Source organism: Calonectris borealis, chromosome 2 (assembly GCF_964195595.1).
Source record: "Calonectris borealis chromosome 2, bCalBor7.hap1.2, whole genome shotgun sequence".
NCBI lineage: Eukaryota > Metazoa > Chordata > Aves > Procellariiformes > Procellariidae > Calonectris > Calonectris borealis.
This window is the reverse complement of record NC_134313.1, coordinates 108,264,926-108,337,014: the sequence shown is the minus strand read 5'-3', so window position 1 is coordinate 108,337,014 and position 72,089 is coordinate 108,264,926. Positions and strand designations below refer to the sequence as shown.

Sequence of the window (72,089 nt, the reverse complement as noted above, 5' to 3'; positions counted from 1 at the left end):
CATGGTAGAATGACTAAAGGAGGACTTTAACCTGTCTTGCCAGAAGAGCTCAATAGTTCTTAGAAACTAATTATCTGACTGGTCTATGCACACACAACATTGTGAACAAGGTGTTTTACTCAGTGCTCAAACACTTTGGGTGTCACCAAAGCAATACATTACTTTTCCCTCTCTTTTTTTGAACCTGATGACCCATGATTTGATGCAGAAAATCCGCAGGCTTCCCTAGCTAGACTTGCCATGAGACAGCCTCTCACTTTTCTTCTCTTAATAGAGTTTCTGCAGTTTTAGGTATTTCTAAAATATTTTCCACATTCTAGCAAAATTAATTGCTGGGGGAAAAAAATAGCAAAAGTCTGTCTGCTGAAGTTAGAGAAGTTCCACAAACTTGGAACACCTCATTATCTGCATTCAGAATCTAATTCTAAAAGTCATACTTATCCAACCAGAATAGAAAAATAATACCAAATGGCATATATGTCATTGCCACAAAGTGACAACAATCAATCAATAAATGCTTGAATCAAATTATTCATCAATAACCTAAGCACTGTCAATTACTTGGATAAAAAATTCCTAATAATCCATAAAGCTGAAATAAAGCATTTTTGATAGGAGATAAATAACAGAGAAGGGACTAAGTCATTTGTATTTCTATCATAGCTGTTTCTCTTCATATGTTTGATGCCATATGTGTGTGTGTGTGTGTGTCTGTGTGTGTGTGTGTGTGTGTGTATCACATAGTAGTTTTGGATATTAAGCTTACAATTCAGGATTAGTTTCTTACCTAAAGAAAAATAATGAGGATATTCCCCTGGTTGGTTTGGGTTTTTTTAAACATACCCAGAGAAGCAGTCCCAGTAGGAGATTATTTGGCAAGTCACTTGAATTTTTGGTGATTAGAGGATAAAGATCACTTGTACACAAACTTATATAAAACTTTATGTTCTATGAGTCACTCCATGTGGCTTTAAAGAAAAAAAAATTCCCAAACTTTATTTAACATGCAAAATGAGGTCAGTGGCTAAGAATTATAGAGAAACCAATGGGAAAAGTCTGTAGAAAAATAACCCTTGCCTAGGATTCATGTGGTGTCTTTTGACAAGTGGTTCAAATTAGGGGACAACAGTTGGAACACCTAAAAATTACCATCAAAAGTCTTCAGTAAACACAACTTTACATCATGGATGTTTTTAACCTCCTGACTCTTATCTGTTTGTGTTCTTTAAAGCAATGTCAGGGTCAGAGATGGAGATTGGTAGAGGAGTTGTAGTATTACATCAAACAGAGCCTACATAAACATATACACTACTTTCACTTCATTGATGTCCCATGGCCTATACAAAAGCATTGCCTTCTTGATTGATACTGCCCTAAGTTTATCGTAACTTGTTCTAATGTATGTTCATTACATTTATATAAATGAAATATGAAGGGACTGATTTTTATGGGTCTACCTTTTGTGCAGAAGAACATCTGCTCACAAAGTCTGCATTAGCAGAGTTTTAGGTTTCCTCAGTTTGATTGTACAAAAGACAGCAAGGGAAAATAGGCTGAGCCATCATTTAGAGTTGACCTGCAATCATAAAGGAAAGAAAACAAAATGTTTTATAATCTATGGGGTTTTTTTGTTTATCTTTTTTTTATCTTACTGGGTAAACTGAAAAAATCTGGCTTCTAAAAGGCTGCCAGTTGTTAGGAATTGCCTGGGCAGTTCAGATACTGCCAGCTGCCCTGCAGCAAGGAAAAATATGCCAAAGACCTGAAAACATGATGGTGCTTTGGAAGAATGAGGTTCTTCTGAAACTAGTGGAAGTTTTGTGACATAGGCTTGCACATCAGACAAGACTCTGTTCTTGCATTAAGTGTCTGTCTTTATCTAGTTACTTAAAATGATGGTGATGAGTTAAAAAATCCTTTTTAAAAACGTGTATCATTAAAATCTATTCCCTCTCAGTTCATGTCCTTTTTTTTAAAGACAGAAAAACTGCAGGCAGGACGGTGGAAGTCACTGTGGAATACAGTCATTTCAGGGGCAAGTAGCTTATGTTAAGCAGTCAGTAGTAGAAAGATCCTCAATTCTGTTCATACAAAGCTATCTAACACAGCAGAGAGACATACATAGATAAGTGAATGAATACATGCATGCACATATACGCATGCATATGACCTCTTTGGATCTTTGTCATTTTACAACTGGGTCTACTTTTCATTTGTAATTTTTTTTCATGCTTCTTCATGAAAGAGACTTTGTTTTGCACTGTTTTCTTTTTCTCTTTGAGGGATGAAAGAAGACATATTTCTGTATATTTTTCACTTCACACTGAATGGTAAGAGATTTGTGATTTTCTAAGACAGATGCACAAGAAAAAGTGAGAAATGAAAGGGGGAAAAGAGTATTAGGGCTTGAAAAGTTTAATTGCGATGTAAAAATTGTGATGCCCTAGGTGTTCAGCCAAAATTTGCTCCTAGGCAGACACGTGAAGTCCCCAGAATTCTTTTAAAATCTGTAAAATTAGTTTTGTTTAAAATACTTTAAAATACTAGTGAGTTTTAAGGGCTGCCATCTTTTGTGTATCCAGATAGAGATCCCTAAAACAACCTGAATTTAAAAAAAAAAAAAAAAGATTAGATGGGGTAGTTAAGTGAAAATGTGTCAAGTTGTAAAAGTCTGTAACCAGTAAGAATACTTTTATGAACTCAGTTATTAATATAGGGGGTTAAAAATGCACTATATTATAAATAAAACCTTAGGCATCAATACCAGAAAGAGTGAATAATAGAACGTTAAACAATGTTCTGCAGTTCTGCTTCAACTTACTTTCACACCAATGATGTATTTACAAAAGAGGAGAACTAAATGCAAAAAAACCCAAACAAACAAAAATCATGCTACATTAGATGACTTGACAGTGGAATTTGCTATTTCAAGCTCAGTACATACTGCAAATACCAGGATAAAATAATCTGTTCAGCACAGTGAAGTCTGAACACTTTTGTTTGTATTGTAGTGACAACCGTTGCATGCAAAGGAGAAAAAGAAAGATCCCCCCCCCCGCCCCCTAGGTGATATATGAGGAGATGGAGAGGGTAACAGGACAGACAGAAAAGCAGGTATCTCATTTATTTCTGAACTGTTTGACAAACAGTGCATGTTTTGAGGACTAATACTCCTCTCACTCCAGCAGCAGTAGCAAAACTGAGCCCAGACGCGGAGATCCCTCCAGCTTCGGCTGCGCAGCCCCTCCCGGAGGTTAATGCAAGGACTCCTACGTGCATGTGTGCAGTGGTTACAGGATCCTGATGGCTTTATTACCCTTGGGGCCTCCTCTTTGGTATGTCAGTGTCCTCCTAACCTGCAGCCACATGACGAAAATTAAACAAGGGTTTGTTGCATTTGTTGCTGTGGAAATATGAAGTCAGTTGCTTCAGTTTCAATGGGATTTCCCTCCTCCCTTTCCTCCCCCCCCCCCCCCCCGTTTTTTTAAACATTTACATTTTTATCAAATGTCAAGAACAGGAGACAGGAGACATTTGTGACAGGCAAAAGGGGAGGGCATACCCCCCACTCATCCATTCCCCTCTGCCTGTTTCCCCTCCACCCCCGCCGCATTTTTCCTTGTTAACTGTGCTAGGACAGAGAGGTGGGGGTGAGGGAATAAAAGCATTCCTGCATGTCTGGAGGAAAGAAAAAAGATAAAGAGGGAAAGTGAAAGGGGAGGGGAAGAGTGGCCAGGGACTTGAACCGCCAGTGAAATGATGCTTCTCCAGCCCTCCTGTGCAGATAATAGTTAACTCGGGGTTAAAGATTAATAGCCAGGCAAAGCACTGTATAAATGGCCCGGGCGAGCTGAATGTATGTAAACTGCCTCCTGCTCCTCAGCCGGCTGAGCTACCCTCTCCGTGGTCCCTCATCAGCGACATGAGTAGCCTGCGGTCTCTGCTGCGCCGCTGCTGGCTGCCGTCCCTGCTGCTGCCGGCGCTGCTGGGTCCCCGCCTCGCCTCCGGGGTGGCCCTGCAGCCCATGCACTGCGCCCCGTGCACCCAGGAGAAGCTCGCCCTCTGCCCGCCCGTCGCGCCCGGCTGCCCGGAGACGGCCCGGCAGCCCGGCTGCGGCTGCTGCCAGACCTGCGCCCTCGGGCCGGGCCAGCCCTGCGGGGTCTACACGGCCCGCTGCCGGCAGGGGCTCCGCTGCCACGTCCCCGCGGGAGCGCCCCGGCCCCTCTCCGCCCTCATCCAGGGGCAGGGGACCTGCCTGCCCGCCAGCGAGGCCGGAGGGATGCGCACGGCGGAGCCGGCAGGTACCGCGCCATCGCGTCCCCGCTCCGCGCCGGCGGGCTGGGGGCTGCGCGCCGGGGCGCGGCAGCAGAGCCCCCCGCCGAGGGGAACGAGGGCTCGGCAGGCGGGGTGCGCCCGGGGCCGCTGCGGGCGCTGGGCATCAGGAGCTCGGAAAACGAGCAAAGTTAGGCAGGCGTTTGGAAAACAGGGAAGGCAGACTGCGTTTTCCAGGAAAGCGTGCTCTGACCTGTGCGAGGTGAGGCGCATCCTGGTGCGGAGCCAAGAGATGTTCGCAGCACGCTGTTATGCCACAGGCAGCGAGCAGGAAAACCCTAAAGCGTAGTAATGGGACAATGCAGAATAATCAGAATAAGGTTTCTGGGAAGCTATAGACAGTTTTCTTTAGTAGTAAACAGTAACTAGAGTAGGACAAATGTTTTCTAGGCTTTGTTTATGTCCGTCTCCAAAAGTCATGATAGAGAATGGAAAGACCTAAATAGGCTTTCTGCCTGACTTCATTTCAAGAGTAAAACATATATGAAGTAGTGCAGTGCTAGCCAAACTATCTTTGAGCAGAAAGACTTATCAAGCATCTTATGCTATTTGATGATCAGGAACTTCTTCAGTGTTATTTAATTATTTTACAATTTATTATTATTATTATTTTCACCATCATTACTGCTATGTTCATGCAGTGATAAGATTAAGGTAACTCAGTAGCATTACAAAAATAATTGTTGACTCAAAATAACAATGGCCATTGGTGGCAGTAAGTGGAGTTTCTCTTGTACTTGAGGGGGCGGGGAGGGGAGAGAACAGTGACTGAACCGAGTGTTTAAGCCTCCTGCAGTTAAAAAGGTCTAGTATTTGATTTGATTTTACTCTTTCCTTGTTTTTATTCTTTCTTTCTTTCCCTCCTCAATTTTCCAACTCCATTTTTTCTTAAACATTGTCAAAGGGAAAAACAGGTGGTTTTTAGCCTGCTGGATGATTGTTTACAGCCTTGATCCAACAAGTTACTTAGAAACAAACTTCTATCCCATGAGAAGTCCCTGCAATTGCAAAGAGCTTCTGTTGCTTCGAGCGGGAGAGTTCACACACGCTGAGTTAGGCACTGGCATGCGGGCCGTGACCAGGCAGATCCAAACAGTTTCTGCCATTCCCTGGCTGTTTGATCCACTGCAAGTCAGCGTGAGCTACTGCTGGCTCCTGTGAATTGCTACCCCTTCTTATACTTGAGGCAAGCCACAGAACAAAGTACAGGATGCCATGGGATCAGGTCTGGACCAGTTCCTCTCCTGAATAAAAACTGAAACACATCATGCTGACAAAAATCTAAATTCATTACAAGTTTAACTCCAGTCTTTCCTCATTTAGCAAAGTCTCTACAACCCACTGTGCTCAAGAAAGTTTTTTCATTTCTAACAGACTGGCTGCAGCTTCATCTTTGGGATTAGAGTGATTTTGAAGGATCGTAAAATAACCAAGTTGTTAGAGAACAGCTGATGCGTCCTCATATGAATTTATGACAAAAGTTTAATTTGATGTGCTGCACATGTAATTTATTACTCCTGCAAGAGCTACTGTAATGGATCTGTCTTAGATATTAGTTTTTGTTGTTGCTGTTGATTCTTCTTCTTTTTCTTTACCTTTTTAACTTGGAGAAATAAATGCAAAAGTTCACTGAAGATGTTCACCTTAATATCATTCCTTTCCAGACTCTATCGAACCTGAGGATATGCCTTTGGAAAGCACTGAAATGACACAGGATCAACTGCTGAACTATCAGTTGATGTTTCCCATAGGCCAGGACAAATCCATCCCCTGGAACGCCATCACTGCATATGAAAACATGAAAGCAAAGAGACTATCTGAACTCAAGAAATGGAAAGAGCAGGTGCATTTTCTTGCAAACCTTTCAGAGACTATTTCAGTAGATGCTATTGATTCAGAATATAAAGTGAAACTATGCATGAAATCCTAGCAGCAACACTGGGATGTCAGTATTTTGAGTAGCCAGCAAACAGACTTTTGGAATGCCTTCATCAGATACTTGAGGAACAGGCAAAATGGCAGAAGCGATAAAAACAGGTGTGAATCAGATATGTCCTATACAGACTCCATGCAGAGACTGAATCTTTCTCTGCATTTACTATCGGATTATAACATGGGCCCTTAAATTCCAGGAGCCCATACTAAAATCTTGGACTCCTTTTGTTAAAAAATAAAAGGCATTTGTCACTGATCCAATGTCCAGTCAAATAAAAGGGAGTCCTTATATACAGTTATTGATGAAACACCAATGCAAACCAAAACGTGTTTCTTTCTGATCGCAAGTAGATGCATGTAAAAAGGCAGAAAGCTCGGTAATTAAAGTAAGCTTTTGCCTTCGACACTGCAAAATCGCAGTGGGTAATGGGGACGTGGGGCCTTTGCAAGCAGGTCCTTGTTCCACTTGAGGGCACCAGAGAACCACAGTTAGACCAGTCCCAGGCAGCCAGCACACCCACAGCACGGAGCTGAATTAGAACTGGGCACCACAGAAGCCCAGTTTCGTAATGGTCACAGACAAAATGAAAAAAAGTGCAAAAACCTACTAACCACCACCCCACCCTAGGAAGCCTCATTCCACATCCAGAACAGGACTTAATCACTGATTTAGTTTGAACTATTATACGTAAGTGCTGTTAGCTCCAGTTCTGATTTGTAGGCTTCTGCTTGTCTCACCCAGAGCCACAGATAAGCCCGTTGACTTGAATATGACTGCTTATGTGAGGGCCTGACACGGGGAGGTCTTGCAAAAGCAGAGGGTATGATTATTTTCACTCTAAAGTAAAAATATTTGTTCAGTCACTTCTGCTCCCTTTTCACTCATTTAAACACATAAGGTACTATTAATAGTGGCAATTGTGACTTTGAAAAAGGGAGCAAGCAAATTGTGAAAATAGTGAATATTGCAAACAGTTCTTCATCCCCCATTCCAGGAACTTTGGGTTTGGGTCTCAGAGCCACAGGGCTGCTCTCTATTCTGCTTTGGTGACAGCTCTGTCCTGTACAAAAGGTAACAAACATTCAGATGTTTGTTCTTGCACCGTCTATATATGTCTTGCACCTCTTCTCCATACATCAACAGAGCACAGGGCCATGGCAACCCAGAAAACGTGGCTAGTCTCACGTACACCAGCCTCGTAACGTGCACCTCCCCATAATAGGAGAGATTGTACCCTCTGAGCAGTAATGTGTTTACTTAGTACAGGTTAAATTTCCTTGTGTGGCAATTTAAGGACTTAAATCCTCATGTTTCTGAGGACAGAAAATACCTCAAAGAATAAAAACAAAGGCCTAAATGCAACACCAGAGTTTTCTGGCTGTGCTCCTACTGAAACAAGTAAAAACTACATGCAAAGCAGCCTGGTGCAGATTTTATGACTAATAAGTATTTTCAGCTTTTTGCTAGCTTTATACTAATCACTTTTTGTTTAGTTGGTTTCTCTGTGATTTTGGTATTGACAATATTTGCATGGTATTCCTGCAGGGACCTTGTCAGAAGGAGCTCTACAGAGCCCTGTATAAATTGGCAAAGGCACAGCAGAGAAGCGGAGGGGAGATTTACAAATTCTACTTGCCCAACTGCAGCAAGAATGGATTTTACCACAGCAAACAGGTACGTGCCTTTTCCCCTGTCTGCTTACAGCAGTGCTGCGACTAGCCTGACACAGCCAAGCCTTTCATAGCCCTCTGCTCCCAAACTCACGAGTTTGCAGCTGCTGGAAAACCAGGTTGTGAAAACAGGGATACTCAGTAGTGGGAGCAGATGGTTTGTCCTTCTTCTCTTAAAAGTGAGCCGCATGCTATGGGCTGACAGCAGTGGAGACAGGAGCCTTTTCCATTCACAGAACAGGTGCACACAAGGCCTTCTCCAAAATCTTTTAACCCTGTTTGCTCCCAGGCCAAATCAAGCTCCATGTACCTGATTTGTTAGCATATTCCCAGCGAACCTTGATTCATAAAATCCACCACACTGCCTGCAAAGCCCATTGAATATGTAATAACCACTATGGAGAAAGGAGGCTCTCAGCTCCCACGCAGTGAAAAACTCACACAGGCAGTGAAAAAACTCTCTGGAGCAAAATTAGCCTCCTGAAAGTAGAACAAAAATACTGATTTGTGCTGCCTATGGATTATGTTATATGCTCATTTCCATTATAGCCTCAAAAAAAGCCATTGCAAGTTACACTGAGAGTAATCTGCAAACCTAACTAAAGCTCCAAACCTCAAGCCACACCCTTGTAACCACAGGTCATGCACACAAATTTAGTAGGTCTGCATAAATCTGTGTCACCGAGACTCCTTGTTTTTGGGCATGGCAACACTGTGTGACTCACAAACCTGTGTGACCTGGGATCTGATCAGGCACAAACAGAAATCTGTTTAACCCCCTCCCCAAGAAAAAACCCACCCTATTTGCCTCCTTGCGTGAAGAGCCAGACCATCCAGTCATTGCTCTCACCCTGCCAGCTCGTATATTCTGCCTTCCTTTGGTTTCTCACGCTGGAAGATATTGCTGCTTTATACTGCTGTTTACCAAGGAGTGGGCAAACTGTTAATTCTGAAGTTGCTGTTGTGGTAGCTGAGCTTGGATTACGGCTCCCTAAACAAGTGTGTTGGTCAGAGGCAGGACCACCGCATTCAAAACAAGTCTTGTGCACGGCAGGTCCCCACCTTCTAATCCAGTTCTGTCCAACACCTCTACTTGCAGTATCTCACAGGTAATCTTCTGCTTACAGTTACTTATTGTGTGTTTTGTTTTGCTAATAATACTCTAGTGCGAAACTTCACTGGATGGAGAGTCTGCTGGATGCTGGTGTGTCTATCCAAAAAACGGAAGAAGAATTCCTGGATCTCCAGAAATGAAGGGAGACCCTGAATGCCAACAATATCTCAACTCACAAGAATAAAACTAAACACATTAATTCACACCAAGTTTTCTGTAGGGCCTGATCTAGTCAGGAGACATTTCAGTCAGGAGCCATTTCAGTAAGGTAGTTTTGTGCACCTGATCTTCAGCATATGAGTAACCCCATAAAGTAGCTTTTTTACTGCACTGGGATTACTCAGGTGTTCGAGTGACAGATATGAGCAACTGCAAGATCAAGTCCTACAATCCTGTATATTTTGTTTGTATAATATTATAGATACCCTCATGTAAAGCTGTTGAATTATTTATTTCACAGTACGTGTATTTTTGTCTCTGTGTGTTGTTACTAATTTATATCCTCAAACACTTCATAACTTTATATGTAAATACTTAATATTATTGCTCTTAAATGTATGCATCTTATGTTGGAGGAATGTTGCTACTTAAAACTTCAAATGGCATAACTCTATTGGGAAAAATGGCTTGTAAACTTGCATTTTTGTACTATGTATTTATAGATGTAAACTGAATTTTAAAAAATAGCTTTCACTAGAGAACACGCTTAGAAACTTATTTAAAACCTGTTTTGTTTATATATCATGTTGCTTTTGCACCTCTGTTTCAATGTCAAGCTGTTTCTTAAAAAAGAAAGTCTAAACCTTGATTATATACTGAAGCTCCTGATGGGACAGTGTTTGTTTCTATTTTCCAAACATATGCACTGGATAAATGGCAAAACACAACAGGATATTCTGTGCCACCTTTGACAGGTGTAAGTTGTTCACATGTTGACATTGTCATGTTATTTAAGATGAGCTATTAAATAATGTCTTCTACATTGTCCCAGTCTCTTGCTCACTGCATGTTCCCATTCAGCAGTTTGGCCTCGGCAGGACAGTACAGCGGCGGGTGGGATCTTGCAAATCTGCCTCCTGAACTCCTAGCTCCATTTTCCTGCAATGAGTTTTCGTCTTTTGCTCTCCCCACCCTGTTCCCCTTCTCCCGTCCTCTCCGATCCCGGCTGTGCTCTGCAAGCCTTTGCCTTGGGCAAAGCAGCAGCCTTCCAAGGGAAGCTATTAAAAGGTTTTCTGGGTAGGAAAGCTGGATGCCTTTCTCTGCTCAAAAGCCCAAGGCAGCAGTATTGGTGCATATAAAAAGATAACGCAGAGACTAGAAAGAGCCATTTCCAGCACAGAAAGTCAGAGTTTATAAAAGGGAGGCTGGGGAAAAGCCCGACCTTACTCTTTTTGCTGAAAGCAGAGAAGAGGGTCCCCCTGGCTTGGGATGTGGCTCCCCTCCCTCCCCTGCATGTTCCTTCAACTTAGTGGTTGCAGAGAAAAAGAAAGCAAGTGACTGCCCTGCCGGGTTCAAGCTGGTTTTGTCCATGGAGAAACTGGTGTGGGAGTTAGCAAGTCCCAGAGGTGCAAACAGGCTGCACCAACCCTGCCTGAGAAAACAGCCTGAGAGGAGAGTAATAACATTTTCTAAGAGCCTGGCAGGAGGGAAACTCGGCATTTGTTGGCACAAACTTTGGGTTTTAAATGTGAGCAGGAAGCGGCTTGTAGAAACTGCAAAGCGTGGAGATCTCTGCTCTCCGTATCACGGTTCTGTGGCATCGCACGTTGTGCTTGCTGAATGTGTTGGCTGCATTTGCACGTCAACGTCAGCTGATCCGATTGGCGTCCAATAAACTGCTCCAGATTTAAAAGTACGGATATACTACTGAGCTTCTTTGTAAAGTGTTTTGAGAACTTCCCAAGGAAAGCACTGCAAAAGCAGTTGATGGCATTGGTATTATAAATAATTAACGTCTAACCTCCCTGTAATGAGCTACAGTGAGACCTGGCTAAAACTTGTGTTACAACACCACATTCACTGTGTCAAAATGCTTGGCAATCCTTGTATCAAAATAATGAAGCAGCAGCAAATTTGCGCAGAACCTTAGAGTTCTTTCATGGAGACTACCCAGCACTGAACAACGGTCATGCGTCATTGCCACAGGAAAATGGTGAAGAAAGGAGTGGAAATCATATACTCATAGCTACAGCACACGCTTAAGAGCACTCTGACTGATCTCACCTCATTGACCTTGTGTAAAGGTTGATCTCTAAAGAGCAGAAATTGGTTCTTTTTGTTGGGATCATTATAGATATAGGAGAAATGTTCATCACATTCATAATTATTAATAGCACAGTCTATTTGCAGTATAGCAATCCAGTGGACAGCTACTCCCAATGTTTTGCAGGGTGGCAGGTTCCCATCCTAGCTGCAAGAAATTAGAGTTTCTAACAGGGACGGGGTTTGGGAGAACTCTTTCCTTTAAATGTTAAGTACCAGGAGCAGAAGTTGCTTCTTACAGCATTCAGGCATGACAGGCCAATTTCTTAGAGGGGTTTAGCTCCTTGCCTCCCACTGAAAGCAACAGGGGATGGGTGCCTCCTTATCTGCAATCTGGCCTCTTGTGGTATCTTGCCAGGACAGACTTCTGCTGAGCTGCTCTGGGATGGGCTGTCTGACTTGGGCCAGACTCTTCTGTATACTGGGATTAGGACTAATGCAAAGAGGCAAAGAAGGCAAATTTTATCTCCCCTCTCACAATGTTGCCAGGAGCTTGGACTACATTTAGGCCATAGATGCCACGTGTTGTGATTTGTCCTGATTTTTATGATCAGCCTCAGTTACAGGGTGAAAAATCAAAGGTCTGTAGTTTTCCTTTGTTTTGGTTATTTTTTTCTGTTTGTGGGGTTTTTTGTTGTTTGTTTGGGGTTTTTTTTTGGCATGTGTCAGCTGGCAATCTTGGCTTCAGTGTGTCGCGCCTGCTGCAATGGTCGCACCTGCGCTGCGGAGCCAAGCCTGGTGGGAATGACTGGAGAAACAGGGAAGGTGCCGCAGGATGCTCTTAGTAGCTCAGGTCACCGGGCATGCAGCTGGATGTGTGAAGGGGAAGTACTGTTCCTTGTTGTTTCAGCTCCCTCCCTTCACACCCTCTTGCACTCCTCCTACCCCACCTAAAAAAAACTAATTGGTGGGAAGGTCTTAAGTGAGCATCTGTGATGTTTGGTTCATGTTATCTGAGAACCCTACCTACCCACTTTGTGGTTCTTCATGCCAAAACCCTGCCAGGTTTGCTGCAGCAGGGTTTGTTCCAGCCATGCCTCCTCCTGCCCCTGGCCTCCTGCCAGCTGCAAAACGCTCATAGCACAGAAATGAGGTCACTGCCCTCTCCACTTTATTTTCTGCCCTCCTTTTCCCCTAAAGCTGTCCAAGACAACCTACAGCCACCTGGTATTGGGCTCTGCTCATACTGAGTCAGTTCTGCTCATCACTTTGGGGTACATTCGGAGGCGAGGGGAGAGAAAGAAGGAGAGAAAGAAAATGGGGGTGGAGGGCAGCCAGCACTAACACTGAAAGCTCATCAGCATCTCTGTCACTTCTCTATCATAAGAACACATGCTCTGCAAAGGCAAAACTTAAGCAGGGAACAGCTTTCTACAGATCCAGGCCAAAACACGATCCGATATTAAGCACATCAAGATTTAGCCTTTTCCAAAACCAATATATTCCTTTGACCTTGCACTTGCTAGTGAGAGTCCTAAACACATCACAAAATAAAAAAGCAAACAGAAAATGCGTCACATATAGCTTTCTTTCCTCAAGGGGAAGAAAAGTGGGATGGGAAAGAATGGCACATGGCAGAGGTTTGTCACAGGATTTACTGCACTCCTGGAAAGCGCTCAGCTCCCATAGCGTCAGACACTACGTGGGAGCCTCAACAAAATACTAAAACAGATCAGTTTTTTTTCTGCAAAGTCAGAACCAAAGATGTTTGTGCTTTACCAGCAGTCTAGCAGCACTGACTTTGCAGAATTAGAAATGTTGTCTTTCTATCCATGTTACTGCCTGGCTATTGCAGAAAAACACCAATGTCTAATCCCTGCGCAACCCATAATATTAATAATAAAAAGTATCTGTAAAAAAAAAGATCCAAGTGACTCATTCTAAGCTAGACTCTCAGCCCATCCTGTGCGTTGAATGCACAAGTCCCATCTCTATCTTTAGACAACACCTTTGAAGTGGGTCTACTTTTCCTCGGCTATCACTTCACTGATAAACCACTAGCCTAAACAGCCTCCCCAGGCTGCACTGATGACAGGTCCCAGGCTTTCGATCTGCCAACACATTTTGTATTTATGGACCAATTATTTTATGCATTTCTTGCACTTTGCATCGAGAATCAGGCAGGGGTTCAGACCACACAGGAAAGTGGGGTATGAGCATCTTAAGCCTTCTTTAAGACTGGGGTAGATGGTACATAGTGAGTAACAGTAGCAGAGTTGGGGCAAGTGAAGGGCTTCTCTTACTGACATGCCACCCTGTATTACCTAGTCACATTTAGGTAAAGGTGGGAGGGGACAAAGAAGGAGAGGATCTGCTGGGAGCACAGCCAGTTAGTTCTGTATTACCAGAAAGTACCAAAAACAACAGCAGTGGAGCAGGAGCCCAGACATACCAGCACTTGCACTCTGAGTAATGAAAACAGCTCTGACAATAGCTCTGTCAACAAACAAAGGCTTTATTTTATTTTATTTTCCCTCCTTTCCTCCTCCCTTGACCTACCTCCTTCCCCGGGGTGCAAAGTTCACCTGCAAGTAAGCTCCTGCGAGGGCCCAGGGAGAGGGGCAACCTCCTGCGGGAGAGACGTGGGAGCAAGGGTGCTCGTGGATGTTGAAGGTCAAATGAACAAATCTAAACTTAGCCCGTTCCAGATCTTGGCTGTTTCATTTTGCAAAAGCTTCTGCTCGCCTTTTCAGACTCCACGTTGGATTATCACCTGAGTGGCAGCATGGGCAGCCCAGCAGAGACAAGAGCACGCAGGGGAAGGCAGGGCTGCACACATGCTTGGCTCCTTGCTGCTTCCTCATGAACCACATTTCCCAGCAAGGACAGTGCCTGGCCAGCAGGCACAGCTATTCCAGCAGAGCCTCCCTGCTGCAGTTCTGCTGTGCAGAACATGGCACAGGCAGTCTTCCTCCTGCTCTCAGTCATCTGCTCCAACTGCTGTTAAGCTAACAAAGAGCAGCCCATTTGTGCCTACACTGAGGTTTTTAATTGCATAATTATGGTGGTGGTGACGTGTGATTTTCTTCTCTCTCACTGATGGTGCTTTGTAGTTCAACGGGCTGATGTGTAGATGCTGAGGTTCCTTGGAAAAGCATCTTAGTGTGGGATGTCTCTGGAGGCCTAGAGCAAATCCTGCTATATCATCATCTTCTTTCGTATTTTCTTTTGGCTGCGGCTTCTGTTTATTGCTGCTTTGGCAGCTGAGCCCTCACCATTTAGCCCCAGTAAGGGAACAGGAAAAGAAGAGCAGCAACATGTCGCTCGTAGCAGGGTAATACCAGATGTGGAAATGTATGGCAGGATCTAAGGGCTGAAGGTTACATGTGGCACCCCTGTGATAAAGCAATAATCAACTTTTCAAGCTCAGTCAGTTTTTACTGGGTGCAAGTTATGTGATACATAGCAGATGTAGGAAACAAGTCTTCACCTTGAATATTCTCTGTGTGGCATACGCAGGCAAAAATAGCCTCTGCTCTCCAGTTGCAGGGAGCGAGGGAAATGCACGCTCGGCCTGGCTCTCGTAAGCAAGTCCCTTCGCTACCCCACTTTTGGAAGGTCTTGCCACACTGTGGGAAGCAGTCCTTCTCAATGACATTTTCTTCAGCTTCACAGATTTTTCAGGAGGAACTCTCAGCTGCTCTCTGCAGCAATAACTTTGCTGCCTTTCTTTCCATCCCCACTCATGGAGAGAGCAGTGGGGTGAAATTAGCCATGACAGAGAAAGGCTCTTAAGGAATTTGGATAGGTCAGCAGAAGTGGAAAGCCAGGATACATACTGCAGCAGGACATGCATTCTGCAAGGATAAACTGAGATTTGCAGCATTACCCTTTGCTTCTGCTAATACCTGGTCTCCAGTTTTGTTCAGCTGGAACTTTCAGCCTTGAAGTCATTTGCATTTTTTAATATATGTACCCGGCAAAAGCAAAAGCAAAGGTTTTTACAATGCGATTTTCTTTAAAGCTGGTGTATATGCTTCTACAGCTGCAAAATCTGAACTGGAAGAAATAATACATAAAATGCGGAGTTTTAAAACCAAAACTTCTTCTGGTGAACAACAAATTTGCACTACTTGCCATTTTACCAGGAAATTTCCTTTTTAGCAGAAAAAGATGTAACAACTTCTCAATCAATGCGTTGTATAATGTAGACAATCTCATGCGCTGGAACTCCAGACACCAAGCTTCCACATCCTGACAGGTTCATAGGATCACAGGATGGTTGAGGTTGGAAGGGATCTCTGGCGGTCACCTGGTCCAACCCCCTTGCTCAAGCAGGGCCACCTAGAGCCAGTTTCCCAGGACCACGTCCAGATGGCTTTTGAGTAACTCCAAGGAGGGAGACTCCAAAATCAAATGAAGGTTAAATACTTTCCAGTTGGAAGAAGATACATCCACTGGACATACCAAAACACTTCTTTTTTAATGGCCTTAAACAAAATTGATTTTGCACACTTGCAGATGAAGGCATTACTGATACTGACCACAAAAAGTGCCCTTGGAATACTCTGATACCCTTTTTGGATCTTATTTTTGGATGTCTCAGAAAAAAAGAGGGAGTGGGGGAAGAAAAAGGGGTCCTTTCTAATGTAGGAAGCAAGCATATTCTTCTGATAGAAATTAATAGATGTGAAGAGTTCCTAAAGGCGCAGCAGGACCACATACAGAACAGCTACCCATATAAACATTTCATTTTGAATACTAATACGCTTTGGCATGCAAGAAAATTGCTCAGCACTTTTCATACTTTAAATATAATTCCTATTGCTAATACATAAAATCTCTGTGGAGCCATCCTTGCTTACACAGTTTTAGAGAGTGACTAGAGATACCAAAAAATGATTTCCCAAAAGGTTTGTAAAACCATTACTTAAATTTAGTTCAATAAGTTCAATAAAGAATTATGCTGTGTTAAGGTTTCTATGGAATTTAGTCATAAAAAGTTCAGACTGTACTAAAAACTAATTAATTCGGTGGTTTTGGTATTCATTGAAGCCTCCTTCCCCTGTGCACAAATAGCTAACATTATGCCCTGAAGGGCACGCATGCCAAGAAGGTGGAAAAGGATATTCTGAGTTCAAAAGACTATAGCACAGTAGGTCAATTAAAAAAGGGAACTTTTTCAAATAGTTCAAAAGATAACAGAGCTGCCTGCAGGATGCTTTAACTTGCATTCTGGTCAATTATAGGGATTTATGCAACTATTTCTTACACTGGTTAAAATAAATACTTACCACGTCAATCTGGGCTGCATATGGTACAGATGAAATATGCATCTGTAGATGCATATGGTATAGATGGTATAGATGAAACATGCTCAAAAAGAAATTATCAACTTTTGCAGTACATACATTAAGCTTTTGTAGTGCCTTCCCATGCAAATATTTGATGTGTAAATACTGTTAGCAGTTACAAGGATTTTTCTGAGACTTCATAATGTTCACCCAGATCACCTGAGATTCTTGAAAGAGCTTGTTAAAGATAAGAAAAAAGCTGACAAATGTTCACTTAAAAAAATAAACCACCTGAGCTGAAGGCAGTGAAGGCACCAAAACAAGAGGTATTTTTCTAATGCATTGGTTCCATTTCTGCCACCAAACCCTAAGTCTTCCACTCATTGCAGCTCTTAGCAGGAAACATTTCTAACCTGTGCATGGAGGGAAATCTTCCCCTGAACTTATACTGACCCACACATTTGCTTCATGCTGCCCACATTCTGCTGCTTGGATGCAGCCCACAAATATTTTTGTCTGAATTGCAGCCTGGCTCCCATAGCCATGAAAAAAATCTTTGAATGACAAGTAACTTGTCTATTGAATTGAACCCTTGTCTTCATAGAAATAGGAATGTTGAAAAAAAACAAAAAGGGAAAAACCATCACCGATTCTCTTCATTTTAAAGGGTGAATTTTTTGGGCGGGGGAAATAATGTTATTTTCCATTTCATACCAAGAATGCCAGCTGCCAGGAACATCAGATAGGCAACGGGAAGTATCCAATACTAGTGCAAGCAACTGTGCTCGTAAAAAATATCTAAAAGGCAACTTCTGAAAAAGGGGAAGCTTTAAATTACAGGTGAGATTTTTTGGGCTATTTTTAGACAGTCTTTGTTTTAAAGACATCTGTTGGAAGCAAAATAACCAAACTGACGTGCACAACCACACAATTCTTTTTTTTCTCCCTTGTGGCTATGTGTTTTCTCTGTTACATACCGAAGACCATTAGTACCACTAAAGGAGCTGAATGCAATTTCTTAAATAATTCATGTGACAGATTGCTTGCTTGAATCAGTTTGAGTTCCTTGAGATGTAGTACTTTTTTTTTAAATAAAGTTGGTGCTCTGCGCAGATTAGAGAATTTGGTATCGCTTAAGGACCTTCACTAGCCAGCTTCTTCTGTATTTGTTTTTAATGGTAGGGCAAAGCATAAAAAGCTTAAAAACTCCACAAAATACACCAATCAGAAATCCTGCCACAGGCTGTTAAAACATTTCTTGCATACTGGCAAAATGTGGCTTGCAAGGCAGCTATGCACCTTTTTTGTTGAGAAGCAGCTTTTCTTTTGCAGAAGGCTCACGAGATAGCAATTAGAAAAAAAAAAGGCGAAATACTAACTCACTTTCATGAATCCAACCCTTACTTTCATATCTATGGTTACGTGCCCAAATATTGGTGTACATATAACTTCTTCCATCTGTGAAATTATTTGAAAGGTTTACAACTGGTTTACAACTTTAAAAAAAAAAAAAAGCCCAGCATTTATTTTTTTGCCAACAAATCCTTGCAGGCATTACATTTGCATTAGCAGTAAAAATATTGCAATAAATCTTCACCTCACAAAGCTTTCTGTAACCATCTGTCAGGAAATCTGTATTAGCCTGGAGTACACATCACTTCGTGTATACTTTTTTTCCTTACTCTAAGGTTAAGAAATTTCAGTTTTAACGATGATGTGAACTCATTTCATTAGATAGAAATTAAGAAGACGTGCAGAATGCACACAGGGCTGTTCAGCTAACACATTTCAGGGTAAGGCTTTAAACATCCGATTTACGGTGATTGGCTGTCTCAATCCTGGCAAGCTGCATATCCAAACCTTCCCATGTCAGAGTTTCAAGACATTCGTCATTGCTGGCAGGAACAAGGGTGGTTGTAATTCATGGGGCGGGAGAGGAATGAGCTCCTTGGCCCCGTGGTCTCCCGTCTGTCAGCACAACCCCTGGCCCCATCAGCTGGAAACCCACTGCCCTCAGTCTCCATAGAGTTCCCAACCCAACAGGAAATTACAGTGTTGATGGTTTTTTTTTCCTACAGTGACATCAAACATTTATAGTGACACATATAAGAATATATTATATATTTATATAAATATATAAAATATTTATATAAAATATATAAATAAATACATATACAAAATATGGCATTACTTTCCAGAGAGATGTTACATTTCACAGGCCACCCTTCCTTATCCAGATTTCATTGTCATACAGAATTTGTCATGAAGTTCAGTAAACAATAAGCCTCAAAAAAAAAATTTGCCAAAGTCTTCCTTATGTGAAAGCATCACATACCAGAACAAAACCAAATCACTTCTCTTCCGATTAAAAGGACATATAACATCATGGCAGACAGTTGGTTTAAATATTTAAACCCAATGGTTCTTATTCTATGCTTAGATACAGGCAAATCATTTCTACCAAAGTCAAAGCAAGCAACAATCGTGTAGCGTAAATGAAGCGCAGGGGTCTCAACACCTGGGTCCACAATCCCCCCATCTTGTCAGCATTGTTTTAAACAGAAGTTCCTCATACAGAGTATGTGCTTTGATAGCGTGTACCAAGACAACACAGAATACAGCTTTTCAAAATAAATAAGCAAATAGAAAGGGTGGTACTGTAATGGCAATTTTTTGTTCGTGAATATTCTGTATTAGTGTGAGCAGGAAACGGAGAAAATGTAAGCCCTGTTGCACAAACTGAAGCAAAGGACAGACAGAAGAATGCTTTACCGAGAGCTTCAGTGCAACTGTTATTCTTTCCAGTGGCATAATTCAGTGATGGGTACATTAGAAATACTAATAAAATAAAATAATTAAAAAAAAAAAAAAAAAAGATTATCTTGGTATTTGTAGTTACTTCAAATAACAAAACTTAATCTCTTCTGGAAACACTTCCTTCGCTCCACAAATTCATTTCTATTATCTAGAATAGGTCAGTGTGTATGCATATGGATCTATACATATTTGTAAATCATTCCATACCCTTACTTTCTCTTTGCATACAGAAGTATACACTAGAATTATTGTGTAGTATTTGGTATTCACATGTTACATTTAAATAAAGTTTATTAAAAAACAATTATATTAAATACAGACTAACAGAATATTCATAATATATTTTACAGAAAAAATAGCCATGTCTTTATTTTAGAAATACGTTTCTTTAAAAAGTTCTTTGAGATTTTTATAAAACTTTTTACCCGTGAAGTTTCCCGACAGACCTGTAAAAAAAGGTGAACCTTTAAATCCTTGTGGTTTTTTTGTTTAGTTTTGTTTTTTTCTTTAATACTTTTACAAGCTTGCAATCTATAAATTCTTTAAAATAAAAAAACAGTATCTTTCGGGATCAAATTGGTCACAGGCCGTTCTTTAAAAAGTCAGTGGAGACTCCCTGAATCCATTCTGAAGTGCCTTTTGTTTTTCTCTCTCTCTGGGTATCAATAGTGCAGGTTTACGTGGGAATTCAGAGCTCCCTACACCTCCTGTAGGAAGCCCGGCGCATGTCGGTGGCAGGGCGCAGCTGCAGCCGCGTCTGCAGAGGCTGCGACTCTCCATCCGCCGCAGGAGGCAGAACTCGGCACTCCACGCGCAACACAGTCCAGTGTTTGCCCAGCCCCTCCAAGGTCTCTGCGAGGTCCAGTCGCCACGCACAGATGCCAGAAGAGCTGGCACCCAGCCCTCATTTGCTTTCCAAGTTATAGCAGTGGACATCTCCTTTTCCCTTCCCATCGTACCCGGGAAGCGGCTGTCCGTACTTATCCACGCACCAGCAGTAACCTCTCTTTCGGCCTTTGGATGGGCGACACTGAAACAGAATAAAAGACCCAGTCAGCATTATTTTTGTTTTCTCCGCTCTTAGTGGTACATAGCAGGGATTCCTGCTTATTTGATAGCTGCACTTCCATATCCTGGCCATATCTGACAGAATCAAACAGAATATTTATTACGACTACAAAGTATTCCAATAAAAGTTTACCTGCTCTGCCTGTCAACCCTTTTGGGTCTAATTACTCCATAGTAAAACTGCTCTGAGAATTACCAGAAAACTGCCTTATGAACTACTCCCTATTATATTAGGCAGCACAGTTGCCCCCTTTGAATACCAGGACTACTTATAACAGTATGGGCTGATGACTGGGACCCATCTTTGGAAAAGAAAGTTAACAGATTTGTCCTATGCTAAAGTACAGGTCTGGCAAAGACAGCCATTGCAGCAATAAACACCCTTGGCTTGCATCTGTTTGCTGGAGGAATTTCAATACTGTAGTTGACATTTATTAACGGATACATAATCCTCCTGTAATGGAGTTATCACTTCAACAACTGCTAGGTGTAGTAGAACTTTACATGTATATTTTCCTATAAATAAGGTTGCTTATATGCTAGTCTATAACGTGTGGCAGCTTTAGAAGTTGCCTGGTGGAATCTGCCAGCAATGCTGACCAACCTGAAACTATCACTAGACAGGCAACGACACTGAACTTCTTCAGAAACAGTAATGCAGTAAAAATGCATTATAAAATCTAGTACATACTAAGTAAGTAATTCTCTCCCCGAAGAACCAAGAATGGTAAAAACTAGACTAAAGGAGATGACATGTTGCAGGTTGCATTCAGTATGCAACCCTGGACACAGTTACATACTGTAAACCTCTGGGACCCTGCAAGGTTTTCACCCACTTGAAAGACATGTGTCTCCAGGACAGAGATTATCTCACTAGGTTTGCCATGGTCAACCTCAATGCCAAGACAGCCTCCATGTCAGCTCAAGTTTTGCGATTTGGTGATACAGGATTCACTGCAAATGCTAACAGAGGTGGCTGTTTAGTCAGGACAGACTTACAAAGGAGGCAGTGACACAAATATACCTAGCTTTTCAAGGACTGAGGTTTCATCTGTTGCATCGCCAACATGAAGGAAGATAGGCTAGACTGAAGCCACTTACGGGCCTCAACACTCTCAAGGCTATCTTGCAAGCAGAGCAAATGCTGCCTCTGAGATCACACTCACAGCAATTCAAGTATTTCAGAGGTTCAGGCTGATACAAGTCAGGTAAACTTTGCCGCTACTACTCAACTGCTTGTTCTCCAGAGTCTAACAGGTGTGTCCCCATCTCCCATGTGGGTATGGCAGTGGCTCACAAAGCTAAGTGTCTTCTCCATGTGCAGTTACGCACAGAAACATCAAGCAGTTGTTGGGCTCCACATGCTGCCCAAAGTGCCTGACCCTTTCCATGTCTAGTTTAGGACCTCAGGGTGAAAGGGTGGTATTTCGGACAGAACTGTGAATATGGGTCACTCCTGGGACAGCCTGCACCAGCATACTGGCCCCTCAGCCAACTAATTTGTGGCAGCATGGAGTAGAGTAGACAGTCTTCACTAGGAACTTGTGAAAGAGAGACAGGAGCACATCACATATTAGACACAAATATCTGAACAAGCTTCCATCTTGTTTATTTTATTTTAGAGTAAACGAAGTAATGTTAATCACTGTAACTGCAAATTAATCTACTCTTGTGATATATTTCTGAGTAACAAGCCCAATGCAGAAATAATACAATGCATTCTCTTCTCTGAATTTGCAGTCCTTCTGCATTAGCCCTATGCAAATGGGCAGCAGCAGGATGACAAGCTCAAGCTTAAAGTATGTATCAGCTTATTTTAGGAGAGGGTGAAGAAGTTCAAACCTGCTGAGAAAACAGCTACATTAATAATTTGCTAAACTACGTGGTTAGCTTCATTTGAATTCTAGTTACCTGTTCAGCTGGTTTTCTGTACTAAATCTAAATCTCAAAAGCCTGACTAGGGCTTGCGTGTATTCTCCAGGATTTCTGTGAACGGCTGTCAAAGTCCACTGACGTCAATGGGAAACTTTCCTTCAATTTTGGTGGCAACTGGACTGTAATCTAGCTTAAGTGGTATTAACATTTAGTGACTTAAATTCTTCATGCTCAAAACTGAGGAATTCATAAACAACAGCCTTTGCACAATTTATATTTTACAGAAAAGGAAACTGAGGCAGCAGTTCTTGAGTTGTTTTTCCCAAGAGAACAGGCACAGATGGAGCCCAAATTAGAGCACAGGGCTTCTGGCTGCCAGCCTGGTGCTCCGGCAATGAAACTACACTTCTGCTAATAATAGTAACACAGCCTCCCCTTTCAGAAGTATTATATGAAGTACGTTACACAACTCTCGCTGATTCATAGGCTTGCATCACTCTCAAAACAAATGATCAATTAAAGTTATCTCATGTTGTTGGAGGTTTTGATTGCTTTTTACAGTTGCATAATCCATTTTCAAAATTAACTACAATGTGAAGTTAGTCTGCAGGAACACCTTCGCTATTACTTACATTTTTTATTTCTTCTAGACAACCCACTTGGAAAACGAAACCCTTAGATCATTCTACAGCTGAAATAATGCTCTGTGAGGAAACAATTTACCTTTTCCAATTTGCGATTTTGTACCCCCCGCTCACCCATGCTGTCAATAGTAAAGCACTTCTGATTCAAAAGTGATGCTGTTATCCTGAAGCAGCTAGCTTGCATTCCCTACAGAAGTGGTGGACAGTTCATATGGGAAAAAAAATAAATCTGCTCTTCTCAATTTTGTGCTCCACGTACATTTCAAGGCTCTGCCCAGCTCTTCTGTATGACTTCAGAAGTCCAAAAAGCTGGAAAACTGCCCAAGCGGTGGAGCCAGTAATTACTTCTGATAGAAACACCAGCTGCCAGCTTCCATGCCACCTGCCCCTCTCCCACAAAGAAGTGCCGCAGAGGCATTCGTGGGGCACAGCAAAGCATATGGTATCCCATTGAATTCCTGGTCAGCTCAGAGGTCTCCATGGAGCTACAACTGTGGTCTCCTGAAACAGACTGCAGACAGCACTGACAAACACCTCGGGCCGTTTTGGCTCCCGCCAAGCCCAGCTCTGTTTTCAGTGGAACGATGCCAGCTCACAGTTAGGTGAGTATCTGGCTCCGGTATACAAATATGGGGCAATTCTAGTAATTGCCCCATATAATAATTCTGATTTCATCAAAACCTTTTTTTCCATGCTTGAGGCAGAAACGTGCCTGTATCAACCTATTCCACATAAATATACCTATATACCACAGTTGAATACTACAACCTTACATGTGTGATTTATTAGGACAAAGAACTCCAAATTTTAATAGGTTTGATTTTAAGAAAGTTTATATATAAACACAAGGTGTGAAATATTTTTCATGTTATACCCTGACAGATAAATTTATGTTCTTAAAATAGTTTCACATATGCAAATTACTCCTTATGGTTGTTCCTGAAAAGTCAATTTCTAGATATCCACAAATGTCTTGAAAAAATAACTGCTTTCAAATTTACTGGAAGAGCAGGTGACCAGGAAGGCAGAATATACTGACATGTGAAGTGCCTCCTGAATGAGTTTTAATGGTTTCCAGGGTGATCATAATTTATCAGATCCTACCATCACACACCTATCTACATTATCATCCTAGGCAGCGGTTTTGGCAGCTGCTTCCAGAATTAAAAATGCCTAGCTCACACTCACTTTTTGATGGATTCACTGTCTATTTCCTAACCTATTATTCTGAATTTGTTGTCACAACAGAATATAACTGAATTACAGATTGAACGCTGCTAATAATAGCAATGAAGGAAATTAATAAAATAGCCTAGCATTCTGTTAATGAGATTAGACACCTGCTCACGGTGCCTAAAATATCAGACCTGCATGTTGATGCTCCAAAAAGAAAACCAAACAAACACATTTGTCGCGTTGCCTTGCGGACAGTGAATTCAGGACAGGACTCACTTACTTCTCGAACTGATCCTTTTTTCTAGGAGTTGATTCTACAAGGGCAACTCAAATACATATTTTTGGTTTGTATTTTGTTCCTGTGAGAAGCAGCCTGCCTCTGTAAGCCCCACCCGTGAAGGCCTCTTCCCAGGGTTGACTGAGGTTCATTTACAGGAGAAGCACTCCAACTGCATTTCATGTAGAATATTTACTCACATGGGCTCCATTTGTGGGCATCTCCTACAAGATCTCAAGTTGTCTCAAACTACCATTGAAACTACTGGACCTGTGTAAATTGGCACGGTGCTTGACAAGGCTGGCCAGGTATGAAAGTGCCCCTTCATCCTCTATGTTTGCTGACTGGACGGGCTGTTGCACATAGCACAGAAACCATTCCTAAAGCAGTCTGAAAGTCTCCAGGCAGCACGGACACTACACAGAGGGCAGAAGCGTGTCTTTGCTCGGTACCAACACCTTATTCTCATAAATCAACTTCTAGGAACAAAGACTAGGTAAGCGTATTATCTGTCTTTCCTATTTTTTTCCTCCGTATTTCCTTTTTTTCCACCTCAGTGGCAAAACTATGACTGCACTTTAAAGTACAGTCATCCTTTAAATTAAGGCACTTTAATACGTGCTTACTGTGGATCTGATTTACTACATACACATGCCAGAGACTGCATGCAAACCACCACCTTTTTGCTGATGAAGCAAAAAACCTCAGAGTCTGAAGACAGATGAAAGGAAGATCTACTGAACAAAGTAAATACCAATCTGCGGTCTTTTGTAATACCTAGAGAAGGGAAAGGGCTACAGTATGCTTGTGTGCCTTGAACGCAGTTAAATGATGTGCTGTTCTAGAGTAGCTAAGCAAATGCTTTTATGGCACAGGCACAAAACACAGTCTTAGCCTCACTCCACACAGCAGTCCAACGTGTCTTCCGAAGAAATGCAGATCGAGATGTGAGCATTGCTCTCGGCTAGTTTACATGCAGCGGGACATGAATGACACAGAAACTCCAGACTACAAAAAGAAACTTTGTCCCTGCTTGGGAGTTGCCACCACCTGCTCGGGAAAAGCTGGGGAGCGTAGACAAGCTCAACAGCATGCACCAAAGGTCAAACAGCACAGTCAATGCTGGGCTGATGGCAGAAGGGAAGGCTGGAAACCTCACCCCTATGGCAAACACCCCACCTGACACTGCTAGTTTAATGGAGAGCTCGAGGGAATACCCAAAAGGGAAAGACTGTTTCTAAGAAAGCTGGAAGCCAAAAAACGGAGAGATACCATTCCTAAAATACGTTTGCCTGGTCGGAGGTTAGCCTCTCACTTCCAACCAATAAACTGCATTAGCTAGTAACACAGTCAGCCGCTCCTTTGGTTACCAGAGATAGAGAGGCTGACTCGTATAAACCCAAATGGGAGAGACAAGACGGCCCACAAACAAAATCTGTCCTTACAGAGGGTTTGCCTTTAGGAAAATCTTAAAGAAACTTTTGAATTCAGGAAATTTTGGAATTATACCAAGAAACGTATTTGGAGACAGGTCACTAAGTAAACACTGGAATTAGATGGGATGTGCACACTAAGCAAAGAGCCTGGCACATCTTGCGCTTCCCCAAGTTCCCAAATGAGCTTCAAGGGCAGCACTGAATGGAGAATGCTGCCATAGCTCAACCCGACACAATTAAAGCATAAATACCTGCAGTTTGGGTCTGCATTTGTCAAGAAAGGTCACAACCCCAGAACCAAAGAAGGCTGAGAAGCCATCCTTGCTGCAGAGTAACTACTAGATGTATCACTTTCACGATAACATGACCTGGATTTTGGAAGCGATCTGTGTAGCACATAAAGGACAGATATATGCCTTTCTCAGGTTGCTTTTTGTAATATGATCCAGTGCAGTTCTTCTAGGAACTCTCAAGCAGCTATTTACAATTCAAAGCATTGATCTATTGCAGTCATATGGTGACTGCAACATTTAACTCTGTGGGTTATTACAGAGGCACTGCTTTTTTTAAAGCAAAGGGCATTAGTATCTAGGACACCAGCCAACCCATGTGTGATTAGGTATGAAGTTTCTCAAATGAATCTGTTGTCATGACCAACAGAAAATAAAAACACTGTCCTCACTTTACAAGGTTCGGCACTATCCGATCAGGTCCTAAAACTGGAAATTAACTAGTTCCTCTGTAAAACGATACGTAACGCACCTTGCTGGCAAGATGCAGAAAAGGTGAAGTGCATTCATTGAAATGATCAAGACTCTGTACTTACTTGCTTTTTCTTGTAGAACCCCTTCTTGTCACAATTTGGAATATGAAAACCCCTGGGACTCAAGACATTCAGGATCTTTAGGTGGTTTAAAGTGTCTTCCATTTCTCTACGACAGGGACCCTGTTAACAAGCATATTTTAGAAAACACAGATGAAACTTCATTCCCAAATGCTGTCTTTCACACAAGAGTTAATAAATCTTTAAAGGGCAAAAAGCACAAACCCAAACAAATCCATTAAAACAAAGGCATGGCTGGGAATGTCAAAAGGCAGACGATTCACAGATAAAATTCTGGCTTTCTGCTTCATTCAGGATAAACCAATTTCTAAACACTGAAGGCCCCTATGCTATGCTGAGGCACAGACTGGCATTTCCAGTTGAAATCAGAGCCACATATACCTACAGGAAGGCTTAACCAGTATGTAGATCAATCATATATAACATAGCTTAAGTTTGGAAAAGCTGGCCTTGCACCAAGTGGGCAAAGAAGAAGCAGGCAACTGGAAATGCCATTCCGTAATGCCATTTGATTTTTGTGATTCTGCTGGATTTGAAGGCTGAAATGAAATGGATTTAATTGAAAACAAGTAGTTTGGCATAATGCATATATAAAAAATACTGCAACTTTGGACAACAATTCCCAATTTCAACTGGATCAAATGGATGCAGCTGTGCAAAGGAATGGTTGCACACAACATTCTCATTAGATAAGTATGTCACTTTTTGCTGCACTTTCTCCATTTGCAAAAGGCTGACAATAATGTAGTGAGGATTAGCTCTAGGACAATGAGCCAAAAAGAACTTCCAGAAGCACTTTTAAGAGCATGTCTCAAACGCCAACTCATTATTTCTCACTGCAGCCCTTCAGGGTAGGGAGTAAAGTGTTATGAGCCCCACTTTGCAGTCAGAAAACCAGGAGCGGAGGAGTTCATGTTTTGCCAGAGGCCAAGAAGGCAGTCAGTGTCAGCAGTGGAATCGGGATTCTAGAGTCGCAGCCTACAAACTCTGTGCTTAGCTACACTCCTGTCTGGGCACATTACTGACTCGGTCCACCAGCCCACTTTTTCAGCAGAGACCCGAAAAAACTCCTTTGCATGGTTGCATGGGTTTAAAATGTTTAATGCACACAAAGACTCATTTGGTGCAATTTTTAATTAGCGAAGTAATGACATTTATACTTTCAAGTGGTAATATTAATAGTTTGCTCATGTAAAGTGCCTTTCATGTGAGTGTCTGAAAGCATACAGACTCCTCAGTTCTACTGGAGTTTAAAATTGATTTTTTTGGTTAGCAAAGACCTTCCTTGCTGCTTTCATATGTTTTCTTTCAGCATCAATCTCACAAGCTCTAAACATGCGCTTTAAATTGCTGCTCTTATTGGCAGTTCTTTAAAAAAAAGAAACTGCTCAGACACGCTGACTGCAAATCACACGCGTTCAAAGATTTGGTCCTGAGTTAGGCCTACAAAAAGACCAACAGCTTTTTTTTAATTATTATTTTGAAGCAGGCTTCCAAAGTCAGAGAGATCAGTATCAAAAGCTAACATGCAGACACAGCTAGAAGGGCATTTGCTGACAAAGGCACCTGTCCCCGATGGACTTATTTCTGGTTCTTACAGACACCAGCAGCCTTTGCTCATGGGGCCCAACTACCACATAAGTGAAATGTTCATCCTAGTTAAGACCAGGACCCTATTTCCTCAGAGCTGCCAAAGTTCATTCTTTTACTGTAGGCAGTTTACTTCATGTTTTTGGGAGGAGGACACGCTGGAAGGCAGATACTGAAGTGTTTTTACTAGACAGCTGGACATCAGTGACAAACTAAACATGCAGCTTCACCACCCTTGGTGTGTTAACTTAGAGGCCATGCTCTCTTCAGACACAACTTTCCACCTCATACAGGCTTCAAAACCTTCTTTTGCAGATGGGAAGCCACGTCTGGTTTCATCACAGCTGTTTTGATGAAACGCCAAAGAATATCCAGACATATTTTTTAGGCCATCTGGCACAGGCACAAGGATAAGCACTGGGTTATCAGCCAGGATGTCCAGGAAGAGGAATTATTCTCCCCTCAGATTCACCACACTCCGGCTGCTCTGCAAATCCAATGGGCGCAGTCAGTATGAAGCAATGGCGCCTCATGTGCCCGTGAGCCTTTACATTTAGGCAGTAGCACCAAATGACAACTGCAAGTGGAGGCAGTGTTCAGCACGTCATACAAAAAATGACTGATCAGTCAAGATCCTAGTCCTCAACCCAGCCTAAGTTTATCTCCCTTGATTTGCATCATGGAGTGTGAACATGGTGCCACTACACTACATGTGAAACATCTTTTTTCCGTTCTTGCTACCCAATAATGCTGTTTGCAACCAAATTTAATGACGACACTACTAAACCTGTCCCAAGTCCACTCACACAAATGTGTGGTAATTACAGGGGGGAACAACAACTTTCGATCTCTAAGAAATGACTTAGTGAAAACCATACTAGTATCAATGTAAACATAATAGCGTTAGGTCTCCGTGTTTTCTGAATGTGATCTGCTCGGTCTGCTGATTGTCTGCATTTGCAGATCTAATAGTTCTACCGGTTAAACAGCCAGAATGCCCTAAATGACTACAACAATTACCACCATTTAGTTACTTAGTTTATTTATTTATCTTGTTGTACGCACAACATGCATATACATACACACGCATGCGCACACTCATATGCTGGGAAATGCCTTTCCGTTTACAAAAGTACTTACGTATTCAGTCTCTTGTTTGGATTCAGAAGAGAAATTCAGTGTATCCGTATTCTGTGAATCATATTCCACTTTATAGCGCTGCGTATTTTTGGCTTGCACTTTCCTGATGATATCTAGTTTGACGTGCGGTGGATGCGATTTGGAATCTGGCACCCTGTGAGAGTTTGGGATGGCCTGATTTTCTATGCTGCTGGTACTCCGGTCTTCTTCTTCTGAATCACTGGAATTTCCTTCGAGAAGAAGAAATGCAGTGAAGAAACAATGTTAATCAACTGCCAGCTGCGTCTGGAAAGGCAACAAGCCACTACATTAGTGTATGTGCTTAACTTCCCTTTACAAAATAGCAACGTACAAAAAGATGAACAACTTAGCATTCCGCATGCATCAGCAACTTTCTTGCCAAACGACGACTTTTGTAACTGAAGCATCCCCTCGCTGCCGGCAGCCTCGCAAGGTACCCCACTGCACCACCCGCGCTGCCTGCCCGGCACCCGAAAACCAGCTACCTCCACGTCGCTGCAAGCCACCACCGCCCCGGCTTCTCGCCCCGCGGCGGCCGCTGCAGTTCGGGCCGCCGGCGGGAGGGGGCAGGTCTGGGCCGTCGGCGCAGCGGGCGCCCGCAGCAGCCCCACCGGCGCCGGGGGCGCGGAGCCTTCGCGCCGCCACTGCTGACCCACGGCTGATTTAATCAACTTCAGTTAAACGCGGCTGGCTCGGGTAACTTATGGGCTGTAGTATGACTCTTTGTCTTTCCCCAGGAAGGTAATTCTTCTTTTTTTTTAAAAAAAGAGGCGTTAATACAATAAATTCCACCACGTTGAGTTTCATGGTTCTAGTCAGCTATTTTTAAGAGTTTTTCTTTCTTAACTTTATTCAACATACAGAACAGGAAAGAAAAAAAAATAGCACATTTTCGTTCTTCTGCTATTAAAATCAGAAACATTTCTAGGTGTACAAAATACATTTTAAAGGTAATAGACAAAAAAATGCCATTCATTCTGTAATGGTGTCAAAGGACAAACATCTGCTTTCATTACGAGCTTCAAAAATATTTTCTCTTTAAACTACCATCCACAAAAATACAGGAGAAGCACATTTTTCCAAAATACTGCATAAGCCCAGTGTTCCTGTACCTTCTGAGGTATTTGTCTACATTGCATTTCTCCCTCTTGGGAGACTCCTGCAGTGTAACTGTAATTGGCTGCATTTCCTCCAGGGGATTTTTCAAGTTTGGATATTCCTATCAGCTAAGTAGCTAAGTCGCAGTAGTTGCTGCCTTGGCTGCTGGCCACTTTTTTTTTTTTTTTTTTTTTTAAGGAAATCATATTGGGAGTGCACAATGATAACTGATGTGCAAGAACATGCTGGAAATCTGTATTAAAATTGTACTTGATGGCTCACTGAAAAACCACAAAAGCCAAGAAAGTCAGTGCTAAACCTGAAAGCCCATGTTCACGTAGCCCATTGACTCTAAATATTTCAACACAGGCAGTACAGTGGCACTGCCAATACACAGGAACAGGGGAGGAACACGAGGAGGAGGAGTGATCTGAGTTAACATCTTGGTACCGGTGGTTTTAGTGTAGCCACTGCTGGCAATGGACATAATTGACCAGGAAAATCCAACTCCCAGTGCAAATGGATTAAGGAAGTTTAAGTCTTAAGTCTAAATTTCCTGGCTTTTGTGGGTTTAACTCAGACTCTCAGCGGTATTTGAACATATTTTTGGTGGTTTAATGTCCTGTTTTTAAACAGTGGTATTTTTTTTTCCACATTCTCAATGAAGTTTGCAAGAAATGACACAATAAAGTGTTATAAACCTGAATCTTCTGAATATAAATATTATGCCTACTAAGTTTTCTGCAATCAGTCCAGTTCATTAGTTTGCCTCCTCTACCAAAAATAAGTAGAAAACATTCTTAATGTGCATTAAATAATTAGCAGGCTGGTCATTTCATTTTAGATAGATCATCATGTTTCAATAGCACTTCTTACACTTCAATTTGGAACGCTCATAATGCCACATTTTAAACTGTAAAGCATTTGATTAACTCAGTTTCACAAAACTTGGTGCCATGTTAGCTTTACACCCTCCTAAGAGAAACAAAACTGCTAAGAGTTACTTGCTCTGTTTTAAAAAACAGATTAGAAGGGTTGCACATGCACACTACTACTTAACACTTTAGGGCCCAAAAAAACTGAACTGGAAAGTAAGTCAGTGGCCTACTACAGTTGCTGTTAAGAAGCTGCTGTAATATACACCACCCCATACCGATTTCCAGCAATTTCTGTAAACTAGGAATGACCAAAAGTGTAGCACGTGACGCAGGACCTAGCTGTATGTAAGGGAGATGATGCGATCCTGCTCGGGGAGGGTGTGTACCAGGGAGTGTTGGATTTAGAGCTGAAAGTGGAGCGGTCCCCAGTGGAGGCGGGCAGTACGTGTCACACAGGCTCAGCGTACTTCCTCCTTCTTGCACCCCAGGTTTGCAACCTTCACTCCTTGAATGTGAACTATAAAGGTCCTACTTTGCACTTTTTAAGGAATCAAAGCTCCTACTGATTTCAAAATCAGAGTTCTCCCTCAGCCAAGAATGCAGAAACAGGAACTCAGTATTTTGACTATTTAGGCTGAAAATAGGAAGATTTTCAGCAAAGTGCAGCTCTGTCTTCCCCTTTCTCCTTCTCTAACAGCCACTGTTAAAAACACTACCCCTCCATTAAACAGCACCAACTTTCAAGTGCAGGAAAGACGCCCCTCGTTTCCAATTCATGTGAAGGATGAATATGCGGAGCCAAGTTCATGGGATGAAGGAAGCTGCTCCATGTTCCAATGAGATTTAAAAGTTCAGTGAGTACCTCTGAACTCTCCCTTATTCAAATTGTCACAGCTTGGGAGCAGCACATAAATAATTATAATATGGCATCTCCTACTCTCATAGCAGCCAGTTAACTGGAGCACTGGTGCCACTTCCTCAGCTAAGGAGAGGCCAGCCAAAGAGTCCCTGCAACCTAGCAGAAAAATTCCCGGCTTTTTAAAAACGCAAACAGTGGAAAGCCTTTTGACACGCTTTTCTATTAAATAAATGTTAACATACTTGCTGTTGGTTAGCAAACATTTTAATGAAATGTTTGCACAGAGGGACTGTGCTTTCTTGATCTGAATCCCAAGTTTCCCTGTCTTAAGTTTCCAAATGTGCATGCTAACAGAACTTTTTCCAACCGTCCCTTCCTCTTCAAACAAAACAAAACCCACTCTGTGAACGTCTCATTTACAAGACATGTAAGAGGTACGGGAAAGCTTCCTTTGACCAAAGATTTATTTGCAGTGCAGGCAAAAAACCAACGTCCTCTTAAATACTGCTGTGCAAACGCTTTGTTCTGAATAACCACCCTCCCCGGCCAGGGGAATATTTAACTCCCTTTTCTTTTTTTTTTCCCCCCCCTCTCTGTGCTTAGCATTCCCCTGACTTAGCCACGCTGCAGCGCAGGAGTCAGCCCACACTCTCCAGTTTTCTCGCACCCTCTTTCCAGGAACACTGGGGACAAATCGCGAGGATTTCACCCTCTCCATCCAGGCTCTGCAGCCTAGCAGCCCCACGCACCCGCAGAAGCAGCATGCAATCCCTCCCCACCCCCCCCCGGTTTTTTTAAAAAAGAGCAACTCTGCCTCGTTTGCGAGGAGCTACTTCTTAGCATCGGTGTTGAAGAAAACAGATATATACATAAATAAGGTATGAGAGGTAAATCTTCCTTTCCTTCGCCAAAAGCACCCCTCCTTCAAAACGATCCCAGCCTGGGCTACGTGGCTGCCCGCGGAACCCCCGCGGGCCGGCAGCCAGCGTCGGGCAGCACGCGAGGGGGCCTTTCTGGAGCAACAGGTCTGCGGCAGGCCTGCCCGCGCCCCCCGCCTCCTGCTGCCTGCGACTTACTTTTTAACTTTGGGGGGAAAAAAAAAAAAAAAGGAAAGAGCGCACAAGAACCGAGGCGCGCATGCATGCGCTCTCTTGACGCTTCTTCGCTCCCCGCTCCGAGGCGCAGCCCCCTTACCTGCAGCGTGCGGTCCCGGCAGGAGGAAGGCCCGCAGCTTGCCGCCCGCCGTGGCGTTGGTGCAGAGCCCGCGGCCCTCCAGCAGCGCCTGCAGCGGCCGCGCCTCCTCCCGCCGCGGCTGGCAGCTGAGGCCGGCGCCGCAGCGCTCGGTGTAGATGCCGCAGGGTTGCCCCGGGCGCAGGGCGCAGGTGAGGCAGCATCCGCAGCCCGGCTCCCGCACCCGCTCGGCGCAGTCGGGCTGCAGGGGCTTGCACTGCTGCAGCGCCCGCGCGTCGCAGGGCTCGCAGCGGACCACCGGCCCCGCCAGCGCCGCCGCCGCCCGCCGGACCAGCAGCGCCAGCGCCGCTGCCGCCACTGCCCACAGCACGCCGGGCCGCGGCACCATGGCAACCGGCGGAGCGGGCCGCCGGGAGGCGCCCCCGCGCACCCCCGGCCGGGGAGCGGGACGGGCAGAGCCCCGCGCGGGCACGCACAGGCCGCCGCCCGCCCGCACGAGCGCGGCCGCCGCGGGCGGAGGGGAGCGGAGCGGCGCGGCGCGGAGCAGCACGCACAGCCCGAGGGGGCTGCGAGGAGAGGGGCCACCAGCCGCTCGTCCCCCTAGCAGCACGGGGAGGCAGGCAAGCCGCGCTGCCGGCACACGCACGCCGACCCTCTCTTCAGCCGCCTGCCCTTAGTCACATAAAGGTAGTAAGAGCTCGCTAGCAACAAAGGCAACTTTTTCCTTCTTCCCCCCCCTCCTCCCTGCAGAGCGCCTGAATCACCTGGCTTGACACTAACTGGTTTTTTTTGCCACACACAACACTCAGGAAAAAAAAAAAAATAAAACGCCTTGTAAAAGTAAAAAAAAAAAAAAAAGAAAAAAAAAGAAAAAAATTTCAGAAGCCAAGCCCAGACGGTCTGAAGAAAACTTGGTCCAAAAACGCTTCAGAAAAGAAAGAAGGAGAAAGAGCGGAGGTGAGGGGGGGAAAAATAGAGAGGGGAAAAAAAAATAAATTAAGAAAGCAAGGTTCCCTTCTTTTTATTCTCTTTGCCGCCTGCCATCCGCCTCCGCTCCCCGCCACTCTGCGCCCATCTGTCCCCTTGTGCCGCCCGGCCCGCCCTATATAGCGCCGCGGCCGCCGGCCCGCCCCGCGCCATGAATAACGAGCGGCGCGGTGCGGCGGGGAGCGCCGGCCCTCGCCAAATCCAGGTTTCGGTCACGGAGGGCTGGGAGGGCGGTGCGGGGGAGGGGGCACGGCGGTACCGGGGGTTTATGGGCACTTCTTAGAAATCAGCTGTAAGGGGTACGGCTCTGGGGAGAAGGGCACGTCGTATGCCTTTTGTTTCAAGAAAAAGTGCTCTGTGTGTGTGTCCGTGTATGTTTCCTTGGCACCGGGAAAGGAGACACGAGCAAAGCTCGCGCACAGTGCCCTTTTTTGGACTCCTGTCTACAATCCTGTCTGCTTTGGGGCTGACTGAGAGCCCCGGCCATCGCGGAGGCGTGCCTTTGCTCGCACACGCACACACACGCACGCATGCAGGTTCAGGGCATACCTTGGGACCGGCTTACAGCTCACATGACAGCTGAGTTTCCTAGGAAGATGGGGGGAAATGTATATGCGCGCACACACAGGCGCGCACACGCAGACACACACACACGCAGACACACACACACGCAGACACACACACACACACTTTGCGCAGATGTTGCTCTCTGGCACAGGACTAAGTCCATGTGGTGCCCCAGCCTCGTGGATGTGCCTCCCCTATCTTTTTAAAGTGTTTTCTGAACTCCTAAAACTTTTCCCTCCATCCATAAGAAAATGGTTTCCACTCCAACAACCTCGCAAATCTAGGAAAAAACCACTCCAACCCAAAAAAACGCCAACAGCGAAACCCTACATTGATTTTGCACAATGCACGTGGTTGCTTCTGTTTGTAGCCACTGCAAATAATGCCCTTGGCTTATTTCACTCCCCCTGTTAACTTGGCTTAACTTTGATGGAGAAAATTTGAATTGGCAATGCCAAAATTTGTGACCATCCTTTCTGAAGCTCTCCTGCGAGCTGATGCGGAAGGGCATGGTGAGGTGTATACGAAGACATATATATGGTGTTTCAGCCATAGGAGCCTGCTCCTCATGCAAAATAAAACCAGTAATGCTCACAGATACTGGCTTATACAAATATATTCTGCTGTGGGAGTGATAAGAGCAGTGATACTGCTGTTTTCAACCCCTTCATCATTAACACTGAAGCTCACCTTCCAGTAATTCATCAGCTGTTCATGTGTCTAAATTCAAGTGGAAGAGTGGAGTATATACATTATTGCTCAAGGTACTGGCCATGATACTGCGAATCTTGAAAACTGCACTTTTTACAAATGAGATCTTTTTAGATAATTAAAATCAACTATGCAGTTTGTTTTCTCTATTCTTTATTCAGTAACGATACCTTTCAGATACCATCTTGAAAGGGGCACCATACATAGCAGGATAAAAAATACCTGATTTTATGTGTGAAGAATATGGCATAAGAGTAGGTGGAGATTTTTCCTCGGGAAATTAAGTTAAAGATGTGTTGGAAGAGAGATCAGCCTTGCTTAATCCGCTGGTGGGTGAGTGCACCAAGGCTTTTCAGCCTTCTTTTGTCCTTTTGCTCATTTTGTTAATTGACCAAAAGAGGTCGCATGTTGTCCAGGATTGAATTAGAGACTCAATAAATCTGTGCGAGTCCATCTACAAAGGGGGAATTGATCAAGCACAATATACTGCATGTTTGGTTTCAGGGTTGGGGTTGGGTTCTTTTTTTTTGAGACTATTGCAGGAAAACTTGCTGTTACCTTTTTTATTTTACTTTGGTTTTAATAACTGTTCATAGGTGATGAAGTCTGAAAATCTTTGGGATTGTCTGGCAGTGAGTATCAGGAGAACTCAGATTAGGTCTGGCAGAAAGAGGCGGCCTTCTCCCTTTCTGCTCTAGCATAACACAGTAGGGTAGCACTGTACACTGTACGTATATAGGCATCTTTTCAGTTGGGGCGAACTTTTATAGCATTTTATAGCTGCTTTCAAAACTGAAACAATAATGCAAGGGAAACGCTGAGAGAAGATAAGTAAAATGGGGCAAAGGGAATTAGGGAATGGAAGGAATGAAAGAAAGCAACCCTTTTCCTTCTCCACAGTCGTACACCTCTTTCTTACACACTAATACCAGTGTAACTTGTATTTTTAAATACACAATTGGTGAACTATTTTTAAATAGCATAAACCAAGGTTAATGCAACATCAAGGTACTTTGAACAAAAAGCACTCCAAATGGAAATTAACACTGCCAAAGATGTGGCTGAATCACCTTTGCAGTAAATGAGTAGAAAGCCAGTGATGTGTCAAACATCAGGTCAGCCTAACAGCTTTTGCTAAACAGTTAGCTGTTTGCACTGTCTTAACCGATGGGCACTGCATTACAATGCATTTATATGAATGACAGAATTTGGTTCAAAGCCCTACTTGGCAATCAGAAGATGGATACCAATGTATCTGGAAAGCCAGTTAAGAAATTTATAAAGAAAAAAACAAAAAACCCCAACACACAGCTATAGCTAACAGCTGAATTACACTTACAGACCAAACCTTGGTAATATCGATGGAACTCTTCTATGTGGACAAGGGCAAGGGCTAAATATGCAAAGTAGCAATGTTTATAAAACTGTACCAAATCTGAACTTCCACATTTACATTTACTGTTTATTCTTGAGGCTTTGCAAATTTTTTCCTGTTTATTCAGTTTTACTGGGAGAAGAGGGAAAGACAGGAGGGAGAGAAGAGGGTTATACTGAACCAGTTCTAGATGATGGAGAGCAGAAGAGGAACAACTGAAAGGCGCTGTGCTTCGGAGAATCTCACGTCCTCCTCCCATTGCACTAGAGAGTGAAGGTGTAATTTATGGAAGCACAAAAAGGATGCACTTTATTTCCCCTTCCACTTTATCCTCCCACCTCCTTCATATTCATCTCTCTCTCTCTCCTCTAGTGCATTAGCTGAATTCGTACCTTTTGTGTACTTGTTTATTGGTGGCTGTTTGCTAGAGGGACAGGACATGTGGAGTTGTGGTTGAAGAAGCTCTACTTTCCACTGCATGGTCACATTACATTTTGGAGCAATCCAGACTTTTTAGTGTAGTCCTGTTGTACTGCATATGGTTACACTACCCAGAATTTAACTCTCAAGAATGTGAGCTTCCCTGTATAATGCCATTTTAAAACTTGTGTAATTTTGCAACTCTCTTTCCTTTTTAGACCAAAAAAAAATCCTTCAGAGAAATCCAGAGATATATAGCTCATCTTGGGTTGAGGGCTAAATCCACATTTGCAAAGCATCCTTTAATTTGGGTCTCTCTGCTCCTCTTTTTGCAGACTTTGGAGTTTTATGTACAATAAACTTCTAAAGTCAGCAGAAAGTAAGATTTCCTCAATATGTTCTTGTTTTTCAGAGAAAGAATACTTAGATTTACAATGAAGTCAGTTGATATAATATATACTTTAATCTTAATTTAAATGATCACAAAGGCAACGATTAAGACCTCAGCAATATTCGTCACCTGTCTGTAAAAATACAGTTCAATGAAAATTTCCTGCAGACCTGCTCCTGGTTCAAGGCTAGACATGAACATCTCAGGCGTTTTCCAGCTCCCCCTCTTAAGCCAAGCATGCAGGCTTGCAAAGTAGAAAACTGTACTGGATTCCTCACAAATCCCACCCTGTGCTGCTTGTCTGAAGATGCCAATCTGAATTCAGTGTGACAGAACAAACAAGAACTGAATTTCGAAGCAGATAAAATTAGGAAACAAAAGCAGAAATAACAAATCCTTTGTTGGGAAGTCAACTGAATTGAGACACTTTACACATAAGCAAAGACTTTTCAGGATTTGTCCCTTTTTTGCTACCAGAGGCATACATAATGAAAGGACATATATTGGCAGTATTACAGAAACAGTTACCAAACACTTCCCTTTACTAATTGAGACGTCTTGTTAACCATAATAGAAGAAGGGAACATAGCTGATAGGTTTCCTATTACAAAGCTCTTATCCAGAAAGGTGTTCATCTTTTATGTACAAGTTAGACATTATATAGTGTGTCATGGCAATAAAAACCTTATGGAATTTAAAGAGAACAGGGGTATTAGAGGGAGAAGGAAATGAAGAAAAAAATCTAGCTCTCAGGACTTCTTCATAAGAAGAGAAGAGATTGCTGCTAGACCAGATGTTCCCCACACCCACACCGCAGCCAGCAATCTGGGTATTGTGCAAGTTCCAAAATACAAGTGTCATAAGAGGTAAAAGGAGAAATGCTACTGCTTCAAAAGTGTACAGTCTGCTGGAGCTAGATTTACTGACACAATTGAACTTCGGTCCGCAAGTAAAAAAAAAAAAACATAATAAAAAATCATATCCTACTTTAAAGTGGTGTTGAAGTGGAAAGATAAGTGATTTTGGATTACTGGAAGCAGACTGCAACTGAGACTGGAGTGCATGAAGAACTGACCTTCTTTATGTGTATTTGATTTTGAATGAATACATTAAGTTTTAGGTCATTCTAGAAATTAGCGGGTCATGAACATACCTCATGTTAAGGTGGATTTACATACAATCAGAGTCAGAAGACAAAAAGTATAAGAAAATATGCAAGAAATTAATTTAGCATGAGCTGATTCTTTTCTCTATTGACCAATCCCATCCCTTCATGACACTATGTTACAGTACAATAAATTCTCACTATATTTATAAAGTATCATCTATATTATGTATATTATAGAAAAAAGGCAGTAATTTTAACGCCTGCAAATCTAGATGCCTTGTTACCACGTGGCCTTTGGAAAAAGTCACAAAGAAAAGACACTCCTAAAAACTTCACAGGATATAAGTTGAGCAAGAAAAATACCAAGCTGTAAAATCGTCTGTCACAGACTGGTGTTAGAACTAAAAGCATATGCTGTGAATTCTGTTGAGAAGTTTCCCCTTACCAAAAGCATGAAGTTTTCTGGGGCAACCTGTGTGCAAAAGACAACAGATAGTTTTAACCCCATTGTTTTAATTACCCAAGTTAAAATCACACGAGTCTCAACCATTTCCAGCTGAGAATGGCATCTCTAACATCTATATATTGCCCTAACCATTGAACTATTGATTGTAAATTGGCAATATTTGTCATACCTTCTCTCTTTGCAACTCTACTTTTTTGTTTTGCTTTATCTTGGATGTCAGACTATGCATCTTAGTCAATGCTGGGCAGCATGGGATACCCAAAGCCTCTTTGACCTCACAGGTCCTTTCTTCTCTGATCACACTGGGCAGGTCTCAGATCTATATGAATGTCTACTGTTCCATGTCTCAACCCTCTGAGTGCTAATGCCTAAGGAAGTGATAGGCTACGATCTTATAATAACCAATTATTATACACATAATTTTTACGAAGTATGTGAATAATATCAGGAAAAACACTCATATCAATTACCATCGGTTCCCACTCTGCTTCAGTTTACTCACCTATTGCTTTAACTAGGATTTTAATCTCTTCGAAGACAGCAGTGTTCATACTTCCCACTTTATAAGCAATTCATAATTTTGAGTACCTCTGCTAATTAATTAAATAATGTTGATGTCCACTTTGAGAATGCTGACAGAGACCAAGTAATAAGTAATTTCTGTTCAGCAGACCCCTTTTAAAATGTCTCAAATATCAATTCCAAATCAACAGTCGTCTTTTTTTTCAATGTATGTCCATATTTTTAAGAAGACTTCCGAAATAATATTGTTCTTTTGGACATGCAGGGCATACTTTCAATAAAAGATACTAGTTTGTAGATTCTGAAGCTTTAAGCACTTCATAGTGCTTATTGCACAATATATGCCTTACAGGCCTGTTAGGTTTTCAATCTGAAACCTATTTTCTTTACAATGGCATGCAACAAGAGTAGTGCATGCACAGAATTATAAAGGAGCAAAATCAGGATACAAAAATTGTACCTTCCTGTAGGAAAAATAAGTTTGCTATACTTATTAGGATTAGTGTACACACTTTAAGAGAAAGTCTTATGGATAAGAGGTGCTTAACTGCTTGTTTCACAAGCAAGTTTTGTTTGATAGATGCTTTGCTGATTGCAAATATGTGGTCAGTGAGCATTTCAGCCTTTTCCCAAAGCAGAACAGGAATAACAAAATCAAAGCATGGCTGAGTTTAATACTTGCTGGAGAGATTTGAATGACTCCACAACAGTGAAGTATCTCTTGATGATAGAAGACTGGCACAGTGCAGTAGTATCACTACAAGCGATCCGATCCTAAATCCATCAAATATAATAGGAATCTCTGTCCTTTTAGGAGCCATTAGTTAGGGTCTTTAGCTGCAGTATAGCTTCGTGCATGAATTTGGCCACTGGATGTGGAAACTGCAGAAAGGGATCCTCAGATCCACTGCAGACTGAAAGGAAGAATTTCCCAGGGACACAACAGAAAAACACTTTTTTTTTTTTCTTTTTTTTTTTTTTAATATAGTCACATTCTCAAGTCTGGGAAGCCATATACCTAGAAAGAGAACAGAAATACATATGACGTATTTGATGACGCATGCTTAGTATCCCATGCTGTCTGATGCTTCTTGTTGTTGTTCTGTTTTTCAAAATTCCATCTCCCTAAGGGTTAGTCAGAAAATTATTGTGATTTTTTAAAAAAGATTGTAAATAGGCTGGTTCCAAATTTCAGCATAGTTATCCTTGCACAAAGCCTATCTCTGCAATTCACAAGAGTATTGTATGTCTTGGTTTTGGCTCTGAGTCACAAACTCTGTCAGTTCTTAGGAGAATCTGGAAAGTCAAATCACAGCATACAAACAAACATTCTGCTTCTTCTGTGTACAGTAGTTTCTTAGAAGGATAAATGTCACAAATGATGCTGGAAAGATATGTACATCTCCTTGTTATATATGCGGGTGTGACCAGAAAACAAGGGGGCTAAATCAAATCCCGTTCCTGCTGCTGAAGTCATTGGCAATATTCCTGATGACTTTGGGGGCATTTGGGTCTGAACTATTGAGTGGCCCTTCGATGCATGTGCATAGACTTTAGGTCTAGTGGACTAGTCCAAAATACAGCCCCAAAGTGCACCCAGTGCAGAAATAGGAGCTTCTGTACTCACTGCTTCAACTTACTGATCTGATAGCACTGCAACAAACTACTTGTTCATGTAGATTTTTATAGTCACCTGGAGTTACAGCACAATCCCTTAGAAATTTTCTGTTGTTTATTACAGGAAAAGGACTGTGGTCTGTATAGTATTGAACATCATATTTAAAGTAACTTGAAAATGTGGGCACTTGAGGTTCACCTGCTGACATTTAGGATGAGAGGAAATGGCCTCAAGTTGTGCCAGGGGAGGTTTAGATTGGATATTAGGAAAAAATTCTTAACTGAATGGGTTATCAAGCATTGGAACAGGCTGCCCAGGGAAGTGGTTGAGTCACCATCCCCTGGTGTTATTTAAAAGATGTGTGGACATGACGCTTAGGGACATGGTTTATTGGTGAACTTGGCAGTGTTAGGTTTATGGTTGGACTTAATGATCTTAAAGGTCTTTTCCAACCTAAATGATTCTATGATTCTATGATTCTATGATCTCTGAAGAGAAGTCAGTGTGGAGCACGTCTCTACAAATGAAACACTACTAGCTGTCAGTTAAACAAAATAATCTCTCACGGGGAGTTAGTTTTAGGAAGGCATACTATGGCAGTCACATAATCAGTGGAATCCATTTCACCTTGTGCTCTCACAGGTTTAACTGTCCTTTCATAACATTGCTAAGAATTAAGAACAACTCCACTGAAATTAATGGAGCTAGAATGGTGAAAAGTTGGCAGGAGGGGAAAGAGAATGAAGCCATGCATATAAGAGCTCACCTGACAGTAAATTTGGGAAAATAACACTTCACCAGGAGATTAAGAGAATGAATACATCTCTCACCTCACTATCTACAAAATGTAAAGGACACTAGGCATTATTATTATATGTTGGTATTCAAAGTACAACCTGTTCAAGAAGTTGTTATGTATGGGATGGGAGTTTTGAATCCAGAATTCAACTCTGAAGGAAGCTATCCTACAAGTCTCCCTTAGAAAACTGCTAAATGGTGGGTGAAAATTGACAGAATCTGTTGTAACTTCTCACATTGCCCAGCAGTTCCTCCACCTGCAAACAAGAAAAATTTCCCAGACTTGCAGAAAGATCAGTCTACCCCTGTCCTTATTGGCTTCTGTATCTTAGTCTCTTCTTTAGACTATTTCTGCACTAAAAGTCTTTGTTGAGTTCAGCCAGATTGGTCAGAAGTATGTTGATAAAAATTTTTACTGAGATATATATAGTTTTAAATACTCACATATAGCTTTATTATCACAGGAGGACATGGAAAGGGTTGTACTGACAAAGATAATAGTCCTATTTCTGCAGCTGTGTGCATTTTGTACGACATACAACTGTTTCAGTCTACTGGAAAAGTGACTTTAAGCAGAGGCTTCCTGAGATTTCTGGGCCCATCCACAATCAAATTTCCTAGCAAGAGTTTTTATTTTTCTAGACAAGAGGCAGAGATAAGGGCTGTCTCTTTTCCTGTTCCCATTAAAAAGTTTACTCTTCATTTTAACCAACCTAATTAATTGCCTTAAATTGCTTCTAGCTGATAAATGCCTCTCTGAGGAAAACACCAGCATGACAATTATAGTCACTTTCTTCCATGGACTACATATACAACTGCATATTTTATTCCTATTCATTTGAATAAAAAATAGATGCCCAATGTGGTTTTGCAAGGAATAAGCCATAGCAGCATTTTATAATTAATACAAATGATAATTGGTCTACTGACAGACGACACTGCATCAGAACTTCTCAAACCCTGAATTATGAGACCAATAAGTTCAAGAAAAAGCCTATTGCAGCCTTGCTGTTGGTAACACATATCAACACACCATAAGACTTTCACTAATACTGCCAGTTTCATTCAGTATATACTCTCCTGTAAAATCTTCATTGCTCTTTTATGTTTTTAGCACTGCAAAAAATCAGCTTATCTGAATGCAGTAACTATTTTTCTTCTTTACTATTGAAGTTTTTGTTATTTAGTATTTTAAGTTAAATCTGCTTAAGGACTGACTTGCCTTATAACAGTCTACACTGAGAATTTGCTCAGATGAGACTGGATTAATTTAAAGCCACTTTAGAGAGAGACTAGGTCATATTTTCTAAGCTAGACAACATCTCTATTAATTTAAGGGCCTGACCCCAAAAATATTTATTATTATAGGAACAGCATGTTATTATATATAATAAAATAATAATTATTATAATAAAAATAGTTATATGGATAAATGTATGCAGATACAGACATATATAACTACACTAAACTTGCCGTCAGAAAATGTGGGTCATACAGTCATTCCCACATCCGTATGTGTGACCGAAAGAAGGAACTCAATGGAATGCTTTTAAAAACTATCTTTTTCATTATTCTCAATTAGATATAAACAAAAAGTGAAAATACGTCTAAACAAAACTAAGCAGTTTTGCTTTAATAATCCAACCAGAGGTCCAAAACCATCTTTGACAGAAAAAGATGAATAATAGCCATCAGATTTTTTTCCAGACAACTGAACAGACTAGCAGCTCAAAAATCTGGAAATTATTAAACATATAAATAACACCACCCCCCCTTTGGGATGTTAAAAATATTAAAAACAATGGAGAATCATTTGAACTAAGTCATCTGCTGTCCTATGTTGTGGGATCTGCAAGATGTGGCAATAACAGACGATATGAAAACACAAAGTTCTTAGAAGAAATCTACATTTGGAATTAATTTGTAAAACTGTGAATTTTGCACTTTCAAAAGCAACAGCACCATGATTTTCAACCGTGCATTAAAAATATGTTAGTAGTAGTGAGATGAAGGCAATATTTTATGTCTTCTGGAGACATTATTATTTCCATATGGTGCAATACCTTTCACGCTATTATGATATACTGTAATACTGATTGCTATGGTAACTGTGCCTGCTTTAATTTATTGTATTACAGGCATCTAAATAACATACACCTTTAAATAGCAAAGATCAGATCCCATAAATACTGCCATAGTTCAGCACAGAATAGAGAGAGGCACTCGAAGCAAATGGGAGCTGGTTTAAACTTTGCATGTCATTTAATTCCATTGTTATAAAAGACCAAGAACAATCTGAAGCATAAGAAAGCAAGTAATTCTTGCATTACTTGCAATGGAAAATACTGTTAACGCTGAATGAAATGTAGCTGAAGTTGCTGAGTGTAGCAGTTACCCTTCATCGGGTACACGTTAAGAGTAGTTAAATTTCCTTATTCAACGAAACTGTTGAAGCAATAGGGAGCCACCGCCCAAAACACAGGCCACATGCATGGCTGGTCAGATGCTTAGCTGTGTGGGTGGAGGGATTTCTCCGGGAGCTGAACACAAACACAGGGGTTGGGCATTTCTGGAGTAGGGTTGTGCGTGCGCTCAGAAGAGAAACAAGCAGCCTGAACGCCACAGAAACAACAGCAAGGTACCAGAGACAGCTAGGGGAAACACTCTAGGTACAGTGAATAAAGGCCACTGAGGTCAGTGGACCTTTCAAATGGACTCTTTCAAAATTGTGTTTTCTGCTTCTTTTCAGGAGTGAACGTAAAAATCCAAAATAGTAAAAGAAGTAGTCCCGTGGGCCTCAGAAGCAAGAATCGTCAGCCAGCCAAAAAACCCCTAACCTGCAAATCCATCTGGTCTTCTAACAAATAATCAGCTACTCAGGAGTGACTGATTTTAATGTCTAAAAGACAGCAAGCTTTTTTTTCTAGAGTCAGGGCATTTTTAAGGGATCTCCATAGGAGTTCAACTGCCTTTTATCCGTTACTGATAATCAATTATAAATTTTAATAATTTATCCATTGATCTTCTGTTAAGCTTTCATGAAGTCAGCCTCCACAAAGCATCAGTGCTTAAACATTTATTTGATGGAGGATGAGACTCGGCCAGGTTAGGGATAAGCCGTGCCTTTCCCTTTTCCACTTAGCCAATGAAAGTGGATAATTTTGAGCCCATGGCTGCACGTCAAGGTTTCTAAATACAGAATGATATTTAGAAAATATTTCAGATCAAATCTACACAGCTCTGAAATTCATGCAAGTTAGCAGTTTTAGACTAGGTATTGACAGAAGAATATGTCATGAATTGAGGTGAATGGACAATTTTATGGCCAAGTTACAAAAGGATCTTTCACTTTGAGTTGGCCAAGTAAGATCAAATTTTAAACAATCTCTCTGCTGCCTAAACATATCAGTAGCTGGCAAAATACTAACCTATTTAGAAATTCTTAAATGTTAATGCCACTTGTTTCATACATTTTGGATCTGATAATGGCTGTTTGGGTATGAGTGCAAGCGGCATTTCTGGAGAGAATGATAATATTTTGTTAAGAAAAAAACCTTGGACTTCTAACTGTATGTGCAGATGAAATTGGCTAGTAACACTCATCACCTATATTATGTTTGAAACTACTACCCCACAAATAAAAACCAGTGAAAAGCCAGCATTTACTGTTTAGGTCACATTATTTGTGATCAATGTAGTAAAGATTAAACTGTCACAGTTTCTTTGTCCATGGATTCTTTTCAATAGGATACGTAAAATGGCATTTGCAAGATTATCTTATTTGTGCCTTATTGTTGCTGCCACCATGAGCTCCAGAGCTCCTGCCCACAAACATCATTAGAAAAAAACAATTCACTCCATGAGCAGAGGTTACACACCACTTTGTTGTGGTACTTGCACCAAAATTTGGACCATCATATCTTTTATTTACAAATTGTATAATCTTAAGTGTATGATTATTTTCACAAGTGTCTGCCATGACTTCCATATTAGCAAGAGAGATATTTAAAAGTAGGGCATTTCATTCAACCTAGTCTTACCATCCTAGTTACACGATATTGTAATAGTGCTATCATTATTATTTCCGTAACAACAAAGTTCTGAACTAAAACCAGGCAGCTGGGTTGTATGGGTACATGTACAAACATAAGAAAAGAGACAGTCCCCCAAACTCTAAATCAGAGAGTAGATTTTGCATACAGTTGTACAAAGGTTTTCTTCCCTGTATAAAACATTCACTTCTTCCTTAGCAAAGCCTTGTTTCTATGCCTACAGAGCAGTTTGTCAACCGCTCAGAAGCACAGATGCAACTGTTTGTTCACACTGCAAAATGGATCAGTGAAATGATCTTGCTCAATTAGATAGGGAGCATTAGACGGTCTAGTCACTCAACTTCAGGCAAAGCAGCTATCCTGTTTACAGGGTGGTCTGCAATCGCTACCGACAGCACAGCTGCAGGGAGATGCAAACTGTGGTGCTGGGGGTGCTGCCACGGGAGCTGCAATGTTAAACTGCACCTTCAGTATATATATATGTATGTATGTATGTATGTATATATTAAAAAACCACAACACACAGAACAGAGTTTTTCTGCTAGTGTAATTACACTAGCTCTCTCAAAGACTTAACCTGAATTGACAAAAGCTGCCTTCTGTCAGCATGGCTGTGACCAGACCAGGGGTTCTCCTTAACAAAACTCTGTCAGCCACGATATGTGAATTTTTTTCTATTAAATAAAAATACTGTCTTTTTTCACTAGCACAGTGTCATAGGCTAACTCCTGTTTGCAGAGTCGTGCTTTGACACCCATAAAGCTATATTATTTGATGGCAGCATGGAGCCGTACGGGGAATGAGTTGCTGGTCAACAAGGTTCAGATTTTAGTTGAGAAACATCTATGTAGTGAAAAGCTGACTGGCATCTTTGTTGGCATATCATAACACTGAACAAACACTGCATGCATACAGTGAGTTTTTTTCTCACTCTTGATGTGCTTTCATGTTAAAGACAAGGCCGTTTAGTAGAGCAGAGCTGCTGCCATATGTTGTATTCGCCTTGTGCCACAAGGATCCCAACTTCCTACAGGATCCTTCCTGTAACACCAGGCGTGGGTGCTGTGGTGGTCCCTTTCTTTTGTAAAGACAAGAGTCTCGACCAACAGTCTCAACCACCTCAAGGTATGAAGTAGGCCTACGTATTTTACTAAGGTAAGTTAATAAAACAACAAAAAAAACAACATCAAAACTGAGTGAGTGCTTCTGTAACACGGTTATTCGGGGAACCACTCAGAGGACTGCAACAGTGAGGTTACGGGGCTCGTGACTCCTTGGGAGCTGAGATGCTAAGCAGTAAGCAAGACGAAAAGGAGGAGCACCAACAGGGCTGAGCAGGATACCCCGCTCCTGTGTTGCGCTACAGCCAGTGACAGTCTCACTTCACTACTTAGCAGGAAGGGCTTGTTATTGAGGTTAAGAAACGATTCTTATTTACCTTAAAGAATCAAGAGAACTGGCCTCTGGCATGAAGTGAAAACTGCTGGGATGTTTGTAATACCTGTGTTCTTTCAAAACTAAATATCCTGCTCCTGTCCCTAGGGCAACCTTTGTGGCACAAAAGATGACACCAGTCTCTTAGCTATACGAGTGCTAGTAAGTAAAACAGGCCAGGAACCATTCTCTGACCTTGAGACTAACTAGTATGACAAGACTCACATCTGCAGTGCTAAGCTCTCCTATCCCCTAAAACAGAGTAGGCATCCAGACTGCCCAATATGTCTCCTTCAGGCCACCACGGAACCACAGAGCCTTGCTGGGATTACAGTTTCAGGAATGGTCCCAGTGGACAATTGCCTTACTGCCCCAGAAGGAGGGAGACCAGCAAGCATTTTGTGTGCTGATGCTTCAGACTGCCCAGGCTTTGTTTTGGGGGAATGACGATCAGCTTGTGCCACAGCCCTTACTAACAATTTGACGGTTATCGGGCACCACGGGACAAGGCTTGTACTTGTGAACTGGCTCTGTTTAGTTTAATAGTATAAACACAGACTTAAGAGTCTTTTACATGCAAAAGGGTTACATGGGTTCAAGGGCAGAACGGACAAGCACTTGGAAGATAGGTCTACTGAGAACTGCTAAACAGCCAAACCACATCAGCTATAGAAAATCCCCTGAGCTAAATACAGCCAGAGATTAGGAGAACAGTCAGGAGATGTGTCATATATGGTTGTCCTGTTCTCAGTCTTTCCTGGGGATCAACTCAACGGCCAGTCTTCAAACCGGATAGACGGACCTTTGGTCCACACCGGTAAAGATATGCTCATGCTCTCCGGAGTCACAGAAGTCGTGAGTGCAGCACTGAGCTCAGTTACCCGAGACTTTCTCTTCATACATGTGTGTAGATACATGCACATGCATTTGCTATCTTTTTCTTTTTTTTTAAGACCTCCTCCTCCTCACTGAGGATACCATGAAATGGCAGGAGAGCCATGCTGTCACTGCAGCTCCAGCAGTGGTCTCAGAGGGAAATGACCAGAGCAGGAAACTTTGTACTCAGGTGCAGCCAGGTGTCCAAAATTTGAGCCTAACTGAATTTCCTACACATTAATTAGGTAGAGAGTACATCAGGGTGTTGTTTGCAATAAAAGCTTTCCTTTGCAAGGTGCCTGATAAAATAACTTTAAATTGAGATTAAGAAAAGACAGGGAATTAAGTGCTTTGGTAACACTGAGAAACATAATATGAAAGTGTAGAAAGTGGAAGAATGAGGATCCACTTGAAAAATTTCATGCTTTAGCAGTTTTATTTAATTTACTCATGTCATTTACTTCCAGTCGTTCCCCCCCCTAAAATCCAATAACTGGCTATATAATAACATATGATTTGTGCACCTTTCCCGCTTTGGTACTGCGTAAGGGTTTTCAGAGATCCTTTCTCCCTGAAGAGGGAAAATCATTCCCAGGGAAAAGAATAGCAGCGGTATTGCCCGGCTCCTGCTGCTTTCTCTCCCTGAAGCGACAGTGCGAGGTAGAGGGCCTTTGGGGAAGCCACGGCACTGCTACAGACGAGCGGCAGTGCCTCCCCTCGCTCTCCAAGCGGAGCGGCAGCGCGGGCGAGGAGGGTGCATGCCTGCCCTGCCCTGCCCTGCCCTGTCCGCCCCGGCCGGGCCGGGCCGGGCCGAGCCAAGCCGAGCGGCGCCGCCCCGTGCCGATCCGCGCGGCGCCGGCACACCCGGGGCCCGACCTTCCCCTTTTGTCCCCTTGCCCCGCTCTCGGGAGGTGGCTGGGAGCGGCGCTATCCACCCGGGTCAGCCCGCGGTGAGATGGACCTCCTCCCCGGGACCGCCGCCGCCCGGCCGCGGGGGGGCGCCGCCGCCCGGTCGCCCGCAGCCCCGGGCAGCGGGGCGCCGGGGGAGCCGCGGCGGCGGCCGGTCACCGCCCGGCTCGGGCGGAGGGACACAGAGGGCAGCGAGGGCAGCGGAGCCTGGGCCGCTGCCACCGGCCGGCGGCCACCATCGTGCTCGCTGGTGTCCCCTGTGGTTCAGCCCTGCCCGTTTCCACAGTTCCCGTTTGCCCACAAACCTGGTGTCCTCTCCACTGAGGTGATTAATGATTAATCGGACCCAGCGGAGAGCAGCCAGCGCATGACGTGCCACATGCACAACTTATTTTACTCCACTTTGCAGTTCCAACACAGAAGGGAACAACTTTCTTCCTGAAATTGTTACTGCATCTTGCCAGATTTTGAGCTGTGGTGTGACCTTCATGCCAAGCCACATGATTTTTCAGGATATGTTTTTTAGCCTGAAAGGTCCTGGTTAATCTTCCCGTTGCACTGCTGGAAGCCTTTTGCTCTAAATGGAGCTACTCTTGATTTATAACCTGCCCTTGGACGGAGAGGATCAAGGCTGAACGCTGCCTTTCGGCAAGCATCCCTGTGGCCACTGCGTCCTGCAGGTGCAGCATGCGTTCACCCACAGGCTTGATGAAACACGCACTTTTTATTTCTCTATGGCAAGTAAACTATTTATGAATGGCAATTAAAAAAAAAAAGCTGGGTTTTTGAGCGCAAATTGGAAGACAGTTTTGTTCCTCAGGGCACCACTAATCTTGATACAAAGTAAATGTCAATAAGCAAATGAGCAATCCTAGACGATGTATCAATATCCGTCCTTTATATGTTAATGCTTACATGGACACAGAATGAAGTGCACGGTAGTCACTCAATTGACCACAGAAAGCTGAAGGTCTGAGTCCGTCATGCAGCCTGGAACCTGTGCGTCCAGAGAGTCAACATATTTCTAGCCTGAAATTTATCCCACGAAGCCATTCCCCCTTGGGGATGGGAGTCATAAAACTACTAACAAAGTACTTGTAAGAGATCAATTACACTGTGTACAGTAGGTTTTGGACACTTGTCTGGGGCTGCTAGTCAGGTTTCGGAGAATGACATTAATGCAGCACCTGGAAAAATGGTGGTACAGTGTCATTATTTAATTTCCACCTTTGAAAAAAAGCTCTGAAGGTAAGGGCTAGAAATTTCTTAATGATATCAGGGCTTAATAAAAAGACATTAACACATATGGGTGAGGAATGTCGCACAGAGCCCTGTTTGCCATTAGCTAGGAAAGCATTGTGTGCAAGGTAAAGTATAAATTATGTCAATGGCATAATTACATCAACTAGAATATGAAACCAGAGCTCCTAAACTGCTGCTGAGATGCTGAGATGGAGCCTGCCTTCTGCTTTATATAGATGGGCAGCGCGCTTTCCTCATTGTTTGATTAGCAAAATGTCCCTACCACATATAATTTTTTCTGTTGCTGCCTCCCTGACTGACTATACTTCTCCCTGGCAAGAGCAGAATGCAGAAGGCTTTCATCTTTCCAAACTGTTTACATGGTGCTTCTGCTGAAGACAAAGTAGCAACAATAAAATATAACCGTAGACACAAAAGTGTGCTACTGTGTGGAGAAAGAAATTGAACAAGATCCAAAAAATAACAAGTAACTTGTTTAATAGTATTCTATTAATAAACAAAACCAAAATACATTCAGGACTAGAAACACAAAAATATTCATAGTTACCTATCAGAAGTTAGATCTATTATTGTATTATTTTAATAGATAGTAGTTTACAAAGACTCACATTCTTTCTCCTATTTCAACATGGAAATATCTGCACGTGTTTAAGTAACAGCTTTTCCAGCATTTGTGGAAATTATTTTGTTTGAAGTCCGTGTACATCCCTTTCATGTGAACAAGATCCTTTCTCTTCGGTGAAAGAACAATTCCAAAGCTACACACAACTAACCAGCAGCCAGCTCTCAGGCTATTTTCCGGGAGCCTTTCTGCGTATCCTGTGAGGGAGTGATGGACAGGTCTGACGAGCCTGGAGTGATGTGACAGAAAGATATCACAAAATTAAGAGAACAGGGCTGAAGGAGGGCCACCTCCAGCGCTTGCGTGTAAGCAACGAAGTGCCTAGAAGGCACCATTATGGGAAAGTGCCCAAAACCCTTTTGGGATACAAGCTGTTTAGGCCAGGAAGACGGGGAAGGGGAGTTTCCCTTTATGTGAGAGAGCAGCTGAAGTGCATGGAGCTCTGCCTGGGGATAAATGATGAACCAACTGAGAGCTTATGACGGATACTGGTGGCATTGTAGCAGGTGTCTACTATGCGCAGGCATACTAACAGGAAAGGAAGGGCTCATCGGGGATGTGAAGGTCGAAGGCAGCCTTGGATGCAGTGATCACGAGATGTTGGAGTTCAGACCCTGAGAGGAGGAAGCAGGGCAAAAAGCAAGATCTCATGCTGGATTTGAGGAAAGCAGGCTTTGGCCTTTTCAGGGATCTGCTTGGTAAAGTCCTGCAGGATAAGGGCTTGGAGGGAAGAGGGGCCCAAGGAGGCTGGTTAATATTCAAGGGTCACCTCCTCCAAGCTCAAGAGTAGTCCATCCTAAGGAGCAGAAAGTCAAGCACAAATGCCAGGACGCCTGCGTGGATGAACAAGGAGTTCCTGGCAAAAGTCCAAAAAAAAAAAAATGGGAAATACACAGAAGGTGGAAGCAGAGACAAGTAACCTAGGAGGAATACAGAAACGTTGTCCAAGCATGCAGAGATGTGGTTAGGAAAGTCAAAGCCAAAGTGGGACTAGATCTGGCCAGGGATGTCAAAGGCAACAAGAAGGGCTTCTGTAAGTACATAGATGACAAAAGGAAGACTAAGGAAAATGTGGGCCTACTGATGAATGGGACAGGGACCTGATTACACAGGACATGGAAAACGCTGAGGTACTCAATGCCTTCTTTGCCTCCGTCTTTATTAGGAAGACTGGCCTTCGGGAATCCCAGGCCCCAGAGACCGGGGGAAAGACTGGAGCAAGGAAGAAATACTCTTGGTGGAAGAGAATCAGGTCAGAGAATACTTAAGCAAACTGGACATACTTAAGTCCATGGACCCTGGTGGGACGCACCCACAAGCACTGAGGGAGCTGGCTTTGTCATTGCGAGGCCACTCTCAATAATCTTTGATTGATTGTGGCAATTGGGAGAGGTGCTTGAGCACTGGAAAAAAAACAAATGTTACTCCTATCTTTAAGAAGGGCAAGCAAGAGGACCCAGGGAACTACAGGCCAGTCAGTCTCACCTTGAGCCCTGGGAAGGTGATGCAGCAGCTAATCCTGGAAACAATTTCCAGGCCCATGAAGGACAAGAAAGTTGTCAGGAGTAGTCAGCATGGCTTCACCAAGAAGTCATGCTTGACCAACCTGATAACCTTCTATGATGAAATGACTGGCCTGGTAAATGAGGGGAAAGCAGTGGATATTTTCTACTTGGATTCAGTAAAGCTTTCGACGCTGTCTCCCATAAGATCCTCATAGAGAAGCTGTTGAAGTATGGGTTGGATGAGCAGACAATGAGGTGGATTGAAAACTGTCTGAATGGCCAGGCCCAGAGCATGGTGATCAGTGGCTTGAGGTCCAGTTGGAGGCCAGTAACTAGCAGTGTACCACAGAGGTCCATACTGGATCCAATCCTGTTTAACATCTTGATTAATGACCTAGATGATGGGGCAGAGTGTACCCTCAGCTAGTTTGCTGATGACACAAAACTGGGAGGCATGGTTGATACACCAGAGGGTTGTGCTGCCATGTGGAAGGACATTGACAGGCTGGAAAAATGGGCTGACAAGAACCTAATGAAATTCAACAAGGAGAAGTGCAAAGTCCTGCATCTGGCGAGGAACAATCCCATGCACCAGTGTATGCTGGGGGCCACCCAGCTGGAAAGCAGCTTTGCAGAAACGGACCTAGGGGTCCTGGTGGACGCAAAGTTGGACATGAGCCAGCGATGTGCCCTTGTGGCAAAGAAGGCTAATGGTATCCTGGGCTGCCTTAGGCCAAGTAGTGCCAGCAGTTCGAGGGAGGTGATCCTTCCCCTCTGCTCAGCACTGGTGAGGCCACAGCTGGAGTATTGTGTCCAGTTCTGGGGTCCATACTGGAGAGAGTCCAGTGAAAGACCACAAAGATGTTTAAGGGACTGGAGCATCTCTCCTGAGGAAAGGCTGAGAGAGCTGGGGCTGTTCAGCCTGGAGAAGAGAAGGCTCAGAGGGAATCTTATCAATGTCTATAAATACCTGAAGGAAGAGTGCAAAGAGGTCGGAGTGAGGCTCCCAGGAACCGGGCTCAGTGGTCCCCAGTGACAGGACCAGAGGCAACAGGCACCAGCTGAAACACAGGAGGTTCCCTCTGAACATCAGGAAACACTTTTTTGCTGTGAGGTGACCGAGCACTGCCACAGGTTGCCCAGGGAGGTTGTGCAGTCTCCCTCCGTGGAGCTATTCAAAAGCCACGTGGACGCAACCAGCTCTAGGTGGTCCTGCCTGAGCAGGGGGGTTGGACCAGATGACCTCCAGAGGTTTGTTCCAACCTCAGCCATTCTGTGATTCTGTGTGACCCCTGTGAACTTCCTGGTCAACACTAGAGACAGATTTCTTCTGAAAAAAGAGGTGTTTTCCATATGAGCTGTTGGCCTTTATAATCTCTCTCTGAAAACAAAATCCTACCTGTTTTATTTTCTATGGTTAGTAATGGTCAGCAGCATTATTTTTTTTTCTTCTTCTGAACTTTTATTCTATGACAAATGATCAACAGTTTTCATTATCTTCCTTTCACACTTCCTTAATCCCAGTGCCAGCTGGACCAAAGCATTCACGCAATTCCTCTCTTATCCTGCACAGAATGCTTCTGGCCTATGCATTAAAGGTATATGCTTTACTGCATACCATACCTGTTTCTTTTGTTAAATCTAATCTAAGTAAATTGATTCCAGCATATCTTTAACCCCTGCATGACACTTTCATCAAAACTAAAGACTGCCAGCTGCAAGCAACTATTCTTATCTGTCAGAGTGAATCAAACAAAGCATAGCACTTTAATGGGCCAGATCACTATTTAGTGACTACAGAAAACAGTAAATAACAAAACACCTTTATTAATTTTGAAGGCAAGACATTTAATTCATCTTTGAGTCATATCTGAGATTTATGGTTTTCAAAACATTAAATACAACAAAACAAAAACATAGCAAGCCTCAGAAGCTACTTTACTCATTTCATAACAATAACTCAGAGGAGAAAGTGTAAACAGGTAAGTATAATTGATACATCTTAGTTCTGACAGCTCAGGAGGTATGCAAAGCAGAGAGGTGTTCAAGGAGGCAACCAAACAATTAAAGGAGAATATGCCAAGATAATCTGATTGAAAGTTTTATGGTATATGTATTTCTATGTCCAACCTACATTCTGCCTTCTTTATGTGAAGGTATTGAAATTGAATTAAATTGAATTGAATTGAAATTTATTGAAAGAGGAGGAATATTTCCATCTCTTTGAGGGGTGTAATAGGGTGGGAAGGGAATGTCTTGTTTTTTATCCACTCTGTGGCTGGCAGAAGAACATAGACTTATTGATTATAATTAAAATAGAAAAAAAAATTATTCTCTTTATTCAGCTCCATTAGTGACATTTCTAGTCCAACTGGTAGGTAATACTAAGGCATTTGCTATAAGCAGTCTTCAAATAAATTGCTAGCTCTTGGTTTTCTAATAGGTCTTTAAGCATTAGCTGAAACATTCTTACAGTGATAAGAGGGATTATATTAGCAGTGTTCTGATTTTGCACCATTTTTATTTGGCAATAACTCCACTATAACTGCCATATTTAGAGAGGATAGATTCAGAGTTGTATTTCTTAGAGAAAAAAGAGATACTAAATACAATCCCAAATTCCTTCAGAAGTGTTTAATTTATGACAGTAAATGTGGTGCATATTTGCCTTTTTCTCTCTAAATTCTGAACCAATGGCATTTTTTGACTTAACAAATGATAATAGTAAGTAAACACTTAGGCTGTTAATAAGTGTCCTGTTCTGGACATAGCTCCTTCCTGCAGTAGTTGCTTATGACTGAAAAGACTAACTCTTACATCTGCTAGGGGAACTGCACTTACTAGGAGTAATTCACCTTAGTCAACATGAGCCAGAGCAAAGATGTATAACATACCAGTTACTTGAGCTAACCGGGCTCATTTTGGCACACTTACATGTTCCTCCTCCAGGGGCTGGGCAATCAGTAAACTACACGAAAACACCACTTAAAAGCAGCTGGAGAAAAGTATTGGCAGTAACCTCATCTACCAATACTGCTGTAGCATCCTGCACAGCTGCTCACGGCCTTAAGTGATATTTTTCAAAAGGGTGTAAGTGAGCTGGCTGTCTGCTCCCCAATACAGTCCCGTGACTCTTCTGCAGCAGTCACTGCTCACCATGCTCAACTTCGCAGTGGAGGTGACAAATCATTCCCCTAAAAGCCAACATGAGTGACATCTCTCCATGAAATTGCACTAATAAGGGGAGAAGAGAAATAGAAATGTTTAAGGAACAGGAGTGTTCTAAAGGGATTTTAATTATACCAATAAAACTGAGGTATGACATTAACACTATTACTGTAATTTGTTTTCACTTTTATTGTGCTGTACTTTTAATACTCTGTTCAGTGTGCCATGATTGTTTAAAGCAGGAAAAAATCTGTATAATCATTTCAAGCTTTGTCTGTAGACAAGCCAGTAAGGCAACTTTTACATAATATGACACTGCACAATAACTACACCCTAAACAAAAGCATGCTCCCTGATAAGCATGTGTGAATGTGTGTGTATGTCTACAGACCAGACTGCAATGTTTGCAAACTGGGATACTTAAGCTTAAATATAAGGCCCTGAGAAAGAAGCCACATTTTTAAAAGTGCCCACCTTCTATTACTTGACAAATATGAAAGTCAGGCTTTTAAGTAATGTAAGTAACTGAATTTGGCATTCAGGTTCAAAGTTTTGAAAATATTCAGGCATGTAAAGGTGCAGATAGGTGGCTTGTGAATTTTTCCAGTGGGCTGTCCAAATCTAAAGGTTTGTAAAAAATCTAATTGTCGGTCATATTCACATGCCAGACATGCACTTAAGTCCTGCACTTAATGAATGGAGCAAGGTTCCTCTGGAGCAGGATGATCCTACATCCCAGGTGGATTACAAAGTCCTGAATACCAGTGTAGCAACTGTGTTCTTATGAGGTGCAATATCACTCCACATTTTCATCTGAGATACGGGTTTTCCTGTTCCCTTTCCAAACTACAGCTGTCTGATCTTATGTGCCATATCATAAGACCCGATGAAGGGGCACATTGCCTTTGCTCCTTTGAAAAAGAGAAACAAAGACAGAAAATACACTTGCTGACTCTTTTTGAAGGCTTTCAATGATCAGTTCAGAGTCAAAGTTGAAAGCCACAAAGATTGAGCCAATAGGAAAAACTGGGCACGAGGACTTTAATGGAATTTAAATAAGTTAATATGTTTATCTTTAGATTTATAAACTTCCCCTTGGCACCTAACCTTAATCTACACAAGTTAGAACATTTTAGCCAAATTGCATTTTCAGTTGGCAAGTAATTGCCATTTTTAGATAGAGGTCTACCAGCTGAGATAATTGGGTTGAGCTGGCGTAGAAGTTTACATTAGCAATTGGCAACTTTCTTCCTAACTGTTTTCTTTGGAACACTGAACAGGAAAACAGGAGAAGATTGGCCTTTTTTCCTGTGATTTATATGTGCAATTTCTAGGGCGTGGAAAAGCCACAGAAAGGTCTTGAAATTTCAAAATAAAGCAAATAGCATGTTGTAATATATTTTACAAATGATAATGTAAACCGCACATATACATAAGGAGGATTTTTAAAAATATGTTCCTTGGCTGTGAACTTAGGGAACATTTAGAGTCAAACTGGGGGGACTAGAATAAGGATTTATTTGTCTTCTCCCAAATAAACAAATTTTTTATTGTATTGAAAATGGACAGTAGAGCATATGCAGCCTTTTTGGTGGGTAAACAGTCAAAAATGGGAATGTCCAGCTGTCTCTAGTTAATTTTTTCCTCTGATCTCTTTCAGACATCCCATGATTTCTTAGGCAATCTTCTGCAAACGTGGACCTGGACCTTCTGCCTTTGTTGCCCAGCCTCCCACGTGCTGGTGAAATTCCAGCCGTCCCCACCCACGCGATGCTAAACCTGTCGGTCAATGGATGGTGAGTAACAGTCGCTCTTTCTCTACCTGGAGACATTGGATGGCAAGCCTTAAATCCCTCCCATCTTAATCTGTGAAGCAGTAGGTTATACAGTCTATGCCCTGTTCTTACAAATACCCGAAGCCTTTGCAATTCAATAGCCAAAAACTTAGAAACATACATAAATGAGCCTTATAAGTCATTGGTGCTTATAACACTATCTTTGTTTTCCAAGGGAAAGAAAACAGGTTACTAGACGTTTAGCGTGAATTGGCATTATAACTTTGTGAAATCTTATTTTTAAATTCCCAATTGTTTATTTGCTGAAGTTACCCAAAACCGATCTACATTTCTGAAACTTGATAATACTTTTCCCTCCACACGCTTCAGTTTTGTCATTATAAATTTGTTTTAATTAACCCTTGCTCCTAATTCTGAAAAATTAACCAATAAAATCTGAGAATGACACTGAGAGAAGGATGGATACTTGCATAAGGATACTTAAACAGTATGAAACTGTATTTCTGTACCCTTTGCTAGATAAAACTGAAATGGAAGTAAGTACAGGAAGTTAACTGAATATAATATCAAGGTAAGTCAGCTATATAGTTAAAAATATATTAGTGATCTAGCAAAGATCAATCTTACAGCCATGTTGATTCTCAAGAAAACTGAAACCAGTCGGATAATATGATCACTGAAAATCATTCTGCAGAGAGATTTTTTTGGGGAAAAAAAATCCTGCACAATACCCTTAAGATTTAGACCATTTGTATTAGCAAAACTGAAGAACTTGCTCTATGATCAGCTAAAGCAATTTTTTTTTTTCCTCGCAGATTTGTATTTTTGTTCACTAAAACTCTACTCTTTCTACAAGTGTGGCAGTAACGCCAGCGTTTTCATATGTTTTAAGAGACATCTCTCATTCTTTATCTAGTCCTAAATTACTCATGTTGATTGGCTGGACAGGTCATATTGTTTATACATGCTGATTAACAGCTACTGTCAAATACTGTGTCATGGCTGAATTTCACCTTTTTTCATTGCAGACACCAAAACTTTTATTTTAGTTCTTTTGAGAGCTTCCCTACTTTCAAGTTGGGTTGAAAATGTCCATTGCAACCATTTTGCATTTGTTGTAAAAACTATTTGAGGGAAGTAGTTGGACAGATGAATGTAGCAAAAATAGTCATACCCTCTTTCTAGTAGCTAATAAAAACAGGAAGCAAAATATTTAATCTGTTATCCCTCATTTAACTTCAAAGATAAGAGTCTCTTTGTTCTTCACAGCAAATGGGCTTTTAAGATGAGATTCTATAGACATAATTCATCCTAAAAATTTTCAGCTTAAAAGAATGTGTATATCTGAACAACTGTCCTGATTTGGTAACCTTTAACTAGTACCTAATTTCAGACTTCCTCAAATCAGAAGTTATTACCCAAAATGAATACTAAGGTGGCTTGTGTGAGATTGACCTTTATCCAGTTACTGGCAGATATAGCCAAGTCAGAATACCCATTACCCATTACCAACTGGTAGGCCAATTCACGAAGAAGAATGAAAGGACCTGGTGATAGGGTACTCACTTGATCCTCAGTGACAGTGTGTTCAAAACGGGGTTGAGATGCTGTAGTTGTGTGAGTGTGTTGTGTGAGATTAACATGAAAGATATTAACATGAAGATATTAATATCATTCATGTTAATATAGTTTTACACTAATTTGTTGTTGGTACATTTCATATATCTTCTCCAAACAGATTCAGTAGGCAATAGAAATATTTGAACGCAAAATGTAAGTGTTTTAACAGAAGAAAGGTCTGTTATTTGTAGCTCCATATTCAGCTGATACCAGATTGCTCAGTCTGCATCAGTTCCACTGTTCATGAACAAATGGAATACCCAATTTAGTGATTTTACAGTTTTAAAAGAAAATCTGCTTCAGTTCTCTGTGGAAAGATACAAGTGATGGCAAATGTCAAGAATTTTAGAAACTTGGTTTGGACAATGTTATAACATTTGTTCTTATGGGGAACCTAGTTCAGAGATTGGGTTAAAAGTTAACCTGAGACAAATATCATTTACGCTGGAATAATATTCCCAATATATTTATAGCACCATAAATACTTTGAAAGAGGAATGAGCTTCCATTAGTGAAAAAATAAAAAGCTTTGCCTACACAGAAGAGGATGAATTTCAATTTCCCCTCTTTACCTTGCCTTTACAAGAGGTTGCCGTTGAAGGAAAATGTGCAGAACTTGTGCATATCGATACCAACCCACAGAAGCAGTAGCTGAAATCACAGATGAGCAGAATAACTTTATGGTGTGCAAGCTCAAAACCAGCTCTCCGCGCCCCCCGCTCCCCTTGTGTAGCTTTCAGTCGGCTGCCAAGGTGGGAAGGGAGAGGGCGTGGAGGTGGCTTTGCTCGGTTCCCCTGGAGGCTGTCTGCTTAGGCAAGTTGCATTTACTCCTTTGCCTGTTACCCAGTAGGGGCACAAGGGTGACTGAGCTGCTTCTGCTTTCTGCATTTGCTCTTCAGTCTGAAAATGTCAGAATGATTAAATTGGCAGCACCAGCTTTTGCAGCTTGATCCGGAAATCTTGCAGTACTTGATGCCATATTTGAAAGTATCCATTCCTCTAGGCAAGTTATTAAACAAGACTCTCTCTTTACTAAAAAGAGGAGAAAGGCAGAAATAGACCTCGAGCTTTCATGGCTTGGTGTTTTGTCCTGGAGGAATTCTGGAGGCTCTGAAACTAAAACAAACAAAAGCAAACAGGTTCTTTTGCTTTTCACCTTGCCTTAATCCCATAATGTGTCTGAAGAGTTTGACTCACGAGTTTTAAACATCTAAAATAAGCAGTTTGGATAAGCATTTGCACTGAACATGGAGAATGGATAGCAAAAAGGTAAAACAAAAGACAGCCAAGTTGTAATACTTTACAAAAGACAGCCAAGTTGTAATACTTTTCAAAAGACTGTGATAGAAAAGTCTTCAGTGACTTACTCTTTCCACTGCAGCAGCCACAGAAGGACTCCCTGTGACGTGTCTCAAATGCAAAGGCAGGATGAAGAGCAGGAAAAACATGCCTATTTCTGCCTCTGCTGGAAGATGGAGCTGGGGGCGATCTAAGACCTCTTGCTCTGCCCTGTCAAAAAGTGGGCAGATAGAACACAGCTGATACAGAGTGAGAAGAAAGCTGCACACCTTTCAGGTGTTCACAGAAATGTTCCTGGGGGCCCAAGGAAGGATTGTCATACCCGGGATGCAAAGATGCTCAGGAAAGCAAAGATAAATAGCAAAAGGTATGAAGTTGATATGCTTAAAGTGCTTTCAAACCTAGTGGTGAATTAAATTACCTCAGATTAAGGCACTTTCCTTCTGAGTTAGTGTGTCTATATAGTGGTCGAACATAAATTCAGTTATGTGCATTGACATCACAGCTCAAGTTGGTCCCTTTTATCTTTCCTGCATGTCCCAGGAGTGGTATGGATACACCCAAGCTCTCTCTGCCTGTCCTAGCCCCAGATCGGGAAGTGGGAAAGTATATTGGAGAAGTATTGACACTGACTGAATGTGAGCCAGCATGGGTCCAGATGCAGTTTAACTGTATTATCTTGGCACAGTGCCCAAGTGCCCTGAAGCACTAGAGCTTTTAATAACTCAGTGGTACCATTGCAAAAAGGTGGTGTATGTCTCCTCATCAAAAATAAAGCAATTTTGCTTTTGTCTGTCAAGAACTTGCTAGGAAGATACTAACTTGACTGACCCAATTTCTAGGTCTAAATTCATCCTTTACTGTCACACAGAGCCCTTCAATAAGTTTCCGTAGTCTATCTTGGATCAAGTATGGATCTTCTTTTCTCATCCCTGTTGTTTGAAAAAGAACTTCACAGCACTTATGATTAGAAACTTATCTAAGTATTCTAGCTTTTACTTTCTTGTTTATTTATTTGAAATAGCTCTTTACCAGGTTTCTATTCCTCCCATAAGATGGATTCTTCATTATCTGTATTATTCCAATAGCCCTCTTCTGTCTCCATTCCAGTTTAAAATACATCTCTGTGAATACAAATGACTAGAACTATGTAAAATATTCTACCCTAGCTCATACCAATGCCTTGTATAATGTAGAAGGCAGCGGCACTTCCTTGTATTCAGTGAAAATGATAGAGTCTGGACTTGGTTTTTTCTCTTTCTACAGTCACGTCACACTGGCAAGCTCCCTGTCATCCTTTGGTTCACTGTTTTATCCTGTTTCATATGCTTCTTTTTCACCTCCAGCTGATAAACATCCAGTTTTTAGAAAATGCTTTTGTCAGCAGTTACTAAGTGGATGCCTGTGTGCTTTGTACTATGCAAACCCATTGCTGCTGCTCGGTCCTAGAGGTCTTAGAGGTCATACTTACTGTGTAGTAAGGTAGTCCTCAGCAGTATCTTCATTTGGCAGTCAGCTGGAATCTCATGGGCACACACCTTGTTCTCTCACTAATGACAGCACTGTGCAGGATCAGTCCTAAGTCTGATGGGTATGCAATGCCACTGGTGATAATTTCATCTTGGGGACTTTCTTTTCAATATATGCCCACTTTAGCTTTCTTCTTCGTTTTTGCCTTATCTATCTTCCAGTTCCTATAGCGAGACCCTTCCTGAACTCCTTAAACAATAATTTCCTGTGTGGTAAAGTACCAATGATTTACAATAATCCACACTATTAGAAACGTGACATTTACTCTTATCTTACAAGAAAGATATCTTGTCAAATGTAAATTATGTCAGACTAAACCAGTATGCACCTCTGATAAAGAAAACCACATTATAGTTTAGCTCTCTTTCCATTTGCCTCCACAGCTCATTGTTCTTGACTTTAAAAATCTGTGCTAAGGGCTCCTGTAGGGGTGAATAAACAGATGAGAATGCAGCCACCTAGATCACTTCCCCCATTCCTTCCACCAAAACTTTCTGTAATTAGATATGCTATCTCCAGTCAGAGGGCAGGTTCTCTCATTTTCACACCACACATTCCCAAACTGATAGAGTCATTAAAAACATCTGCTACTGAACTTGCAATTTCATGTGTGCTTCTTTCAGTTTTAGCTGGTCCCTTTTTCTCTCCCTCTTCTTCTTCCTTCATTTCACCACAGTCAGCAGCCCAAACTCTGCTTTTACTTTGAATATGGTAATGAAATTACCATTCCTACTCTCACTCCTGATTAGGTACCCTGTCATTACCCTCATAATCTTAATTTCTACTGAAAACTAAAGTATTAATTTAGTATACAGTATACGTTCCCTTATTCATCTTTAATCATCCTTCTCTTCTCAGCCTGTCTTTCTTTCCTTGTTCCTTTCTTGTATAGCTGGTGAAGACATCATTAGCATTTGTTTTTGTTTTCCTTCTAAGGTAAAGCTTAATTGGCCTTTTAACTAAATTTATTTCTTTTTTTTTCTAACCTTCAAGACAGAGCCTTCTTAGCTTATCGCACTCTTTTTTGTGCTCCAATTCTGTTTGTTCTTTTAACATCCTGTCTGGTGTATTTATTCATTTTAGTAGGTCTGCAGCCCATTCCTAGCAATCTTTTTCTGTTTGCTTGGAAGTCTGGCTCTAAGCAGTGGCACTTAGACCTCACATAATTCTGCTTGTACTCAAATCCATAAACTGCTCTTCCTAGTCAATCTCATGGATTTGTACTCAGTTTCTCAAAATTTCTTTCTTTAAAACTGGAAATCTGTTTCTGTATGTCATATAATCCAAAGTGATCCGATTCAATTGCTTCAGTCCAGCGTTATCTCCTACAACCAGGTATTTTATAAGGTACTTGTTGTCTTTTCGAAATTAAGTTCAGTATGAAATCCTGTTAGCTCATTGTGGTGGGTTGAGCCCAGACAGCAACTAAGCATGCCCCCACTCAACATTATATAGTATGGAATATCCCTTTGATCATTTTGGGTCAGCTGTGCTGGCTGTGTCCCCTCCCAGCCTCTTGCATACCTCTTGCCCTACTCGCTTTGGGATGCAGAGCTGGAAAAACAAAACCCTGATGCTGTGCAAGCACTGCTCAGCAATAGCCAAAACACTGGTGTGTTACCAACATTGGTTTAGACACAAAGCCAAACACAGCACTGTATGGGCTGTTACGAAGAAAATTAACTCCATCCCAGCCAGAACCATTATATTCATTAAAAGAGAAATCAATCAGCTGTCTTCAACATTTGTGATCCTAGCATATTCATGTTTTTTAGAATTTCCGTATCCCAGATCTGTCTGTTAGGTGATACTCATGGCTTCTGGTTTTGTAAGTTATATATTCTTTTGGGATGACGAAGAAAAATATGGACAAGTAAAACCCTAAATGCCCCAAATCCCAAGGCAAATGTTAAAAATGAATATCTGGAGAGTTTTTAATACGTCAGTTTTCAAACCCATCTCATCATGTTGTGGGTCCTTGAATTTTAGACATATGACATTCCACGGGGGTTAATTTGACCCCGCATCATCTCACATTTTATTTTCTTTTATGGAAATTTCTTGGAGCACACTGCAATCTGTACAAGGCTATTCTGTTGGACAGCAGCTTCTCCCTTTGATTCTTCAACTAGTGTAGGTATAGTACAGTTGGACATAACTGCTTTTCCCCTATCATGTGCAATGGAGAAAGTGCTTTGCAACATTGTGCTAAGAGCAGAAAGGATCTTTACCATCTTCCATTCCCTCAGATGAATATTTAAGTCTCAGACTAACAAGTTATCGGTATTATTTTGGTGGTAAAAAGAATAAGGAGGATATTTATCTATAATGGCAAACTTGCCAGTGACAGCTGTGTTAAGAAACGTAACTCTTCACAGCTAAGAAGGACAGGGCATGTCACTCATTTTGCACCATAATTTAAAAATCATTTGGTTTTTTGCTTTATATTTATGTAAATCAGCATTGTGTATGCTGATTCATAAAAGTTTCATCTGTGTTAGACGTTTTTATCTTGTTTCACTTTGTGATATATTATGTTGTCTTCTTTTATTAAGGACATTACTCACATCTTGAAGGCCAAGGTTATCTGTGTCGGTCTGGATGCTCAGAATTATCAGTAAATTTCTGTGTTCAGGGCCCTGCACGTGTTCCTGAATTGTGTAGGACCAAGAAAATGTGCTATAGCTTTTCAGTCTGAACCATTGCTGTAATAGTTAGAGATGCCTTTGTAATACTAATATTAATGCATCAGGAGCCTTTGTGTGGTCATTAAATTCTGTCATTATTTGTAATTTAAAATCCTTAAGCATTTTTTAAGATCTCACTGAAAACAATGTGGAAATTTTCCAGATCTTCATGGCAACCTTCTTTCTCCATCACATGCATGCACACATGCACAGACTTAGTCAAGTTTCAAATATCCTCAGCAGCAATGAAACCAAAGAGCAGTGACACATACACTGTTTTGTTTAGCTGTTCCTGTAGAAGAAATAATACTATATAGACTCGGAGTTCAAAACAGGAAATGCAGATGGTGCAAAGGCAAATGGTACAATGCTGTCATATGTTTGTGGGAAACAAAAAAAAATCAATCTTAAGACATCTGATAGTGGGAGTTCTGTGTTCTGTTGTCCTTAATTGCACTGAGTCTTAATGATGCTCGTGTCCTTGATCAGCTTTCTCTTACTCCAAATCACCCCACTCGTTTCAACAGGACTACTTTGGGATTCATTACTGTTCAGTATGAGGTGGAGTATTATAATTTGGCCCTAGTTTAGTAACCATTTAGTTAAATGTGTTCATTTTGAATGATAACTATGGATCTTCTTTTCTAAGAGCACACTGATAATATTTCATTTCACAGTGATAATATTAATTTCATTTCAGTTATAATAGTCATTGAGGTCATATTAGTTTGATAGTGTCCACTAGCAAAGCCATTCATGATGTGGAAGTAGTGGAAACATAAAGACCATTTGATTCAATGAATTATACATTCTTAATGTGTAGCACTGCTTACTCGTAATATTTCATTTACTTGCTTTGGCAACATCTCATCTACCAGTCAGAACCAGAATCTGAGTCTAGATATAAAGAGACTGATGTTCTTGCCTACTACCACAGAAATGGCAGGTGCTGTCCTGCCACTGATTTTGAAGTAGACCTCTCCAAAAAATACATTATGTGAAAGTCAGTACTGTATATAAGAGAAGAAGGAGATATTCTGTATGACTCCGTTACTGTAACAAATTATTATCCTATCCCCAAGCACTTGTCTTAAAATTAAGAAAAATAGTTGCCAGGTACTCTCAGTTAATATCATGGTAGTGCTCTGGATCTTCTAAGTCATGTTGTATTTTGTGTTTTGAGGGGGGTTTTTTGCTTCTAATTTTTAAGAAACGGACTCCAGTCTTGTAACTATAACTTGCCACTTGAACTATAACTTGTCTTTGAACTTCATGCCAGCACCGTTTGACTTACAGGAACAGTGAAAAGAAGGTACAATCCATCATAGATGACAGCCATTTGTTTTAAATCAAAGTTCTCTGATTTTAGCAATAAGCCTAAATGTTGAAATAAACAAAAACAGTTATATTTCTGCTTAAAAGTGGTTAAGATACCACAAAGCTACCAATTTCACCAATCTTTCAGTCTCTGGAATACAGATTTCAAAGCTGGATGAGGCCAGATGACTTCATGCAATTCTCAGTGACAGAGAATTTATTAAGGTCAAGACAAGTCTGAATATCACACTTGATCCACAGCCTGTTCAGAAGCAGATTTATAATGAGTTTACTGCTCTCTGCCATTATTTATGTCCTCACTTCAGAGCACATAACAATGTAATAAAATAATAGACAATCTGTGTGAATAAATAACTCAGCATGTTGCTGTGCATTTTGAAAAGAAATTAGAACTCCTTTAGAGTTTCCTAGCTATGATTTTGTGTTGTCACTTATTAATACTTTGCTTCTAGGATAATCCACATGCAAATGGAACAATAAACAAAGAACCTTCTATGCCACGAGAGCATATTAAAGTAAGTCTTCAGAGAGTCAATGTTCTACTGCTGGAGAAAACAGCCCTGAGTCAGCACTCCCTCCTCTCCTTTCCCCCACCTTCCCTCCCTTCTTCACGCTGACAGGAAATGAAAACTATTTCAGCGTGTTACACAAAATGTGTAGAATCGATGTGATCATTTCAGTCTTGCTGTATACCAGCCGTGAAAGCTTATTGATAGCATCACCAGACATTTCCTAAGCTATTCAAAAATTATCACCTGTCTTCCCCACTTTCAATCTGACGAGACGTTAGAAGGTGTTATGCTTAAAAAAAAAAGAAAAAAAAAAAAGGCTGCACTTTCCAGAAAGACAAGTTTGTCTGCTTTGGTTCTCTGAGAGTTACCCACTAGTTTAACTTACATGCTCCCTTATGTTGCTTTCCTGTTAGAGTCTTTTCTGTATCCCAGAAGGTAGGAGAGTAAAGTAGATAGCATCTACTTTTGACTCAATGGCCAAACTGAGAGGCAATGTATAAGTGGATGCAAGATCCGTATCAGTGAGTGGATGCAAGGCTTAGGGATACTTACCAAGCCCAAGCAAGTTTAAGCTAGTTTAATTTAAATGCTGAGCGTGGCAGAAGAAGGTGCTATACCAGGTTAGATTCCCTGGGACTAACTGAGGCCTGATCCAAAATTCAAAGGCTTAATGGCCTTTGAAGCAGATCTTGGATTCCCACCTGAATCTAGTGATGTGGTTAGCTGCCAAAACTGGTATGCTGTCATTGCTGGCTGATATTTTCAGATGTGGTCAAGTAAATAGCTTGATTTCTAGACGTGTTCAGTACTCATTGCCCCTAAAGACTTAGTGACTGTGTAGCTGTATTTTACATATATATATATATATATATATATATATATATATATAGGCTGTTCCAGCTTAGCACTCAAGCTTAAAAATTTCATTCACACTGCATACTGTGTTCTGCTGAAAACAAGCAATGCTCAAGTACATGAATGAACTTTACACATAAGATTTATATGCACAATAACTCATTCAACCCTTTTTCTCATCTCTTTTCACCTTCTCCTCTCACTGATTCTAGACCCACTAATCATTTTGGAGGTTGAAGATTTTTAAGCACAGGTGAAGACTAGCATGGATGAAGTACTGACAGCTTACCACATGTCTCTACCAAGATATCACATTCTTGTGTTAAGAGAACAGTCAAGTTTCTCTGTGCATGTTACCCAGAGCCTTTGCTGAGACTGTCAACAAGGTTGCCAATTAGAAGCAATTGTGACATTTTGTTCATGTGTGTGATAGAAGACCTGCTGACTTGGAGTTGCTGAAACCACCAGCTCATTTCACAATATTTAAACAGTAAATTACCATACCTAGCATTTTTGTCAACAAGTTGAGGGATTGATTGATTGGGTGTGTACATCCTGCATAGTGATTATTGTCAGCCATAACTCTTCAACCTGTAACAGGGTGAATGCTGCTTTTAATTTACAAGGATGTCAAGACACTTGCAGACAAAGTGTTTGGGTAAGACTGGCTCTGCTCACCTTGAGTGATCCACTTGTACTCTCTCAGACCTCTCGTGTACAATGAATAGTGATTAATGCACAGGCTGCGTGAAAAAAAGGCATGACAGGAAAGAAGTGGGAAAAAAAAAGAAAAGTGCTGGCAGGCACAAAAGTGAGAATGAAAAACTCTGAAAGCTGACTTGTACTCTGCATGAAAAATATTCCTACCCTTTATTGTGCCTGTGAAAATGCAAGGGGATGGCAACAATGCTAGACGGGAAAGGGTTAGTGCTCATGGAATAGAAGGTGGTCTTAGAGGGAGCAGATAAGAGTATCAAAGTATATGTCAGAGTAGGGCATTCTCAAATCCCTTGATACTGAGCTCTCTCACTACTGGTGGTGTATACACATTAAAATCAGTCAATATACTGCATATATTGATGATGCAGCAGAGTAGAGTCTACCATTTGGAGAGTTCTTTCTCAATCGTTATTTGCTTTGTGGCACTCTGTCAGAGGCCTGATTGCTGACCAAACCCATCATCCCTAAGGACATTTGCAATATTGACAGTTTCTTCTCCTCAGTACACCCCTGGATGAAAGTGGCAACCACGTACATTCATTTCTAGATTTTTTTCCTCTCCTCCTGGGCCACTAACTCTCTCTCAGTAAAGACCCCACAGTTTTCTCTCCCTTTTCATTAGTCATGCTGCAATGAGAAGAACTTTTAAGACCTATTTTTACACATTTATTCTGAAAATATGCTGATCTTTCAAGATGCATTTGTAAGAATTGCTTGATTTTGCAACTGAAAACATAATGCCACCTCCAGTTCCTTCCATTTTTCGCTTTATTTCAGTATAAATTACGCAACTTCCTCTACAATTTAAGGGCATCTTCCCCACAATTTTCCTATTCCATTCTCACTTTTCTGCTTTTTTTTGGTAGCTCTACAGGGATTCACCACAGGGAATGCCTACAGGGATTCACCACAGCCACAACATCCTTCTGGAGCAAACTGAGATCACAGCACTACACTTGAAACACTAGAGGTTGCTAAAGCCTGCGTTTGTTCATTGAGTTTTCTCAAGTGAAACAACATGATAGATCTTACTGAATTGAAGTCATGGTAGGAACATTCCTCCTACTCTAAACATACCTAAACTAGCACTAGACAATTCGTTCTCCGAATTCTCTTGCTGCTCAACAGTTAATAAAATGCACAACAAAAGATCCTGTTCCAGTATGTAAAAGGCATTTATGATAAATACAGCATATCTAGGATACAGGAAATCGAGGATAAATGCAAGATCAAGGATTTCATCTTTAGGATCTATTTACACTTTGTCAGACATGAAAGTTTCTGACTTAAGAATAATTGGTTGCGTTGTTTTAAAATATATATTTTAAGAATACTGCCAGAAAAAAAAGGTATATCTAAATTTTAAAAAGTAATGTTATGTAAATTAACAATTTTATGTAAGACCAGATACACATACTGTATACATGACATTGTGCCTCATGTCAGACAATGTCAAGATATTTTTTCAGATAGCTTTTTGAATCTTATATTGTAGGCTTCTCATTGGTTGAAGAGTAGCTCCTGTAAAAAATTGAGCTATTTAGTGGTGATTTAAGTATGCCTCCTACTCTCATACATGCAAGCCTTTCACTAACAAAGGGCAGCCAACCTACCGTTCTTCTGATTAGCAAAATCAGTACAAGTTGATCGCCTGACAAGGGAAGACTGTACTGAAGCACTAGCCATGACTATGGTAATCAATTTTCACAGCTGCGTGAGAATCCTAACTGCAGTAGTTTTGTTCTCTAGCATCCCAGCTCCTGGAGTCAAGTTATTATGCAAGGAACTCATATTACGTTCTCTTGAAAAAAAGACTGCTTAGCCAAAAAATTATAATGTCACACATACCTGCCATGCACCTCAAAATGAAAAACAAGTAGAAAGACACCCAGATGGGTTATTTTTAGTAACTGCATGGTTTCATAGGCTTAATTTATAAGTAGTGAACACTTGGGGCTACCAATCTGTGAATAGTCTTTGGAGGAGCTGCTCGGGCCCCTTTCCAACCTCTCTTCCTGACAGGAATTTCTATGAGGGGGTAGGGAGTTTATAATGAACTCACCCTGACATCTGGGCTGGCGGAAGCTAACAGGCCGCCTTTGTTCCCAGCAATTCCAATGGTTTCCAGTACTCTCCAAAGTCCCTCAGAATATTCTTTTTTCAGGAAGGGAAAGCAAAACCATGAGAAGAGATCCTGAGTATGGTAGCAAAAGCTGGCCCCCACTTCCAGGAGGATACACATGCAGGGGAATGGCAGGGCCAGCTGGCTGGACAAGGCCCCCACTGTGGTGGGCAGGATGTCCCATGTGATGACATCAGATTGGAAGGTTGCCCAGCTTGCGTGAGCCCATCACATAGCTTCTGAGCAATAGCATGGGCTATATTTAGAGAGGGAGAATAATAGATGAGACATATGGTGCCTGATTCTCCTTCAACCTCAAGTCTATTCATGTACATGAACAGACTCCCATTGATTTCAATGGCTAAGACTCCTCCATTTCATCACCAGTAGCATGACTGATTTTACAATGCTAATGGAAGTGAAGTTCGGCCTAAGTGAAACGCACGCAGTTTTGTTCTGTGTGCAACTGATGCTTTAAAAATAGCAGGGGAAAGATCAGCTGTCTTAGCTCTCCTTCCTGCAAGGGCCTGTTAACGCATTGTAAGCCTTTTCTGCTTGACTTACTAAGACGTCGCCGAACTTCTTTATTTATAAAATAAATTTTGTTACTACGGAGTTGAGTCTCTGGTTAGAGATTAAAGCAAAGTCCTTTTGATGGGTTAGTCATTCTTTGCACTTTAAACCTACGTAGTTGGAGAAAGAAAAGTTGAAAGCATCTTGGGCTGAGCCCAACTCCTTGTCTTACAAGAGCTATGGAAAGCAGTGCAAAATTATTTACAATGCAAATGAAAATCAATTTGTGCCTGTTCCTTGGCCATTACGTGAAACAGACCCTGCTTTGTAATGCTGCTGATCTCTGCGTAGTCATAAAACAGAGATTTATTTGCTTCTCATCTCCAGCAATTAACTGCTACAGATGTCAGACAATTATGCTGAATGAGTGTGCTGCACCTTCGTTAGTTTTCTTCTTTTGTCTGAGTTGCCGATTTTCAAAGCTGCCCAGCTATCGAAACTCCACTTAAAGTGCTTAAGATCAGAAACAAGCCCAGGGCAGCAACATGGTATGATACTGAAATAAATAAAGCATTTGTTGACTCATAACCCATCTAGATCAGAAGCCCTCAAGAGTGTTTTATGCTAAAATAAATAAATAGATCTCTGAAGTTAACTGGTTGCTCCATGCAGAGCAGACTCAACACTTACTGTAACATTTGCCTCAACAGCACAAAAGCAGGCAGAGAGCTGCCCTGCAGCTCTGCTGTTCCAGAGGAGAATCCAAGCAGGGCTATGCCTACTCCCTACCACCTGCTCTCCCCACCTTCTCTGAAGAAGACATGTCAGCACAGGGCAGAAAGC

General features: G+C 41.8%; 2 protein-coding genes across 2 annotated transcripts; one reads left to right on the top strand and one right to left on the bottom strand.

Annotated features, from left to right (window-relative positions):
• Positions 1-3,922: 3,922 nt before the first annotated feature.
• Positions 3,923-10,037, top strand: IGFBP1 (insulin like growth factor binding protein 1). Its single transcript, XM_075140726.1, has 4 exons — positions 3,923-4,301; positions 5,997-6,175; positions 7,814-7,942; positions 9,105-10,037. The coding sequence occupies exons 1-4, from the start codon at positions 3,923-3,925 to the stop codon at positions 9,234-9,236; spliced, it is 819 nt and encodes a 272-aa protein (XP_074996827.1). The 3' UTR covers positions 9,237-10,037.
• An 8,617-nt stretch (positions 10,038-18,654) lies between these two features.
• Positions 18,655-33,850, bottom strand: IGFBP3 (insulin like growth factor binding protein 3). Its single transcript, XM_075142916.1, has 4 exons — positions 33,466-33,850; positions 29,416-29,645; positions 26,668-26,787; positions 18,655-20,395 (listed from the first exon to the last, which is right to left on the bottom strand). The coding sequence occupies exons 1-4, from the start codon at positions 33,848-33,850 to the stop codon at positions 20,270-20,272; spliced, it is 861 nt and encodes a 286-aa protein (XP_074999017.1). The 3' UTR covers positions 18,655-20,269.
• Positions 33,851-72,089: the final 38,239 nt, after the last annotated feature.

Coding starts and splice junctions, on each gene's coding strand:
- IGFBP3 (XM_075142916.1), bottom strand. CDS start 33,850: ATGGTGCCGCGGCCCGGCGTGCTGTGGGCAGTGGCGGCAGCGGCGCTG. Junction 26,788..29,415: donor CCAAACAAGAGACTGAATAC/GTAAGTACTTTT, acceptor GCTTGTTAACAG/GGTCCCTGTCGTAGAGAAAT. Junction 20,396..26,667: donor GGTTCTACAAGAAAAAGCAA/GTAAGTACAGAG, acceptor ATTCTGTTTCAG/TGTCGCCCATCCAAAGGCCG.
- IGFBP1 (XM_075140726.1), top strand. CDS start 3,923: ATGAGTAGCCTGCGGTCTCTGCTGCGCCGCTGCTGGCTGCCGTCCCTG. Junction 4,302..5,996: donor GCGCACGGCGGAGCCGGCAG/GTACCGCGCCAT, acceptor ATTCCTTTCCAG/ACTCTATCGAACCTGAGGAT. Junction 7,943..9,104: donor GATTTTACCACAGCAAACAG/GTACGTGCCTTT, acceptor ATAATACTCTAG/TGCGAAACTTCACTGGATGG.